Genomic DNA, 70886 nt, shown 5'->3' with positions numbered 1-70886 from the left:
GATCAGGAGGAAAGGGTAACTTGAAAAGGAGCTTTCAAGTTTTAACAAGTTACTGAGACTCCTGAACTGCCACTCTGTGTGATCGGTCGGTCTGCCAGGAGCCTGGTAAAATGCCTTCAGCAAATCCTCTCCCTATGGGCAGTGCCAGCATCACCTCTGCTGGACCCATCAGGGTTCTTCTGCCCTTTTTCCACCCGCAAACAGGAAGATGCTCATGAAAACAGCCGTGTTTCTGTAGGGGAATGGTAACTGCACAGAGATTGGGTTGGAGTCTGTGAGTGCTGACAGGGAAAAGGCCTGGCACAGGGAGACAACTCCCAGAAGAAAAATCTCCAGGCAGCAGGGATGTTATCAGGAATGGGAGGAAATTGAAGCCAGAAACACTGTGGGAGGGAGAATTCAGAAAGCTCCATGTGGTCCCCTCCAATGCAGAGCCCTTTCACTGAGGAAGGCCTCTTGTCTCCTCTGCACTCAGCAAAGCCTCTGTCATCAGGGCTCTGGGGTCCAAGGCAGGAACCTCTGTGAAGCCACAGCTCCAGAACAGCCACGGTACATCTCTCTAACTGTGTGCCCCTTTCCCCCTGCAGAGCACAGGGGCTGAGGGCGACTGCCCGGCAATGCTGGTGTCTGGGCGGTGGCGTGCCCGGCTGGGTGAGGGTGAGCTGTCCTGAGCGCCCGGCTGCCTCTCCCCGGCCTCCTGCAGCCAGACCCTCACTGCATTTCTCCTGGTTCCTCCACTTGTCTGTTATTGCTATTGTTACCTTGTTCTGGCTGCCAGGCTCTCTGGGGAGGTGCAGTTTTAGCCACAGAGTTACACAGTAATCTTGTGGGTCCTCTCATGCAGGTGTGTCTGTGGGAAGAAGTGTCCCAGCTTTCCTCGCGCCTTTGGAGCACTGGTCAATGCAGTCTGTGGGGCTGGGATATGAGCTGACGCTTACCGAGAAACCATCATTAGGACACTTGGCTTTGTACTCGAAGTGTCCTTCCAGGTTGTCCTTCCATAGCAGCTTTCTTTTATGTTAATACCCCATGGCAGAGGAAAAGCCTCTATGACAGAGGAGATGATGTTGGCTGGGTGAAATAAGGCATGAGTGTCCTGGGCTAGAAGTGGGGTGCTGAGACCTTGAGACGAGACATTCAGCTGTCTGCTCTGGATCCTTTTGCCCTCAGCAAAGTCTGGTGGTTTTTCAAGGGAACGTGGGAGTGTGGTCACCCTCCATCTCAGAAAGGTGCAAGCACGGAAAAACCAGCAACAAGATGGAGGGACAGACCAGCCCTCCTCACTCTGCACAAAGCCACCGGCAATTCTCTTGCCTCGCTGGACTCGCTCTGTTCTTCTGGAGTGCAGCAGAAACTATGATGATTTCTGCCATCCAAGAATACTCTCCATGGGAGATGGGGGGGTGGGGAACTTAAAAAAAAAAAAAAGTAGAACTCTTAAATTACCTATACCGTTCCCGTTCCTCACCAGGGCTGTTCCCTGCCCCTACCACCTTCTGCAGAGCGGGGTAAACTTATCAGGAGCCCATGGGCAGATGCCCTAGTCTTCATCTCCCACTGGGCCAACACCAAAAAGGGCTCCAGCAGCAGAGCTGAAGGAAGGTCTCCTCGTAAAAGAAAAGGGTGTCTGTGTGTGACAGGGGGAGGGTCTGTGGGAAATGGCTTTGATTTTGCTCAGAGAAGTCTCCCCTGACTTGTCGCTGTTATTTCCTCCTTGGAATGTCCCCCATGTCCAGAGGCAGCAAATGTCCAGCAGCAGCTCCATCACCCACTTCCTCCTCCTGGCATTCGCAGACACACGGGAGCTGCAGCTCTTGACCTTCTGGCTCTTCCTGGGCATCTACCTGGCTGCCCTCCTGGGAAACGGCCTCATCATCACCGCCATCACCTGCGACCACCGCCTCCACACCCCCATGTACTTCTTCCTCCTCAACCTCTCTGTTTTTGACCTGGGCTCCATCTCCACCACTCTCACCAAAGCCATGGCCAATTGTCAGCGGGACACTCGGACAATCTCATTCTCAGGATGTGCTGCACAGGTGTTTTTTTTCTCTTTTTCTGTGCTACAGCAGAGTTTTCCCTTCTCACTGTCACGTCCTACGACCGCTACGTTGCCATCTGCCACCCCCTGCACTACGGGACCCTCCTGGGCAGCAGAGCGTGTGTCCGCATGGCAGCAGCTGTCTGGGGCAGTGGGTTTCTCAATGCTGTGCTGCACACGGCCAATACATTTTCACTGCCCCTCTGCCAGGGCAATGCCCTGGACCAGTTCTTCTGTGAAATCCCCCACATCCTCAAGCTCTCCTGCTCAGATGCCCACCTCACAGAAGCTGACCTTCTAGTGGTTACTGCCTTTTTAGCGTTTGTTTGCTTTGTTTTCATTGTGCTGTCCTATGTGCAGATCTTCAGGGCGGTGCTGAGGATCCCCTCGGAGCAGGGGCGGCACAAAGCCTTTTCCACGTGCCTCGCTCACCTGGCCGTGGTCTCCCTCTTTCTCAGCACTGGCATATTTGCCTGCCTAAAGCCCCCTTCTGTGTCCTCCCCAGTTCTAGATCTGGTGGTGGCAGTGCTGTACTCAATCGTTCCTCCAGCAGTGAACCCCCTCATCTACAGCATGAGGAACCAGGACATCATGGATGCCCTGAAGAAACTGATTCTAGCAGTATACTTCAGCAGCAATGAGTTGCCCACCTCTCTTCACCAGTGACTTTATATGTATCTCAGGCATTTTTTTCTTGTGGTCATTGTATCAGTTATAAACCTGTCTGTACACAAATAGTTGCTTTTGTCCCACTTCTTCAGAGGATGAACCCAGCCTGTCTTACCCAGAGACCTGTAATTGAGTCTATCACCACAGTGATAGTGGCTTCCTTTGTGGCATCTCTGCAATAAAAGGGGATTTCACCAGTACCGTGTGTGAAGCTTTGGCTTTTTTTCCCGAAAGTGGAGTGCAGAATACACTCAGGGAGCTGCAGGCTAAAAGGCCTTGGTGATGTGCTTGGGTGCTGAATGGCCTTGCGGGATGAGAGCATGGGGTGTCGTATATGGGAATGAGGACAGGACTGAGCCTTGACCTGTGAGTTCCCAGTGCCACCGGAGATCCTGAACGGTCAAGAGGCACCTGCTTGGGACTGTCTCACATGTGGAAGGGCTACTAACAGACTCCTGTCCTTCAGGGAAGTATCAGGAGCCACCAGGAGAGCACAAGAAGTCTCCAGAGACACCATGTGCCTTCTGTTGGGTGCACAGTGGATGGAGTTTCACAATAAGGTAAAAGCAAAGGAAGGACAGACCAGTAAGGTCTAATGAGGGCTCTGCAATGTCAGGATAAGCAGCGGGGACACAGCAGGCATGAGGGAGACTGGGGAGTGATTCACCGCCTGCTGGCCCTCCTGTCACCCCCCGGGCTGTCACCCCCGCTCTCCCCTCCTCTCCACAGCCAGCCAAGGCCACACAGCCTGGGGCAGATGCAGCGGGCTTTGCCCTGGGGCGCCCGGCTGCCCACAACGCGGGGCCAGCCAAGGCAGGGGACATCTTGGGGACGCTGAGCGGACCTTGGGGCAGGGACAGAGAGTTCAGCCAAAGAGACCAACGGCCAACTATGGTTATTGCCATAGACCAATGCACTTCCCAACGGTGGCACACCCACAGTCGCTTGAACTCTGCAGAGGAGGACGAAGGAAGCAGGAATGAACCGTTAGCGTGAGGAGGTTCCCCAGGACCGCATTTCTTGCTCTCTCAATCACCACAGCTGCTGCTGCAACAGCCCTAGCGCATGAAATCCTGCCTTGAATGACGAGGTCTGGCTCTGCTGACTAATATGCTACAGCTTGCAGACGCTTCTGGGCACACTACTGATCTCTCAGCCTTCCTTCCTAGGAAAGATGCTGCAGCCCCTTAAATCAGCTTTGGGGCCCTTTGCTGGAATTCCTTTAGGAGGTCAAGAGCTTCCTCGCCCTGGGGAGCCCAGCACTGGACACAGCACTGCAGATGTGGCCTCACCAGTGCTGAGGAGAAGAGAAGGATCACCTCCCTCCAGCTGGAGACAACGCTTTTCCTAATGCAGCCCCGGAAGCTGTCGGCCTTTGCCGCAGCGGTGCATTGATTTTGGATGCTTGTGCAATGCCTCACACAACTGTGGCCTGGGCACTCACAGGAAATAGATACCTGATCATTTCCTTATAGTCAGTGTCAGTGTGTGTGCCTTCGGAAACCATGCAAGTGCCGACAAGCAGTCGGATTTGGGTGAGTTACGTGTACGTACAGTGAATATGAACTACAAATTCACACCCGTGCGAAGGCAGGATTTCAAAAGTTTCAGGCAAAGTCTTAACTGTCACCAATGCTGAGTTTATTTTTTTTAAACTAAGAATAACCTAGAGCTTCATTTCTAGTTGTAGTTTTCCTTAAAACCCATAAATCTCTCCTTCCTTTTCTCTCTTACTTATCTTCTGGGAAGAGAGTGGTGATAAAATTGGGGTGGGATGCAGTTACAGGGACACGGACAGTGGTGCCACTGTAGGTGCCTGGGACCCTCTGCCCAGGCTCCAGCTGCAGCTTCCCAGGGGCTCTGGTCTCCAGCAGCTCCTCGGGGACAGCGGCCAGGCCCAGGCACGTGCTTCAGAGACACGGGGTCCTCTGGAGGTACCACTGGGTACTGATGGTCAGACAGCGGAGCGCTGCCTGGAAGCCTGAGACATTTTGACACGTGTATGAGCACGAGCTCATCAGCTGAAACAAGTGAAGACTTCTAATGACAAGTCAGTGTTCTCCCGTAAGATCCATATGAAGAGTTTTCAAGATGTGCAAGAGGAGAGCTGTGGACCTTCCCCTCTCTTTGCATTGTCAGGACTCTCTCTCTCAGGCTCTGCATTTAATCTCCCTCACCTTTCACGCATTTCCACCTCTCCGAACTAAACTGACCATGTCTGAAGGCACCTTTCCAGCAGCGCATCTGCACAGAAGCACTTGCGATTGCTCCCTAGGTTTCCCTTCCCTTTCCTCTTACACCACTCAGACACCTCTCCACAATCCCGGTGCTGCTTTGACCTTCAGGCAGTTAAAAGCTCGCCAATCTTTCAGTAGTCTCTTGAATTCTCTGTTTAGAAAACTCTTTAGTTGTGCGTATCTTTCCATTTGTTTTCTGGCAAAAACATTTCTTCCACGGTTATGCCTTGTGGGAGTTAAAGCTCATTGGTGGCAGCTTGTCCGTGGCATACAGTTGAGGAGCGTGTTTTGGTTTAAGGGTAAATCTTATCAGTTTCATTCTGTTCGTTCAGAACTCGGAAGAATCCCTCTTTGCCTTTGTGCCGCCCGGTCTCTAAGGAAAGCAGTGGGCGCTGGTGCAAAGGAGCTGTGACCTCCAGCTGCAGAGTGCGGTGGAGAAGGGTGATGGGAGGCAGAGGGAGGCGAGTCCCAGGTGGCTGAGGAGAGACATGGTGGGGTTGGGGAGGTGTGGAGCCAGGGTGTCCCTGCTGTGTCAGACCTCCGGGGACAGCTTCTCTGACCAGTCCCACCTCGGGGGGGCGGAGCCTCGTAAGCACAGACCCCGCCCCCTCTGCCCTTCCCCCCCAATCATGGTACTTCCACTGGGGGAGGGACCAAGCGTGGCCCCGCCCCCTTCTCCTCCTGCCCCCCTCCCCCATTCGGGTGGGGGTCATGGGGTGGGGTATGGGATTGGGGGGGTGGGGGGTAATTTTTGGAGGTGTATTTGGGTGGGGGATGGGTTTGGGGGGTGGGGGATGTACTTGCGGGGGGGTCACGGGTTTCCCTCCACGGGATTTTTTTTGCCCTGTTCCAAGACCCCTCCCCCTGCGCCCATCCTGGGCAGTCTGGAACGGCCAAATCCGTGTCCCGGGGGAGGAGAGGGGAGAGGGGGGGAAGGGCGGGGAGGGGGGAATGTGGGGCTGCTGAGGGGACGGGGGGAGGAAATAGTAAAATAAAGTAAAATAAATAGAATAGGATAGAATAAAATGAAGTATAATAGAAAAAAGTTAAAGTAAAATAAAGAATAAAATAACGTAAAATAAAATAACAAAGAAAAATAAAATACCATAAAATACGGTAAAAAAAATACAATAAAGAAAATAAAATAAAGAACAATAATGAATATAATAAAATAAAATAAAATAAAGAAAAACAATTAATATAATAAAGAAAAAGAAAAAAATAAGTAAAATAAAGTAAAATAAAGTAATGTAAAATAAAATTATACAAGAAAATAAGGTAAAAGAAAATAAAGTACAAGAAAATAAAGGAGAATAAAGTAAAATAATATAAAGTAAAAGAAAATAAAGTCAAATGTAAAATCAAATATAAAGTAAAATAAAGTGATAAAATAAAATAAAATAAAGAAAAATAAAATGAATAGAGCAAAATAAAATAACATAAAATAAAATACCATAAAGGAAAAAACAAAATAAACGAAAGAGATAAAATAATACAATAGGATGAGATACAATAACGCAGGAGCACCCGCCCCACTCGTGGCACTACTTTTATTCTCGGCCACTGCAGTGATTGGGGGGTTTGACAGGATGGACCTTCCAAGGTCCCCTCCCACCCAAACCAGTCTTTGGGTCCATGACTGGAAGTGTCTGAGGTCAGGTTGGATGGGGCTGCAACCAACCCCATCTACTGGATCCCAAACCACCCAGAAATCCAATCCAAACTGTTCTTTGGGTCCAGTTGGAGGTGTTCAAGGTCAGGTTGGATGGGGCTGGGACCAACCTGGTCTACTGGAAGGTGTCCCAGCCGATGATGGGGAGGTTGGACTGGATGGACCTTCAAAGGTCCCCTTCAACACAAACCGTTCTGTGGGTCTATGACTGGAAGTGTCCAACGTAAGGCTGGATGAGACTGGGACCAACCTTCTCTACTGGTTCCCAAACCTTCCAGCCCAAAAATCCAACTCAACCAACCCAAACCTTCTATGAGTCTGATTGGAGGGGTTCAAGGTCAGATTGGATAGGGCTAGGACCAACCTGGTCTGTTGGAACCCAAACCACCCAAAAATCCAACTCAACCAATGCAAACCATTCTGTGGGTCTGAGTGGATGTATCCAAGGTCCGGTTGGATGGGGCGTTGAGTAACCTGCTCTACTGGAATATGCCCCTGCCGAAGACAGGGGAGGTTGGACGAGATGGACCTTCAAATGTCTCCTCCAAGCCAAACCAATCTGTGTGTCCATGACTGGAAGGTCCGAGGTCAGGTTGGACGGGGCTTGGAGCATCCTGAGCTGCTTGAAGCTCTCCCTGCTAATGGCCACCCCACCAGAGGTTGGCGGTTGCCGTGTCACCACGGTCAGTCAATCAGCGATGAACATGTCACCCTGATGTCACAAGAGGTGCGTGGCACACCCACTCAGGGGGTATAAAAGGGCCCACCGGGTGGTGGGTCCCACACTTTGGAGGAACGTCCATAAGATGACCTCCAACATGGCTGTCGCCACCAAGAACCGACCTGCCAGCGTGAGGCGGACCAAGATGGACTTCTGGGATGGGATGGAGCACACCTTCGCTATGTCCAGCGTCACCGCTGAAGGTACGGCCAACCGCAGCCACCTCTCCGGCAGCCAAGACTCAAGGGCTTGTCACCATTTCGGAGCCAGCCATGACACTTGGCGTCTGCCACCGCGTCGCGGCTCAAGGGGGAGATGTTTGGGGTGGACCTGAGAGCTGGTGGAGATGGGGCCTGACCTGGTTCTTCTTTGTTTTTTCAGAGCGAACGGCCGTCTGGGATGCAGTGGCTGGCTACATTCAAGACCAACTCCTGCTCCACAAGGTGGTGCAACACCCGCGTCCTCCTCATGCACCATGAGGGGTGGTGGGATCCCCCTGGGGCGTGGCCTGCTCTCACCCTTCAACTCCTCAGAAAACAGGAATCTCACCCCAAAAGTCCCCACTGATGGCCAAACGGGGCCTGTGCAATGTTGGTGTCACTTCTGGTAGGGCTGATCCAGGTCGCTGGAGACCTCCCCGGGATGGCCTCGTCCTGGTTCTGCCCAAACTCCAGTGCTGGTTTTTTCTCCTGAGGAGGGGAAGGACTCAACATCTCCTCCCCAAAGTTCTCCCCACCGCCCAGCTCGTGCCTCCAAACGGTGGGAGAGGGCAGGATCCAGCCTCAAGCACCATCCCTGGATGGGGGAGGTCACCTCCAGATCTTCCCTCTAGCCAGTCCTCACCCTCCCACCCTTCTCGTCCACTTGCAGGGCGTCCGAATTCCCACCCTTGGCTCCTTCGGTACTGTCCTCGAACGCGTCCAGGTCGGAGATGAAACCGTGACTATCCAGAAGCCGGTGTTCCACCTGGCCAGGAACCTTGCTGTTGTCCACAACCTGATGGACAACAAGGACTACCTGCCCGGTAAGATGGCTGACTGCACGGTCATCTTCTCTGAAGCAACTCCAAAGTCCAATAATTGAGTGGTTTTGAGTTTTTTTGGGGCAATGCAATGATTGTGACACACAAGCTGTAGGACACAGGCCACCGGGTGAGCGTCTCCATCCTTCTCCTGTGGTTCTTCCAGGCAACAAGGAGCTGGAGCCCCTCAAGTACTCCAAGGTGGCCGTGTCAGCCGCCGTGTCCCGGCAGAAAGTGGTGGACTGCATCCAAGGCACCACGACCCTCCTCTCGCACTGCCTGGGGAAGGGGGAGAATGTGGCCCTCATCCTGAGGGAGGTGGGGGTGCTCCTCATCGAAGGCACGAAAGTGCACGTGAAATTCTACCGCAGCTTCCTGGAGAGGCTGTCTGGGAAGGAGAACTTGGAGAAGGTTGTCTTCAAGGTAAGCATTTTGGTTTCTCTGTGGTGCGTGCGGTCCCACGGCAGTGTTCTGGCACTGCTTGTGTGGGGTCCCTCAGGACACGTTCAGCCACTCGGTCCAGGTGAGAGTTACGGTCCTGCCAACACTTGCTGCCTCAAGCTCCTCCGACACTTGAGTGCCTCAGCCATGTGGGGGATGTCCCACCGTTTTTGGCCTCTTCCAATGTGGGGTGCTTTAACCACGTGGAGGGATGTCCTGCCATCTTTGGCCTCCTCCAACACTGAGACCCTCAACCACATTGAGGATGTCCTGCTGTCTTTGGCATCCTCCAGTGTGCAGTGCTTCAACCACGTTGAGGATGTCCTGAATCTTTGTGTTCCTCCATTGCAGGTCCCCCATCTGCTGGACATGATTGTGTCCCCAGTGGTACCCGTGGCCTCACTGAGCTTCTCCGGCCGTGTCATCCTCTTTCCCAAGTGAGTACGTTGGCGGCTGTAGCCGCTCTTTGATGCCAACGCCCAAGGTAGCATCTCTTCCTTGTGCTGCTGCGGGTGTCCTGGGGACACCAGGCGGCGACTCTTGATGATGTCCCCAGGCCGCAGTCACTCCCATAAGGCAGCTCTGAGGGGAAAGACAGAGGAATTTGGATGACATTTCTTCCCGTGGTGGCCTGGACTTCTTCGCTGGGCGACTCCATTTCCCAGGCCCGTCCTTGGGGATGGGATGTGGTAGACTTGGGAAGTCAATGGCCTTCATGGCAATGCCAAACTCTGCCTGCGGGCAAGTGGCCGCAGGAAGTGGCAAGTGCTGGTGGTGCCATGGGTCATATGGGTGTCTTCTCCTTCTTTCCAGGTTTGTGATGGAGTGTGTGCCCAAACACCCACCCAGGGCTCTCCTCAAGACCTCGAGACAAGTCCCTGGTGAGGATGTGCAGATGAGAAAAGACAGTTTGCCAGCTCTCCAGCAAGGTGGGAAAGGTAAAGCAGCTCCCAGCTCTTCTCCATGGGACGGGTAACCAACTTCTGCCATGTTGTGGGGAAATGGCCGACGCTGAGCGCCAAAAGTCTCCGACTTGTCCTAAAGCTTCAGGCCAACTCCTGAGGGCCTTTTGTCCTAACGATTTGTTGGTGTCACCAAAAGAGAGCCCCGGGGTGGGATGTGCCCAAGGGTACAGTGGGAGGATGGTGGGCCAAGGCCTTCTCCTCCCCCTCTTCCCCTCAGAAATGACACCTGTCCCCTCCCCGGCACCACCCGGCTCCTCCTTCCTGACCATCATGATGATGATGAAGTCGGAAAACCACATTGGAAATGGTGCTGGTGTTGGGGAGGACACGATGGGGCTGCTAGAGGAGCAGAATGTCCAACCCTCAGACATTTTGGGAAGAGGCCTGAGCACTCCCTGCGTGTCCCTGGGTGGTCTGGCAGCGTCACAGCGACGCTCTTCTGAGGAGGTGTCTTCTTTCTGGTTCCAGTGGGGTTTCCCGGTTTTCCCTTTCCTGCTGCTCCGAGCCCGACTCAAAGCAAAACACCGCAGTTTGGGGAAATCTTGGAGCTGCAGAAGAAGAGGACAAGGTCTCTGGCCAGGTGAGGCTGAAGGCTCAGGGTGGGCGGCCACACGGGGCCATTTTACCCGGAGAGGTGGGAGACGCTCCATCCCTGGAGACATTCCAGGCCAGGTTGGATGGGGCTTTGAGCAACCTGATCTGGTTGAAGACCTCCCTGCTCATGGCAGGGGTGTTGGACTAGATGGACCTTCAAAGGTCCCTTCCCACCCAAACCATTCCATCAGCCTGACTGGAGGTGTTCAAGGTCAGGTTGGATGGGGCTGGAACCAACCTGGTCTACTGGAAGGTGGCCCTGCCGATGACAGCGGGGGGCGTTGGACTAGATGAACCTCTAAATGTCCCTTCCAACCCAAACCATTCCATGATTTTCTGACCCAGCAAGAGCCCGTTCCCCAGCCCTGAACGCTCCTTGGTCATCACCACCCAAGAGTGGTGAAGGCAGCACCTGGAGGGGTGGGATGTGGCTGCTGGGAACACCCCCATTTCACAGGGCTGGATCTTCTCCAGCTCTTCAGGAGAGCCCCAGCGTGGTCTAGGGACAATGGGACAGCTGTGTGTCAGATGAGGGTCCCGGCACAGGGGGTTTCCTCAGCCAACCTGCTGCTGGCTACATGAGGAGGCACGTGGCTCATGGGGAGGGGCAGAAAGCAGCCCCAAACCCATTGTGTCCTCAGGTAGACCTCTCCCTTTGTGTCCTTCCAGGCGGCGGTTGGTGGTCCCAAGGGTCTCCTCCGACACAAACCAACCCATGACCAGCCAACCCAAGGGCAAAGCAATGCCCAAAAGAAAACATAGACGCAGAGCCAAGAGATGGCAGCCAACCCTCAGTCCTATAGAGGAGGAAGAGGAGGAGAAGGAGGAAGAGAAGGAGGAAGAGAAGGAGGAGAAAGAGGAAGAGAAGAAGAACGAGGAGGAGAAGGAGGAGAAAGAGGAAGAGAAGGAGGAAGAGAAGGAGAAGGAGGAAGAGAAGGAGTAGTGGAGAAAATCCTCACCGAACGCACAGTGCTGAAGGCGGTGAAGGCCGAGTCCTCCCATCCTCACGAAGCCTCGGCCTTCATAACGTCTGTAATAGCCGTATTATCGGCAACGAGTTCTGAGGTCAGCCTGCTCAAGGAGCCTGCCTATGGGGCCCTCCAACGGCCACCACCGAGCCGAGGCAGCAAAACCAGCAAAGCTGTCCCTCCATGGAGAGTTGAGAGAAGACTTTAAAGGACAGTCCTGTGAAGAGTCCCTGGAAGGATCCCCTGAAGAGTCCTCCAGAGAGTTCCCTGCTGAGAACCCTCTGTCACCCGCTGCCAAGAACCCTGGCCAGACCCCCGGCTGTCCCCCAGCATCGGCCACCCCGCATGGCCCAACTGTTGGAGGAGCTGCTGAGGAGGCAGTCCCAGGAGGTTTTGACCCGCTCGCTGCTGCCACCAGCCGTTGTCTCCTGCCAGGCTGTGCCTAGATCGGGAGAGGCGGGTGGCAAGCAGGCCAAGCGCCCCGCGCCACACGGCACCCCCAGGACGCAAGAGACCTCCCCGTGGGACAACATCCCACCCAAGAAGAGGAAGATGGTGGTGTGCTAGGTGGAAAAACACTCCAAACCCCTGTGGGAGGGAACGCCGGAGCGGGACGGTGCCGCAGTGGGCAGCAGCAGGCAGCACATGGGCAGCAACAAGCGGAGGGCATCTGATGGCAACACTATGGCCACCAAGCGACGCAGAAACCTGGTGGATGCTGGGGGGCAAAGTGCCCCACGCTCGCCCAGCCTCTCTTCATGGGCTGATAGAGAAGGCGTGGAGCACGCATCCCCACCGCATGCGACCCGCACCCACCCACTCCAGCCCCAGCCCCACTCTCCCACATCTCTCTCTCTTTCTTAATTCATTAAAGGTTTGATGTTTGGTTCACAGTGCGTCTGCCTGCGGTCATTCCTGCAGTGGGAGGCGCGGGGGTTAACGCAGCCTGTGCCGCATGTGTACATCTGACCCTCCACCTCTTCACCCCTGTATATGAGGAATCCCCCAAGGTTGTGGATGGAGACTGTCCTGGTTTGAGATAAAACAGAACCAATTTCGTTCAGTAACTTCGCTTCTTAGCGGGGCCTCTTCTAACTACTAAAATAACTGCATATTGTGCAGACAGTGTTCACTCTCTCAGAGAGATCAGACCAATGTTTACAGCTGATGCCCAGGCGTGGGATGCAGAGAGGCTCCTGCTTATACTTATTGCTATAGCCCCCAAGGCCAACCAACTTTGTTATTTGCCCCGTCGGAGGGTCGGAAGCGGAAAAGCATAGTGGGGTCCCACCTGGAGGGAGGAGCGGACAGGACAGGTGACCCAAAACTGACCAATAGGGTATTCCATCCCATCTGCCTCATGCTCAGTAGAAAAGCTGAGGGATCAAAGGGTCACGGGCTCTTCCTTCAATGGCCGATGTCTGAGGAGGACTCTGTTTGTCTGCCTGTGATCCCAATCCTGACTCTGGATCCGGAATCCAGTTCCCGTCCGTCACTGAGTCCAGCCTGGGACTGCCCCAGTGCCAGCCGGTGACGTGATTGTCATCTCGGGAGCTTGATACGGTTTTGTATATATTTTTCATTATTTCTTTTTATTTTATTATTAATATTTCATTAAAGTAGTTTAGTTTCTTCTAAACTCGTAAGTCTCTTTTTCCTCCTCTGCCTCTCTCTTTGTAGAGGGGTAGAGGGGAGCATCTGTCGGTCCCGTCTGGGGTCCCTCGGGTCCCCAGTGGTGGATTTGGCCTAAACCACGACATACCCAAAGAACACACAAGTTAAAAACCGCACATGAGGATAACTCATCACTTTCTTATTGAACCAACATTATATTGATTCTGAATAAATAGTCCATGTTTGTAATTTCTGCTTATAGCAACTACCTGAATTTCTGCAAAATCCGTTATTTAACACAAAGTCCTTCAAAACAGGTTTGTTCTTCAAAGAAACATTTATATTGCACCTGGTGAAAATCCGGGGGTGGGTGTAGGGCTCTCTGTCATTGCATCCATTTCAGCACTGGGGATTTAGGTGTTAATACCTGGGTGATGGCCTTTGGCTCCAGACCCCATCATGTCTCAGGGGATGGCCCAGTCGTACTGACTAGAGACCAAAAGCGGCGTGGTTTTGAGATGCTGCTCCTAGAGCCAGCTGTTAATGTCTGGAACTGGGTGAAACTGACCTTCAAATATTCAAATATTTTCAAATGTGACTTTGTTTTCCTCTAAAAAATTACGCAGAAACCCGTTAAGAAATAACCGGCAACTTGGCACTTACAGATGTCAGCTGGGATGTTGTTCATACCCAGGATACAAACCCAAGTGTCTATTTGTCACCATAATACTGTTATACCTGGACTACTGAATCACCTCCCCCGTTAATTAAAACCAAGAATTTTTAATCTGCTATCCCAGCAAGTTGAAGGCAAAGAAAGGAATTGTATTGGCATTTGAATAGGGTTGCGTATGATTTTTTTTAGCTGTCATTTTAGGGATCTTCCTAAGTGTCAGTGACATGAAAGATGAACTCGCAAACAGCAATTTAGGTTGCCAAGGTCCACAGAGTAAAAGTGTTGCTTTACTTGGGTATTTGCTAGATCAAATCCTTCTAGTAGTAAAAGTGGTGAGTAGGCAGGTGATGATGTAAGAGAAATGAAAAGTAGTGTGTGTGGTGGTGGGAGGCGGTTGGTAGGGCCACGAGTAGCAATATCTGTTGACAGAGCACAACATGTGAGATGGATGAGACCCCTCTCAGACAGATAACATCAGATTACAATGCTGTGTGTGCAGGTGTATTTCCAGTTCATCGTTTCGAATAAATTTTTCAGGCTTGAACACTGGATGCAGGCTATTGAAGTACAGTACTAGTGTACAAGGCAGCATAATATCTGAAAATCAGAGTATTTATGGAAAAAAAAAATTATAAGTTGGGATTTTTCCCTCAGTCCATTCTAAGAAGAGCTCTTGTCTACCAGGAGTCCTAGTAGACAGCCGGAACCTGGAACGGGGTAAGACTCCAGGGCAGGGAACCAAGACAGATGTCAGAAATCGGGGGAAGCCAAAGTGAGAGCAAGTCATCGAACCATAGAATAATATAATAGTTTAGGTTGGAAAGGACCTTAAAGATAATCCTGTTCCAAGTCCCCTGCCATGGGCAGGGACACCTCCCACTAGACCAGGTTGCTCAAAGCTCCATGCACCCTGGCCTTGAACACCTCCAGGGATGAGGCATCCACAACTTCTCTGGGCAACCTGGGCCAGTGCTCAGCAACCTCAGAGTGACAAATTTCTTCCTCATGTCTAATCTAAATCTCCCCTCTTCCAGTTTGAAGCCATTACCCCTCATCCTATCACTACATGCCCTTGTAAAAAGTCCCTCTCCAGCCTTCTTGTAGGCCCCCTTCAGATGCTGGAAAGCTGCTATAAGGTCTCCCCCGAGCCTTCTCTTCTCCAGGCTGAACACCCCCAACTCTCTCAGCCTGTCTTCCCAGCAGAGGTGCTCTGATCATCTTCGTGGCCCTCCTCTGGACCCGCTCCAACAGGTCCATGTCCTTCTTATGTGGAGGCATCCAGAGCTGGACACAATAGTCCAGGTGGGGTCTCAGAAGAATGGAGTAGAGGGGCAGAATCCCCTCCCTCGCCCTGCTGGCCACGCTTCTTTTGATGCAGCCCAGGATATGGTTGGCCTTCTGGGCTGTGAGCACACGTTGCCGGCTCATGTTGAGCTTCTCGTCAGTCACTCCAGTCATAGGAGCCATCCCACCACGTCTCTGTGATGCCAATGAGATCATAGACCTGGAGGTGTGCACACGTCTCTAACTCCTCTTGTTTACTCCCCACGCCATGTGCGTTTGCATAGAGGCACTTAAGCTGGGTCCCCGTTGAAGGTGACTTAGTGGCTGGAGTGGCTGCAGTTCCTTTGTGCTGTTCTCCAGGTGGCCTTCCTTTGAGGTGTTTACCTGTGTTTCCCCATTGGCTCCTCTTGCCTCAGGAGCCCCTGGCTCCTCTTCATAAGACTACGAGTGTGCTGCAGTATACCCAGCACATCTTGGAGCAAGAGGCTGAGGGCCCTCGCTCGCGCCCCATCCCTCATACCTTGGAGTGTCGTCCCTTGGCTTGTCACAGCCATCCTGATAACACCCTGCGAGTGTCCCTGCACTGGCCCAGCCTTTCCTGCCCCAGAAAAGCTCCAGAAAGGCCCAGTTTGCTGCCAAAAAGGGGTTCCGCTGCGGCCCTGCCTGTACCAGCACTGCTCATTTCAGCGAGTCGGCATGGCGTGTCATAGATGGATGAAGAAGTGGACTAAACCAGAGTTGTTCCTGGGCCTTATCTCCAGAGCTGTGGACAGGTGTCACCAGAGAACTCCAGAGAGACCTCTAGTCAGAAGCAAACACCTTGAGTTCCTGAAATTCCCCCAGGAAAGGGTAGCCTGTCATATCTGGGCATGTTGAGCCTAACTAACCCCATGGCAAGGGGTTGTGTGCTCTTTCTGTGAGTGCCCATACTGCTTCCAGTGCAGTTTCCACTTCCCCCGTGTTGGCGCCAGGCAGCTGGTGCTGCCGTGCCCACCACATAGGCATGACATTGGGTCTGGTGTGAGTCAGAGACTGTGCCTAAGAGGCACTGCGGACAAGGGCATCCTGTAGAAGAGCAACGTCCAACAATCAGAAAGAGAAAATGGACGCAGGCCTTTTCCTTTTTACTGCAATATGGATGAATTCAAAGTTCGTGTGCTGCACAATAACATTGCAAATACGAAAAGTGCATTGATTTGTTTTAATACTTAGAAATCTTGTCAAACGAATTCAAGTTTGATTTGGCTTACACTACCCAGGGCTAATAATATCCTATTCTGGACACTGACAAAGGCTCTATCAAGGTAAAGTGTTGTATCTTACATTCTCTGGCATGAAATACAACAAATCTGATCTGCAGGAGTGTTATTGAAATGGGTTTGCGAGGATACACATGCTGCTCCTAGGCAAGCAAGAGATGCGGAAGAATAACAGCAAGTGGAATAACAGAAAATGCCCACGCTTCATCTTATTTCTTTGATATTTTTAATATAATGCACAGAATCCTGATTGTATATAGAGCTGAAAATTGGTCAGCTTGAACAACACAAATAGACTTACCATTTTTCATCATTTTTATTTTCAGTCCGTTGCATTTCCTGGCTCTCAGAAAATGCTATCCCTGTACTGGAATGGTTTTGCTGCAAATATTACGGGTAGATATAAATTCCTAAGGAAAAGAATATCTTTTCTGATTTTCTTCTAATTAAGTGCAAATTATTTTTGTGAACTTGATATTCTTTCTCAAAATCTACATTTTGTACTTAGTAAAGAGAATTCTGATTCAGAAAATTGATAGCAAAAGAACGTCTACAAGCCAAAAATTGCTAAATCCTCCAAAACTGATGCCATGAGGAGCGATACAGGCCTGCCTATTATTCAGCATGTTTAACGAGTTTCACAGGTGGGGTCCTGAACTCACTCACTTCAGCCCAGGTATTACTGATTGTGTGTTTCCCTCAGCTGTAAATATCTTAAAAGGTATTGGAAGAAAGAAGGTTTCTGCCTCAAATTAATCTATCCACCAGCTGGAAGAGACAGCCAGCCTTTTTAAAATAGCGTAGAATGGTCAAAGTGTTCCTCTTTTCAAAAGGCCTTATTCAGCACTGCCTCATCTGTCCAGTCAGAGGAGTGAGTGCCTGTGATTCTTCCTACTCTCTGTAGTTGGAAGATGCTCTCGGAAGAGAGCGTCTTTCCTACTTTCTTGTAGTTGGAAGACGTCAACCTCCGCAGAAGATTTTTCCTAAAAGGCACAATCTGTCTATTTAATGATTCCTTCAATATAATGATTTAAAAACTGTACCTGCTGGTCTGAACCTGGACTTGATATTCTAGTTCCCTCCTAATAAAATAATGTTCTTGTCTGCAGATGCCCCATTGCCACAGGGTGTACAAGAAGGGATTCTGCCTCCGGCCCATCATCAAGAATCACTCAGAAATCAAAAGAATATTTTACTACCCGTTCACCCTCCACTGATTATAATCCTCAATGACGAGGAGGATGAAGAGGATGACGAAGAGGAAGAGAACTGTAAAGAGTTTTTTTCTCTCTTTTACAAGGAAGCAGAATGGGTTTTTTGGACTCTTGCAGTGTATACATCGCAACTGATGTATTATAATAACAATTACATTGTTAGAAAAGAGTTGTTGACAAGTTTTGGAAATAGCTTCCAGCTAATCCTCAAAATATCGGAACTGGTAGTCCCCAGATGTGAGTGAGGCAATGTTTTCTAACCCCTGTGAAATGCCTAGCTATATATTTCAATGGTGGTACAATTCACTTCTTTTTCATTCAATGAAGTTTAAAATGTGATCCACTATTCAGATGATGTGATCCACCATTCAAAAATTCTCAAAATTTGGGGATGAAATCACAAATTCAGGAGGTACTTCTTTCCCGGGAAACAAACTTTGGAAGAGGGGGTGTAGACACTCATCACTGAAGGTGAAGTCACAGGTTTGTTTAAAAAAGATAGCCGAGTGACCTCAACTTAAATAATTTGTTTGACTGATTTCCTAAACTCTGAAGGCAGTCTCATTTTATTGCAGAAAGTTACTCTTGAGTCTAGCGAAGAGAAACCAGACAAAACTCTTCACTAGATTAACTGCAGTGTCTATATGTATATATTTACATTATTATTTATTCCCTTTTTGTGAACTGTAGTTAAACCGTTGACTGTATCTCACTCAGAGATGAGAGATTCAGAGTGATGGAATGAATTGCACATTCCCAGAGTGTGAGAGAACAACCTACTCTCCTGCGTGCACCCTGCAAATGACGGTGCATTTTTTTTCCCTCTTGGGATATATTTAGCTGAGTATTACAAGATTCCGTACCGTCTCGAACACCAATCAACAAAAACTGTGTCTTCACCTCAGCAAAATGAGCTATTACCCTTGGAAGCGACCGGGCGAGACTTGCAGAAAGGCAAGTACTTTCCATCTTCTCAGACAATGTTTACCAGTTTTTAAATTACTGTTAGAGGAAGAAACTATGACATCATTTGCCCATCCTCCCTGCTTTTTGAACTTAGTGATGATGAAAGATAGCATATTACAAAGAGGATAGAAACACTTTTAATTTTCCCCCATATATATAGGGGATCAGGCCTAGTACCAGGGGATCAGGCCTAGTTACCAGGGGGTGAGGCCTAGTCAGCATGGGTTTATGGAAGGCAGGTCCTGCCAAACGAACCTCATCTCCTTCTATGACAAGATAACCAGAATCTTGGACGAGGGAAAGGCTGTTGGTATTGTATACCTGGACTTTCGAAAAGCATTCGATACTGTCCCCCATACAATTCTCGTGGAAAAACTGGCTTCGCAGGGCCTGGATGAGCATACGATCCGCTGGATCAAGCACTGGCTGACTGGAAGGTCCCAAAGAGTGGTGCTCAAAGGATTTAAATCCAGCTGGCGGCCGGTCACAAGTGGTGTGCCTCAGGGCTCAGTGTTGGGACCATTTCTGTTTAACGTCTTTATTGATGATCTCGATAAGGACATAGGGTGTATCATCAGCAAGTTTGCAGATGACACCACGTTAAGCAGGAGTGTTGATTCCCAGGAGGATAGGGAAGCTCTACAGAGAGACTTAGATTGGATCATTAGGCCAACATCAATGGTATGAGTTTCAACAAGGGCAAGTGCCAGGTCCTGCACTTGGGCCACAATAACCCCATGCAGCGCTACAGGCTTGGGGAGGTGTGGCTGGAAAGCTGCCGGGCAGAAAGAGACCTGGGGGTTCTAATTGACAAGGGGCTGAATATGAGCCGGCAGTGTGCCCAGGTGGCCAAGAAAGCCACCGGCATCCTGGCTGGTCTTAGAAATAGCGTGGCCAGCAGAAGTAGGGAGGTGATTGTGCCCCTGTACTCAGCACTGGTGAGGCCACACCTCGAGTATTGTGTCCAGTTTTGGGCACCTCAATACAAGAGAGATATCGAGGTGCTGGAGGGAGTGCAGAGGAGGGCAACGAAGCTGGTGAAGGGCCTAGCAAACAAATCATACGAAGAGCGGTTGAAGAAGCTGGGACTGTTTAGTTGGAGGAGGAGGAGGCTGAGGGGAGACCTCATCACTCTCTACAACTATTTGAAAGGGCACTGTAGAGAGGTTGGTGCTGGTCTCTTCTCACAGGTAATTAATGACAGAACAAGAGGGAATGGCTTCAAGCTCCAACAGGGTAGAGTTAGACTGAACATTAGGAAAGAATTTTTCACAGAGAGAGTGGTCGGGCATTGGAATAGACTGCCCAGGGAGGCAGTTGAGTCACTATCCCTGGATGTGTTTAAGAGATGTTTAGATGTGGTGTTGGGGGATATGGTGTAGGGGAGAACTTTGTAGAGTAGGGTAGATGGTTGGACTCGATGATCCCAAGGGTTTCTTCCAACCTAGACAATTCTATGATTCTATGATTCAATGATTCTACATATATTGTCACACACGTGGTGACTCCCTGTAACAACTGAGTGTAGATAGAAAAGGTGGAAATGGGCTGTTAACCCTTCGTGTACTTTCCTGAGATATACAACATACGTCTTTCATAGAGTTTTTCTTCGTGATCAAGATTTGTGTGGTCTAAGTTTAGCCACCCTAAGGTTAGGAATGTAGTTTAAATTTCTCATGTAGGCTCTCTGTTGGAAATGGAGAGATATAGGCACTCTTTTGGGGCTATTTATTGAATCATAAGACAGTGCCAAAGACAGGTGAGAGGACTCACTTTCCCAGAGGTGCTCCGTGCTCTCTGCTGGCTGTCTTGAGTGTCTACAGGATTAGATGCAGTGATACACCAAACTTTTATATTACTAAATGTAGATTAAATAAATACCCCCTTGAAGTGTCTTGTAAAAGGTAGTAACAAGAGAGTTCCGTTTTGTTTTGAATGTTGGGCTTTATCCAACATAATTAAGGTCAGAGGAAGACAAGCTAATAAATATTTACCTCCCTTAATATGTTTCTCCTTATTCTTGGCCAAGTGGCATGACTGAAGAAAATATAATTAGTTTATTCAATGAATCAGTAACAATATAATTCCACTATAGGAGGGAGAGTTATGTTCTTAACATGACAAGACACCAGAGTAATCAGTAGATTAGGCATGAAGAATTGCCACTGACCTGCCACGTGTAATAAAAAAGATTATTATTGTTTGTTTTGTGTAAATGTGCAGGATAAAATCTTGATAATACTGTGTCGTTGTTGGGACGGACACGACACTGGACATCAAGTTGCAGCAATCCAATTTCTTTACTTAACAAGCAGTGCTTTTTTATAGTCTTTTACCCAGGTGCTTATCTATGCATATATTCAGCATTCTACTTTTGCCCGATACGCTCTCACATCACACACTGTTCATGCTCTGGTCAAAGCCAGGATGTTTGCCAACCTTTATCTTTTTACTTAGCTCTTCTCAGGACTCCCCAGTCTCTTCAAGGGTACACGGATATCTGCTCAAGGTCAACGTTAAACTCGCATTCTGATCCCTCGGACCAGCCAAGGTTTCCCACAGGATGGAATACCCTGTTGGTCAGTTTTGGGTCACCTGTCCTGTCTGCTCCTCCCTCCAGGTGGGACCCCACTATGCTTTTCCGCTTCCGACCCTCCGACGGGGCAAATAACAAAGTTGGTTGGCCTTGTCTGTTATGGCAATAAGTATAAGCAGGAGCCTCTCTGCATCCCATGCCTGGGCATCAGCTATAAACAATTGGTCTGATCTCTCTGAGAGAGTGAACACTGTCTGCACAATATGCAGTTATTTTAGTAGTTAGAAGAGGCCCCGCTAAGAAGCGAAGTTACTGAACGAAATTGGTTCTGTTTTATCTCAAACCAGGACAGTCTCCATCCACAACCTTGGGGGATTCCTCATATACAGGGGTGAAGAGGTGGAGGGTCAGATGTACACATGCGGCACGGGCTGCGTTAACCCCCGCGCCTCCCACTGCAGGAATGACCGCAGGCAGACGCACTGTGAACCAAACATCAAACCTTTAATGAATTAAGAAAGAGAGAGAGATGTGGGAGAGTGGGGCTGGGGCTGGAGTGGGTGGGTGCGGGTCGCATGCGGTGGGGATGCGTGCTCCACGCCTTCTCTATCAGCCCATGAAGAGAGGCTGGGCGAGCGTGGGGCACTTTGCCCCCCAGCATCCACCAGGTTTCTGCGTCGCTTGGTGGCCATAGTGTTGCCATCAGATGCCCTCCGCTTGTTGCTGCCCATGTGCTGCCTGCTGCTGCCCACTGTGGCACCGTCCCGCTCCGGCGTTCCCTCCCACAGGGGTTTGGAGTGTTTTTCCACCTGGCACACCACCATCTTCCTCTTCTTGGGTGGGATGTTGTCCCACGGGGAGGTCTCTTGCGTCCTGGGGGTGCCGTGTGGCGCGGGGCGCTTGGCCTGCTTGCCACCCGCCTCTCCCGATCTAGGCACAGCCTGGCAGGAGACAACGGCTGGTGGCAGCAGCGAGCGGGTCAAAACCTCCTGGGACTGCCTCCTCAGCAGCTCCTCCAACAGTTGGGCCATGCGGGGTGGCCGATGCTGGGGGACAGCCGGGGGTCTGGCCAGGGTTCTTGGCAGCGGGTGACAGAGGGTTCTCAGCAGGGAACTCTCTGGAGGACTCTTCAGGGGATCCTTCCAGGGACTCTTCACAGGACTGTCCTTTAAAGTCTTCTCTCAACTCTCCATGGAGGGACAGCTTTGCTGGTTTTGCTGCCTCGGCTCGGTGGTGGCCGTTGGAGGGCCCCGTAGGCAGGCTCCTTGAGCAGGCTGACCTCAGAACTCGTTGCCGATAATACGGCTATTACAGACGTTATGAAGGCCGAGGCTTCGTGAGGATGGGAGGACTCGGCCTTCACCGCCTTCAGCACTGTGCGTTCGGTGAGGATTTTCTCCACTACTCCTTCTCTTCCTCCTTCTCCTTCTCTTCCTCCTTCTCTTCCTCTTTCTCCTCCTTCTCCTACTCGTTCTTCTTCTCTTCCTCTTTCTCCTCCTTCTCTTCCTCCTTCTCCTCCTCTTCCTCCTCTATAGGACTGAGGGTTGGCTGCCATCTCTTGGCTCTGCGTCTATGTTTTCTTTTGGGCATTGCTTTGCCCTTGGGTTGGCTGGTCATGGGTTGGTTTGTGTCGGAGGAGACCCTTGGGACCACCAACCGCCGCCTGGAAGGACACAAAGGGAGAGGTCTACCTGAGGACACAATGGGTTTGGGGCTGCTTTCTGCCCCTCCCCATGAGCCACGTGCCTCCTCATGTAGCCAGCAGCAGGTTGGCTGAGGAAACCCCCTGTGCCGGGACCCTCATCTGACACACAGCTGTCCCATTGTCCCTAGACCACGCTGGGGCTCTCCTGAAGAGCTGGAGAAGATCCAGCCCTGTGAAATGGGGGTGTTCCCAGCAGCCACATCCCACCCCTCCAGGTGCTGCCTTCACCACTCTTGGGTGGTGATGACCAAGGAGCGTTCAGGGCTGGGGAACGGGCTCTTGCTGGGTCAGAAAATCATGGAATGGTTTGGGTTGGAAGGGACATTTAGAGGTTCATCTAGTCCAACGCCCCCCGCTGTCATCGGCAGGGCCACCTTCCAGTAGACCAGGTTGGTTCCAGCCCCATCCAACCTGACCTTGAACACCTCCAGTCAGGCTGATGGAATGGTTTGGGTGGGAAGGGACCTTTGAAGGTCCATCTAGTCCAACACCCCTGCCATGAGCAGGGAGGTCTTCAACCAGATCAGGTTGCTCAAAGCCCCATCCAACCTGGCCTGGAATGTCTCCAGGGATGGAGCGTCTCCCACCTCTCCGGGTAAAATGGCCCCGTGTGGCCGCCCACCCTGAGCCTTCAGCCTCACCTGGCCAGAGACCTTGTCCTCTTCTTCTGCAGCTCCAAGATTTCCCCAAACTGCGGTGTTTTGCTTTGAGTCGGGCTCGGAGCAGCAGGAAAGGGAAAACCGGGAAACCCCACTGGAACCAGAAAGAAGACACCTCCTCAGAAGAGCGTCGCTGTGACGCTGCCAGACCACCCAGGGACACGCAGGGAGTGCTCAGGCCTCTTCCCAAAATGTCTGAGGGTTGGACATTCTGCTCCTCTAGCAGCCCCATCGTGTCCTCCCCAACACCAGCACCATTTCCAATGTGGTTTTCCGACTTCATCATCATCATGATGGTCAGGAAGGAGGAGCCGGGTGGTGCCGGGGAGGGGACAGGTGTCATTTCTGAGGGGAAGAGGGGGAGGAGAAGGCCTTGGCCCACCATCCTCCCACTGTACCCTTGGGCACATCCCACCCCGGGGCTCTCTTTTGGTGACACCAACAAATCGTTAGGACAAAAGGCCCTCAGGAGTTGGCCTGAAGCTTTAGGACAAGTCGGAGCCTTTTGGCGCTCAGCGTCGGCCATTTCCCCACAAGATGGCAGAAGTTGGTTACCCGTCCCATGGAGAAGAGCTGGGAGCTGCTTTACCTTTCCCACCTTGCTGGAGAGCTGGCAAACTGTCTTTTCTCATCTGCACATCCTCACCAGGGACTTGTCTCGAGGTCTTGAGGAGAGCCCTGGGTGGGTGTTTGGGCACACACTCCATCACAAACCTGGAAAGAAGGAGAAGACACCCATATGACCCATGGCACCACCAGCACTTGCCACTTCCTGCGGCCACTTGCCCGCAGGCAGAGTTTGGCATTGCCATGAAGGCCATTGACTTCCCAAGTCTACCACATCCCATCCCCAAGGACGGGCCTGGGAAATGGAGTCGCCCAGCGAAGAAGTCCAGGCCACCACGGGAAGAAATGTCATCCAAATTCCTCTGTCTTTCCCCTCAGAGCTGCCTTATGGGAGTGACTGCGGCCTGGGGACATCATCAAGAGTCGCCGCCTGGTGTCCCCAGGACACCCGCAGCGGCACAAGGAAGAGATGCTACCTTGGGCGTTGGCATCAAAGAGCGGCTACAGCCGCCAACGTACTCACTTGGGAAAGAGGATGACACGGCCGGAGAAGCTCAGTGAGGCCACGGGTACCACTGGGGACACAATCATGTCCAGCAGATGGGGGACCTGCAATGGAGGAACACAAAGATTCAGGACATCCTCAACGTGGTTGAAGCACTGCACACTGGAGGATGCCAAAGACAGCAGGACATCCTCAATGTGGTTGAGGGTCTCAGTGTTGGAGGAGGCCAAAGATGGCAGGACATCCCTCCACGTGGTTAAAGCACCCCACATTGGAAGAGGCCAAAAACGGTGGGACATCCCCCACATGGCTGAGGCACTCAAGTGTCGGAGGAGCTTGAGGCAGCAAGTGTTGGCAGGACCGTAACTCTCACCTGGACCGAGTGGCTGAACGTGTCCTGAGGGACCCCACACAAGCAGTGCCAGAACACTGCCGTGGGACCGCACGCACCACAGAGAAACCAAAATGCTTACCTTGAAGACAACCTTCTCCAAGTTCTCCTTCCCAGACAGCCTCTCCAGGAAGCTGCGGTAGAATTTCACGTGCACTTTCGTGCCTTCGATGAGGAGCACCCCCACCTCCCTCAGGATGAGGGCCACATTCTCCCCCTTCCCCAGGCAGTGCGAGAGGAGGGTCGTGGTGCCTTGGATGCAGTCCACCACTTTCTGCCGGGACACGGCGGCTGACACGGCCACCTTGGAGTACTTGAGGGGCTCCAGCTCCTTGTTGCCTGGAAGAACCACAGGAGAAGGATGGAGACGCTCACCCGGTGGCCCGTGTCCTACAGCTTGTGTGTCACAATCATTGCATTGCCCCAAAAAAACTCAAAACCACTCAATTATTGGACTTTGGAGTTGCTTCAGAGAAGATGACCGTGCAGTCAGCCATCTTACCGGGCAGGTAGTCCTTGTTGTCCATCAGGTTGTGGACAACAGCAAGGTTCCTGGCCAGGTGGAACACCGGCTTCTGGATAGTCACGGTTTCATCTCCGACCTGGACGCGTTCGAGGACAGTACCGAAGGAGCCAAGGGTGGGAATTCGGACGCCCTGCAAGTGGACGAGAAGGGTGGGAGGGTGAGGACTGGCTAGAGGGAAGATCTGGAGGTGACCTCCCCCATCCAGGGATGGTGCTTGAGGCTGGATCCTGCCCTCTCCCACCGTTTGGAGGCACGAGCTGGGCGGTGGGGAGAACTTTGGGGAGGAGATGTTGAGTCCTTCCCCTCCTCAGGAGAAAAAACCAGCACTGGAGTTTGGGCAGAACCAGGACGAGGCCATCCCGGGGGGGTCTCCAGCGACCTGGATCAGCCCTACCAGAAGTGACACCAACATTGCACAGGCCCCGTTTGGCCGTCAGTGGGGACTTTTGGGGTGAGATTCCTGTTTTCTGAGGAGTTGAAGGGTGAGAGCAGGCCACGCCCCAGGGGGATCCCACCACCCCTCATGGTGCATGAGGAGGACGCGGGTGTTGCACCACCTTGTGGAGCAGGAGTTGGTCTTGAATGTAGCCAGCCACTGCATCCCAGACGGCCGTTCGCTCTGAAAAAACAAAGAAGAACCAGGTCAGGCCCCATCTCCACCAGCTCTCAGGTCCACCCCAAACATCTCCCCCTTGAGCCGCGACGCGGTGGCAGACGCCAAGTGTCATGGCTGGCTCCGAAATGGTGACAAGCCCTTGAGTCTTGGCTGCCGGAGAGGTGGCTGCGGTTGGCCGTACCTTCAGCGGTGACGCTGGACATAGCGAAGGTGTGCTCCATCCCATCCCAGAAGTCCATCTTGGTCCGCCTCACGCTGGCAGGTCGGTTCTTGGTGGCGACAGCCATGTTGGAGGTCATCTTATGGACGTTCCTCCAAAGTGTGGGACCCACCACCCGGTGGGCCCTTTTATACCCCCTGAGTGGGTGTGCCACGCACCTCTTGTGACATCAGGGTGACATGTTCATCGCTGATTGACTGACCGTGGTGACACGGCAACCGCCAACCTCTGGTGGGGTGGCCATTAGCAGGGAGAGCTTCAAGCAGCTCAGGATGCTCCAAGCCCCGTCCAACCTGACCTCGGACCTTCCAGTCATGGACACACAGATTGGTTTGGCTTGGAGGAGACATTTGAAGGTCCATCTCGTCCAACCTCCCCTGTCTTCGGCAGGGGCATATTCCAGTAGAGCAGGTTACTCAACGCCCCATCCAACCGGACCTTGGATACATCCACTCAGACCCACAGAATGGTTTGCATTGGTTGAGTTGGATTTTTGGGTGGTTTGGGTTCCAACAGACCAGGTTGGTCCCAGCCATGTCCAATATGACCTTGAACCCCTCCAATCAGACTCATAGAAGGTTTGGGTTGGTTGAGTTGGATTTTTGGGCTGGAAGGTTTGGGAACCAGTAGAGAAGGTTGGTCCCAGTCTCATCCAGCCTTACGTTGGACACTTCCAGTCATAGACCCACAGAACGGTTTGTGTTGAAGGGGACCTTTGAAGGTCCATCCAGTCCAACCTCCCCATCATCGGCTGGGACACCTTCCAGTAGACCAGGTTGGTCCCAGCCCCATCCAACCTGACCTTGAACACCTCCAACCGGACCCAAAGAACAGTTTGGATTGGATTTCTGGGTGGTTTGGGATCCAGTAGACGGGGTTGGTTGCAGCCCCATCCAACCTGACCTCAGACACTTCCAGTCATGGACCCAAAGACTGGTTTGGGTGGGAGGGGACCTTGGAAGGTCCATCCTGTCAAACCCCCCAATCACTGCAGTGGCCGAGAATAAAAGTAGTGCCACGAGTGGGGCGGGTGCTCCTGCGTTATTGTATCTCATCCTATTGTATTATTTTATCTCTTTCGTTTATTTTGTTTTTTCCTCTTGAGCTGTTGAGCAGAGATGGTTCTCGTGCTCTCTTCCCATCTCGGGGGGGTCGTTGGGCTGCGGCGTGGGGCTGCAGAGCCCGGGAGGAGAGGACAACCCCGAAGAAAAGGTCCCCTTGCCGCCCTCCACCAGCAGCGGTGGGATGGGTGCAGGGACCCTCCTGCCATTGGCTTATCCCGTCCCCTGCGGGAGCCTTTTTCTGCAGCAAACCGACCCAAAACGACAACGGCACGTTGGTGCTTCTTGCTAAATGGGGAGGGGGGAGAAAAACAAATCTATCAGTTTGCTCTGTAAGGATGGAAGCAGCGCATCCCCAAACAGGGCCAAAATCAGGCAGCTTTTACAGGATGGGGTTTTGCAAAGCTGCTGGTGCCAGTGCCCCATGGTGACGGTCAGAGGGGGAAGAAACTGGTTGAGCCCTTAAAAAGAGGAAAAGAAAAAGGCTCAGAGGAAGGGAAAGGTGCAGTGCCGGGGTTTCCTTGCTGCTGTTCCTCCGGGATGCCCGTGCGCATCCCCTCCACGCTGCCCTCCGGGCAGGACCGTGCTCGCTGCTCCGGCTCTGCCTCCCTGGAGGGGAAAGGTCCCGGCGCAGGAGAGTCCCCATCTCTCCCCCCTTCCCAAAAGAAACTTTAATTACCGGAGAGGTACATTATTACGCCGGTGACCCACAGTGGCTGTGGGGCTGGGGGGCTGTGGTACCAGCCCTATTGCTGCCCTACCCTTAAAATGGAATTATACACTTCTAATATAGGACAATTTGGTTTTCTCTTTTCCATTTTGTTTTCCTCCCTGTAAAAGGAGGGAGCGGGGCTGAGCTTCACTCCCTCCTGGCAGGGACCGGGAGAAATGAGAAAATCAGGATCTAATTTCTCATTTTTCAAAAAGTCTCCATCTGACTTTCAGAAGCTTGAGACACTGGTGTTTTTATAATTTCAGTATGTTATACAGCAGAAGGCCAACACTTTTGTTAGATTCATGAAAAAGTTAAGAGCCCCTGGGAGATAGCCTCCCAGCCTGCAGTTCCTAGACACATCCAGGCTTACTACAACTGTAATTGAGAGCTGGAAATCTTTTTGCTGGTTTATCCACTGCACTTTGGCTTGTGCTCAGTAGCACTCCAGTGTCACATGCAAATCTATAGCCTGGGATGAGCCAGTGACTTGGAATCCACCATGACGCAAGCTACAGCAAAGACACACAGATATGCACAGTGAACATTGTACCTCTGAGTGGCTGCCAAACCTAGTATGCTAAGGGAATTAAGGCAGAATCTTACTATTGACAACTAAGCATTGCTTCAATCTTGCAAATGATGCTTTTTTTTCTCTTTTTTAACCTTCTTGCTTTAACTGACATATCTTGATATCTGTAGAAACCCGATTTCTTTCCCAGAAAGAAAGAAAATAGGACTCTGGACAATTAGAACATCTTCCTACTAATAGTAGAGGATGAACAGGACAACCTGCTTACACTATATCCTTCAAGCCACTTCCCACTGCTTAGGTTCATCTTGTATACTAATTGAGACCAGGCTCGCTCTTAATTTATTTTTTAAAAAGCCATCTCCTTATACAAAACATGTATTAAGCAAGAGTCTGCAATTTACCTTGGGCTGGTCACATCATGGGTATTATGGAACAACTTCTGTATCTTGTTGCTAGAAACAACTCCCACTTTCACCAGGTAGGAATAGGCTTCCACGTGAAAAGCCCAGAAGTGCTTCCCTTTGGCAATCCCAGTGTCGCCAATGATGTAATCCAGGGTTGTGTAGCATCCGGCCTGCATGCGCTCAGACCCCAGCAGTAGAGGAAATCCAGCCCTACTTTCCACAGAGGTTCTTCCTGGGTTCAGCAGGAGATGTTCACTGTTGTACCCGCATTTGTCATCAAAAAGAAAACTGAGAACTGAAAAACAGCATCCCAAAAAATTTTCTCTTAGTTAAGTATTTCTGTGCTTATAAACTATATTTTAAGTCATGCTGGCACTAGAATTCCTCGCTTTTAAAGGCTACCAGGAACATTACGCAAGCTAACACAGTCTCAGTATGCTACCTACTTAACCTGTTTGTTAACAGTGCTTTTAAACATTTATACAACCGGTAACAGTGTAGTAGAAGTCTGGGAGCTACTGGAAACCACCTACAGCTCTTAACACCACCAGCAGCTCGTGGACATAAGAAAACCCAATACCTGGGGCTGGAGGCGTACGCAAGATAACTTCTCGGCTCCAAGGGCTAGAGATGGATCCTTTATATCCTCGAACTCTGAAGGCATAGCTGCTGTCGTCATCGAGATCAGATATTACTTTGCTCTTGCTGCAAACTTCGATCTCCTGCCACGTTGTACTCTCCTCTTCTCTATTAAGCTTATGATACTCAAGAACATAGACATCAGCTGAGTCTGTCTTCCCAGGGCATTCCCAACTGATCAGAGCTTTGTTGTACATTTTGCTCTGCTCTTCATTGATTTCTGGTATTTCTAGACCTGGAATGACAGAGATTCAGGAGAAAAAAACCTCAAATGTAGATACATGTTGTTTTAGAATTAAACACAGAAGCCCTTTGTTGAGTGGCTACAGCACTGGGGGGACAGTGGGGGGGGGGAATCTGACTCAGTCAAAGAGTGCAGATGAGGACGGGTCTGTTCATGCACTTAAATCCTTTCTGGTTTTACTTTGAAAGTTGTATTATTTATTTTTGCTGGCAACTAAAAAACCATATAAAAACCTATTCTTTTCTGTCATGCAATCACGACAAAAAGCTGCTAGGAAGACCTAGTATTACTTAACTACAATATTTTGGAAGCCAATGTAAACTGGTTCTGAATGCCATGGCATCTTAGCTTCTTTATCAAAGCTGAAGCTAGCATTGCTGCCAGGTAATGCCTTGAGAATCACAGAGGCAGAAGGGACAATGCAAGTCACAAGATTGAGTTCTGCAACTGCAGCCCTGCACAAGTTTTGCCTCTTTCCAGAGAAGCCCTTAAAGCTATAACTCAAGAAAGACATGATGCTCTCATAATTTACCATTGGAATGGAAGGACAAGTCACCAAGGATCTCTTCTTGCTTGGCTATGTCCATCACAAAGTCCTCGAAAGTAGTTTCAGCTGCTGGCTTGAAGCTCTTCAGAGATTCAGTAGCTTTTTGGATTCTGAAAGCACAGAAGCAGAGGGATGGCAGAAGAGGGAAAAAGGAATTCACATGGGTGTATTCCTTAAAGCAAAACCGCTAGGTTTTGCTTTAAAAAAAGTTCTCTTTTCAGGTACTTACTCACGTGTCCCAGAAACTTGTCTCTCTAGACAGAATTAAAATGCAAAATTTAAAGGCCTTTTGTACATCAGTGTAAAGATAACTAACAGGGAATCTTTTGGTTGGCAGAGCATTTTAACAATTTGGGGCATTACATTCAAAGAACAAAATAGGTGTGAAGCGCTAATGGAGCACAACTATTCAGATCAAAGAGTTTAAAGCCAGAAGAGACCTGTTAGATTAACTTGCAAATACCCGATGCAATCTCTGAGCAAAGGACTGTATCAGTGAGCTGAATGGGTTACCCTTCCACTGCAGTCCTACTGAAGAAGGCTAGGCGTTGGCGCAGGACAGAGCCCCTCCTCTGGGCTGTTTTTTAACGCACACTGTAATATAGGAATTTCTACTGAATGGTACCGGGACCACCTCTGAGGCTCTGCAACACAAAGTACTTGCATTCAGTACTTTCCTAGCAGGTGTCCAAAGAATATGACTGACCAGACATCCCTGGAACAGTACCTGTACCTCAAACGGAAGATAATTAATAAGATACCTGACGTGAAGTTGTTTTGCTGTTTGAACAAAACAAGATGGATCGGTTTCTTTAAGCAGTTCTTGAGCAAGTCCTACAAGGCCATTATTTTCCAGGAGCCCTTGAGATTCTTCTGCTTGTGTTTGCAATTTTTCCAGCCTTAAATTCTTAGAAGCTTCAATTGCCCTAAGAGCTGCGGATTTCTTCTCTTCCAGGACATGAGATAATTTCTCAAAACTCTGAGATGCTTCTTCTTTAGCTCTTTCACTGTTGCACTAGGAGGGAACAAAAGACATTTTAGACGGATCCCACAGCACTGTGGCTGTGTACAGAAATGTACTTAGGGTTGTTCAAGAGATCAGAGCAAACTAGTCATCTGTTTGACTGCCAAGACTAACGAGCTTTGTTATGCTCTTCAACACTGAAAATGCAATCAGCACTGCACCCAAGCTAGTAAGCGTCTCCTACGTTAACACAGAGAGGAAAGAGCAGGAAATTATTCCTCCGATTATGTATTGAGTTACGCACAGCGTTTGTCTAAATAGTTCATGGAAAAGCACTGTAAAAGCAAGTCAGCGTCTGAAGTCTTCATGCCCAAGACCTAGGTGCTCTTCCACCTTCCCCAGTCACCCTGAACTGGGAGTCCAGCCCAGTTTCTCCCCTATGCCCTGTAGTGCCACCTCTGATGAGTGCCCTGGATAAAAGGAACTATGAAGCACAAAGGCCATCTGCAGCAAGATACAGGCAGGGCCAGGAGCTCCTGCCAATTTTTGCCATTGCGTTTTTCAGCTCGTATGTGAGCTCCCAGCTCTGACTCTTCTGCAGGGAGATTTTGCCCTTAATTCTGACTTCACTGCAACATCCTCAAGGTAAACAGACAGCATAAATTGTGCAGCACCACTCATATGCAAGAGCTGTAAGTCTAACCCACCTCTCTTTGGGTAAGGTATCAAATAAGCTTTATGTCAATTAAATTCACAGCAGCACCCAAAACTTAACTTCCCTCTGTAGGTTGCCCAAATTTCCCACACTGTCAGGATTAGGTCTTACCGTCTGTGACTCAGAACCAACACAAACTGTTCAGAAATGGTTTTGCTGGCTAACAAAAAAAAACCCCAAAGGATCTGGAACACTTCACTGTTCTATTTGGAGTCCCTGCTGTGTCCTTGCAAGGTCCATCCCCAGACAACCCACAAGCCACTCTCACCTCTGTTTCTTTCAGCAGCAGATCCAGCTGCGTGATGCGAGCTTTCACCTGGCTCTCCTTACTGATGAGGTACTCGATATCTTTTGAAAGCTTCTCCTGTTAAAATAAAACAGCAAACTGGCAGGCAGAACAAGGGCATCCCACCCAAACTGACAACAAGCACAGGTGGGCCACCCAGCCAGCACTCAGTTTCTGTAGTTACGAGGACAAGAGCCTGCCATCAGTTATGAGCAGCAACCCTGCGGAGAACTGCTCAGTGACCCGCCATGACTGGCCCGGGACATCAGGCCACTGCCATGTGCAGGACTGGTGGCACAGCCTCTGAGGAGAAGAGGTGACAGCCTCAGCTGGCTCATCCTTCCCCAGCCACAGCAGTCACATTCTCTCTTAGGCTAGGAACACGAGTCTTCAAGACATTACCAGAACTAATAGAAAAGCCTCATAGGTTATTAACTCATCTGTAGTAAGGTTTGCTAGAAAAATGAGTGGTTGGAAACTTGAACTTAGGAGTGTCTCTGCACTTCCTTAGTTGCAAGAGTTAACAGCTGTACAGGAAAAGCCTTGCAAACAGGCGAGGAGGCCAAAGAGCAGAAGGCAGGCTGGGATGGGCTTTTTTTTTTTTTTTCCTCTCCTGTGAGCAAGAGAGGAAGCAAAGGAAGAAGAGGAGGCAGCAGCAATCATTCTTTAATAACAAAGCAGTGTTTGCAAGTCTGCCCTGTTGTATGGTGCTTAGGGAATCAACAGCTCTGCAACTTCAAAAACATACAGCGTCCCAGCAGATAACTGCCGATGCAGATTCTTCAGGAGTGCTTCTGAAGTATAAGCTAACCCAAGCCACAAGGACACTTGCCTTAAAAAAGCCAGATTGTAAACCATTAACTTCTTAAACCTTCTGCATTGGTCAGTACTGATGCACAGTTGGCTAACATAAGGTGGAAGCGCTTTTAAGGGGTTCTGTTTGAAGCCTCATAGAAAATATAGTTTAGTTTCTTAGCCGCACACTATGTCACACTAATATATACATTAACAGATGTTGCACAGCAGCATGCCTCATGACTCGTTCAGTGTCCTCCAAACACACGTCCTGGCATCCTGCCAGGGGAAGTTTGCCCTTAAACCCGAGGCTCAGTGCTCTTCCCCCTTCTTAAGGCCAGGTCCAACAATATTTACTTTTACCTTAAAGGTTTTGTAGGCAGTGCTTATGGTTGTTACTCTGTGGTTTGCATGACATCCACCCGGTTTACATAGACGACAAACAGGCCTTCTGCAGGTTTCACAGTACATGTTTACCCTCTCCATTTCATGTTCTGGACACATCAAAATCTGGAAGAAAAAAAAAGAGAGCAGAGAGAATGCAGGTGTCCTTCCAAAAACTGAGGTGCTCAACAAACCACCAAAACACTCAATTATCCCACAGCAGCGTCTGACTTATCAGTGGGTATTTTTTATATTCTGTTTATCTTCCACCTTTTACATTTGTCCATGCCAGTGAAAGCCAGCAGATGAAAACAAACAGTTTCACCAGGTTTACAGTGAGTGAACCTGTAGCAATGTCTGTGTACACATCACATAGCCTCCATACTGCAATCAACCATTTTGCTAATCCCTGAAGCTGTCTGCACACCTCAAGCTCCCCGCACTCCAGTTCGGAGATGTAAATGCAATACAGAACATGTCCACCCTGTCAAATTCAACCCTGTTCACACCGGCATCTCTTGAAACAGCTATGAACTGTTTCTTAAAGCAAGAGTTGACATAATACTGTAATGACTGAGGTCTAAGCTAGACTCTGACCAGCCACATAGCCATTGCTCTTGGAGCAACAAATGAAACGCAGCCACCACCACCAGTCACAGCCATCTTAAAGACAAAAGGCCCCAGTGTTTCAATTTTTCTGTCTGACTCCAATTACAAGTTGCTCATGCTGAGCGCTAATTCCAGCAACAGCTTAAACAGCACTGTAAAAAACCTGGTGTTCACTAAAACTCATCTTTCAAAAACTGAGCGTGTTGAAATAACTGCTCAAAGAGGGAAAAAGTGCCGCTCAACTCCAAGATCATGCAACAGCTAAAGCCATCTAAAAGGCACATAAAGTAGCATAAACACGGACACTCAAAGCTAAGGTTGCAGACCATCTCCAAAACCAACTCTCAAGCTCCAAATGTTATCTTAGGCTATGGTGAAAAGCCCAAAGACAAAGGAAATGTTCAGGAAAATTAGCTGTGCAGGCAGACATCTCCAAAAACTGCAGTCATGCTGTTAGTCTGTGGAAGCAGTTTTTCCACAGCAGTGCACAGTCACACCTAACGGAAACTGCACACTTTTATTCATCTCCTCGTGTAAGTAAGAATTACAGCCTGCAAGCTAGAGACCGAAGAGGTCAGCAGATTACCTCGTCTAGTTCTCTCAGAATTCAAGAACAATCAGCCCAGTATCTGCTTCTCCCATCCCCACCACACACGTTACAAAGTGCTCTCCAGTCTGGTTGTGAATGAAAGCGGGTTTATGAAAGGTGGGTTAACCTTGACCAGCAGCCAGACAACAACCAAGCTGCTCACTCGCTCCCCGTCCTCAAGATGATACGAGGGGAAAGATGATCATGGGTCAAAACAAAGACAGGGAAATCACTTACAAATTATCAGTTCATTGCCAAGTCAAGTAGACTTGGATAGTCAGAAACTATGACTAAATATTTTAGACCATTCCCCCACCCCACTTTTTTTTTTTTTTTCCCTAGGCTCAAATTACTCCTTCATTTGCATTTGCATTTCTTCTTCTCACTCCCGCCTGGAGAGGCACACGAGGGATGGGAAATGGAGGATTACAGTCAGTGCATAACACTCCATCTCTGCTACTCCTTCCTCATTATAAGTTTCCTCTCTTCATCACAGGTCCTCTCCACAGGAGACCAAGGTGTTTGTGGCCAAGGGGATCTGTTCTCATTTCTTTCTGTCTTACTTTTGTCCTCTACACTCACAGAATGGGTGAGGTTGGAAGGCACCTCTGGAGACCGTGTAGTCCAAGCCCCAGCTGAGGCAGGGTCAGCTACAGCAGGTTGCTCAGGACCTTCTCTCGGTGGGTTTTGAATAACTCCGTTATTAGAGACTCCACCACCTCTCTGAGACACCTGTTCCAGTGTTTGTTCACCCTCAAAATTCAAAGCTCACTGGGAACTCCTGAGGCTTTGGAAGATCTCCATTGGTGGAGAGTTAACAACCTCTTTGGGCGGTTGCAGTGTTCCAGTGGTTCCAGAGTTTGACAACCTTCCGAGTCTACTCACTGGGAACTCCTGAGGTACAGTTGGCTCCCTTGCCTTCATTCCCTCCCATCAGGCATTGAGACACCTTAATAAGGTCTCCCTGAGCCATTTTTTCTCCAGACTGAACAGCCCCAGATCTCTCAGCCTGAAGAGGACTTCAGGTGTGTAGGGGCCATCGTGTCTACAGGCAGGTCCATGAAACTCTCCACGACAGCGGAGACAGGAGATGTGATGGGACACCGTACCACAGACCTATGGCACATCCTCCGCTTGAACGGCAGGTAACCGTGGCTGAAGAAGACACCAGAGGGGAAGGAAACACTGGAAACTCTTGGGGAGAGTGAAAGAGGGAACGGGGAAGGAGGGCTAAGACAACAGTGACAGGAAAGGAGAAGAGACAAATTGTCCCTTCCCAGGGGCGGGCTCACAGGGGGCGGGCTCACAGGACACAGCCAAGGGGGGTGAAGATGTCCATAAGAGCGTCCCACCCTGTGCCTGAGCTCTGCTTCCAGCAACAATGGCCCAAGGAGCTGCTCAGACATGCAAGTTTATGCACCTACCTTCAGACAGCGCTGAGTAAGAAAGCAAGGCCTGGAGTTACTAGGAACCAATTAAGGAAGCTAATTATGGCCTTCAAGCATGAACTGAAGTCCTCCAACTTCTCCAATAACCAAAGCACCCACTGAACCTTGCTCCCAGACAGAACCGCTGTCCTGAGGATAACAGTTATTGCCCACCATGTCAGGGATGAGGTGGACTCTCCTTCCCAGGCCCAAGGGGGTTAAACCCACACCTTAGACTGAAATAACGACTTTTCAGAGCAGCACTGGCACAGTTGGAAGCCCATCATCACCTGAAGGGCTCTGAGCTTTGCACCAGGCCAGTGCCCCTGGACGCCACGGCCGCGGCACGAGGAAGCAGTGACTCGGGGCACTTACAGTCACCGTGAGGTTCTCCCAGGTGATGCCAGACACATTGATCTTGTTGCTCTCCCAGAACTGCAGGGTTTCGTTGCTGGGATGGGTCGGTGCCTCACACTTACAGCTGGGAGGAGAGGAGCCAAGACAGAGGTGAGGGGAAGGCGATGGAGGTGCAGCCCTGAGCTCCTGCCAAGGGGCAGCGGCACTTTAGGAGGAAGAAACCCACTAGGAGATGGTGAGGAAGTCCAGCTTGCTGTGCGTGTGCACAGGGTAGGCCTCTCGCAGGTGACTCAGCTTCTCCAGAGCCTCATAGATGAAGATGATGCAGATGAGGGGGGCGAAGGCTTCTTCGGTGAAGCGGGTGATGTAGCACACCAAAGAGCTAGCGTCAGTGGCCACCAGCACCATGCAGAAGAAGGCGGTCCACAGCCCAATGCACGCCATAGAGAGAGGTAGAAGAGCGCGTAGTCCCTGGGAAAGCAAAAGAAAACGCAGGGTGGAAAGGGCAGCAAGAGGCTCCGAGCCGTGCCTTCCTTTGGGGAAAGTCGGCAGCAATTCAGGAGCGTGTCAAGGCTGCGGATGGTAAATGCAGTTTCCACGTCCTACGACAGACAGCCTCGGGGCTGCGGCGCAGGGTGTGGGCCCGCAGGAGGAGAGGCCAATTATTTAATTATCATTCTTTAACAATTACCTTGTGTTAATGCCTCGGAGGCTAATTGAGGTCAGGTCCCTGTTGTGGAAGGTGGTGTTCTCCCACATCACCCCGATGCCCTAACAGCGAAAGCGGCTGGGTTTGCACCCAGTTACCTGCTGCCAGCAAGTTGGGGCTTCATAATAAATTTAATTGCAATAAGAGAGGTTAATCTCCCATCACAGTTGCCACAACAAAAAGACTGTCATGGAAAATATCCATTTTGCCTGAAAAGCTCCTGCTTTTTCAAAAATCATCAAAACATTTGACCAGAGAACTGTTTGGATATGTGGGTAAAATATATTTCCACTTCCAGCAAAAAACATGCAAAAAAGTGCCCGAGTTTGTACTGAGAGGAAAGCAAATCTTCCCTCATTCCCAAACCAGAGTCATTTGTCTCATCTTCCCTGTGCAGCCCATCTCGGGCATCCATATCCTTGTGGTTTCTCCTCCTCCTGCTCTTTCACTTTAACTCTAAAAACCCTGAACCACCCATCCATCCTTCAGAGACCGAGGGCTCCTGCACCGTCACATACTAAAGCAGCAGCGCGTGATGTCTGTGACACAGAAGACAACTTAAATCTACCAACTACCACTAAGAAAAACATCTTTTCTCCATCCCTGCCTTCTTCTGAAGGCGCTCGCAGCACCTGGCCGCAGCAGCCAGCCTTACTTGCAGAATTTGTAGAGGATCTTCTCGAACACGAGGACGGGGCCGGTGCTGCCGAGGATGGCGAGAGGTTGCCCAGCAAAGAGGAAATACACCACGCCGGTCACGGATGCGCCCAGCAGCGACTCCATGGCACTCTGTCCAGGGAAGAGAGGCAGCAGCGAGTAATTAAATCATTAGAGGGAAAACCACAAGTGCAAATTCACTGCAGCAAGGACTTTTGCATGAGTGTTGTCCTCCCTCGTGCCACCCAACAGAGAGAGGTGCTCACTATGTGGCTGTTGGTCGCCTCCCCCAGCAGTCCCCCAAAGGTGATTGATGACGGGGGACATGTAGGCACAGTAGAGGAAGAGGAAGGACGCCAGACACTGCAGGCTCAGACCATCCCGAAAGTAACTCCAGAACCAGGGGGCTTTTCGCTTCACATCCCGGATCAAACCTCCAAAGAGCCTGGAGGAAGGAAAAAAAATTAAACCATTTTCGTGGAAGACCACGTTAAGTTTTCTTGGCTGAGGAAGGACAATCGCAAGCACAGAGTAACTTCCATTGCTAAAAAGAAGTCTCCTTCTCCCATTTTAGCCCCAGGAGAAACTGAGGCATACAAAAAAAACACAGAATCACAGAATAGTCAGGGTTGGAAGGGACCTCTGGAGATCATCTAGTCCAACCCCCTGCCAGAGCAGGGTCACCTACAACAGGTTGCACAGGACAGCGTCCAGGCGGGTTTTGAACATCTCCAGAGTGGGAGACTCCACAACCTCTCTGGGCAGCCTGTTCCAGTGCTCCACTACCCTCAAAGTGAAGAAGTTCCTCCTCATGTTAAGATAGAACTTCCTATGTTCAAGCTTGTGCCCATTACCCCTCGTCCTATCAATGAGCACCACTGAAAAAAGACTCCTCCCATCCCTCTGGCATCCTCCCTTTAAGTATTTGAAAGCATTAATAAGATTCCCCCTCATTCTTCTTTTCTCTACACTAAAGAGACCCAAGTTCCTCAGCCTTTCCTCATATGAAAGATGTTCTAATCCCCTAATCATCTTCGTAGCCCTTTGCTGGACCCTCTCCAGCAGATCCCTGTCTTTCTTGAACTGGGGAGCCCAGAACTGGACGCAGTACTCCAGATGCGGCCTCACCAGGGCAGAGTAGAGGGGGAGGATGACCTCCCTCCACCTGCTGGCCACACTCTTTTTGATGCACCCCAGGATGCCATTGGCCCTCTTGGCCACCAGGGCACATTGCTGGCTCATGGTCATCCTGTTGTCCACCAGGACTCCCAGGTCCCTTTCCACAGAGCTGCTGTTTTCTTGCAATGGGGCTGATCGTGCCCGATGTCCGCAGGTGGCTGAAGTTTGAGGAGGACGTGGAAGACGGCAGCGAACGCTGGAGCAAGCCCTACGTGGCCATCGATTGGCAACAGTTCAGCCCTAAATATTGGGCTGGCCCCTCTCCCCCGGGTCTGGCCAGGCTTGCACAGAGCCATGGAGAAGGAGAACCATCTGTTCCACCTCTGCATAAGGATGGGCCACTTTCCTTCCCCACGTTTCCATTTTTAAAGGCAGGATCCCTCTAAGGAAGACCAGCCTCAATCCATTATGCCTTCAACTGCCTCCCAAATAATGCCACTTTCCCTCAGAAGAACAGCAAACCACACCAATCAGCCACACGGACCTGCTTGCAGAGGACCCCGGCACCCACGCAGCCCCGAGGAGGCTCATGAATGCTGCGGCGGGACTTACAGTGGTAGCCCTGCTCCATCGGGGCACAGTCCTCCCGTTCCTTCTTCCGATGCTTCTGGCGGTGGGGTCGGTGGTGCCGGTGGCTTTGCCTCACCAGCGGCATCCGCATGCCCACAGACAGGGTGTGGTGGCCTGCAAAAAAAGCAGCGTTCTCATCACTCTCGATATTGCGGAGACGGTTGACGCCGCTGCCATGATTAAACCAGCACAGCCATCCCAGGAGGAAACACCAACTTCTCTTCATTTTAGTTTCACTGCATTCCTGAATGTCAGAGACCCGTCCCTTTTTCCAAGCCTGTTTTACTCTAACTTTGCAACAACAGAGCAACAACAAGCGATGGCTCCGGGTCACCTAAAAGTGCCCTGAAAGTATCAACCCTCGTCTCAAATTCCAGCTTCGGCTGGACAACACTCAGACCTGCTCATTAAGCAGCCACAGAAGGTAATTATTTTTAAAATCTTTGTCGGCACAAGGCGACAAGAGGAGATCCAATTAGTCCCGTGATAATGAAGTCTGGAACAAAAAAAAAGAAAATCACAGCCCTGTGTCTGCAGCCATCAAATTATTCTCCTGACCTCTCCAAGCCAAGAGCAGCCTCTGAGAAAACAAGCTGGGAACTGCCCAGCTCCGTGGCCAACACTCACACCACAGATGCCGCGGGGGCTTTTTCCCCTCTGTCTAAAAGCCACAACATTAAAAAAAATGTGAAAATAACTGTGCTTGTTTATTTAGAAGCACGCCACGTTTCGCTGCAGGTGATGCGTACACTGAGCACAGGACGCGGCAGGGACTTTGCGCAACGGGAAAACGCGTGGGGCTGGTGCCACCTCTCCCGACTCACCTTCCAGCTCCTCCTTCTCATAGTGAATATTGGCAACGGTGCTCGTTCTTCCCTGGTCCATCACCGCCTCCTCGTCGTGTCTCTGTTTAGCGAGAAGAACAAGGTACAAGTTGGGGCCAGGTGAGGAGAGCTCCCTTACGTCCTCCCAGTCATCACCCATCCCCGCGGCCACGCGAGCCAACGAGCATCACACCTCTGCACGTCTCCTCCTTCAGGCACAGCCCTAAAAACACGGACTTGGAGGAGGTTTTTTTTCCCCTACCCAAATAAAACCACCTGTAATGTCACCTGTATTGTATACACCGTGAGTCTGGAAGGATTTACTAAAAGGGGAGACAGTTGAGTGTTTCAAACCAAAACCAAGCCTCCTGCTTCATTCTTGTGGTTCCTTTCGAAAAATTAAAATAGGGATTTCCAAACTGGGGGTGGGGTGGGGAGACCCAACCCCACACTTTTGAGCACAGCCAGTTTCATTCTCCAAACGTGATACCTGCAGGACTCACTAGATGGCACTTGGCCACAGGACATGGCCACCACCAACCTCCAAAGGCCCTCAGAACCTACAAGGGTGAAGCTTCGTCTTCAGCCCAACCAGGCTCAGGCTTCTCTTGCTGCAAGCCCGCTTTCCACACAAAACTGCATTTTTCTCCTCAAAAAAAAAAAGCCAAGGGCTGACAGCTAATGCCCTCCTTGGCTGAAATACCACTGCCAGCGCTGCACAAAGAGCATCTGTGCCTTAAAAGCTGAAGGAGAACTACAGGAGTTCTCTTCTCCCCTTGCCCACGGGGCTGGGGAAGCATCACTGGGATCACCGCGCTCAAAGAAATAAAAAACCAACCACGTCTCACACTCGAGTCGCAACTGCAGCTTTCAAAGGGCCTCCAGGAAACCCTTCTCTTTAGAGAAGAGCAAAATACCGGAAATCTGCTTTTTATCCCCCAAATTCCTGCTTCGACCGAATGGCATCACCTGCCGCCGCGCAGCAGCGACGCTCGGGGAAGCTCACACCTCCCACTCGCCAGCCAATTTAACGAGCAAAAGGAACAAACGTTCCCATCTGGGAATGAGCTTTTTCTGGCCCCCAAGTACTTTGTCCTTCGCCGCCGCTGCCAGGTGCCTGGAAAACATCAAAGCATCGAAACTGGGCTGGGAAAGGGGATGGCGAGCTCACTTTTGAGTTTCGGAGCAGAGAGTGTTGTTCCATCTCAAGAAAACTTCTCCAAATTATTATTTTGCTGCAGCGTTTTTTTTGTCCCAGCAGGAGAGAGAGGGATTTTTGACTGTCCTGCCTCAGTTTACCTGTCTCAGTGCAACTCCTCCAGTTAGAAAGAAAAATCTTTCCCTGGGGAAGCATTGGTGTAATTGAGGATGAGGAAAAGTACAAAGCAGAGGTTCACGTCTGGCTTTGAGTCCTCCCGGTGCCGGGGGAGGCCAAAAGCATCGCACGAGCACGCAAACTTCCCACCTCGGCCCCCTCGTCCCGTCACACGCAAGCTGGACTGGCCACCAGCAGCAGGAGGGAGGATTAATGTAATTAATCTCGCGCAAAGTGTAATTAATAACACTGATCCCAGTGTTATAAGGGGACGAGGGGCCAAACTGGGGGAGCTGCTCTGGTGGCGGAGCAGGAGACCCCCCTCCTTGCCCCTCTCCATCTCCATCCTACCCAGACGAAGCCACCGGTCCTGTGGCTCCCTCCTTTGCTATCGTGGGGGTCAGCACCGTCCCCTGCGGGGACCCCTCTGGCTCCTGAGCCAGGATTTGGGCTGTGATGGGGACTGGACCCGGGAGAGGACACATCTCCAGAGCCCCAAAGTGGGGCTGTGAGGGGGGGGGACACACGCAGGTCACAGCTGAGCATCACCAGGACGTGACCGTCATCCCTTGCTGGCGGAGACGCAAATTCCTCTCAGTCTTTGCCGTGAGCTGTAATTTCAGGGCAGATTAATTAATTCCCCACCTCTCGTTTGCCCCCGAGAGCAGCTCCTGCAGCCGGGTCCCATGGGTGCAGCGGGGGGGCGGACAGGCCCTCCCCCAGGCTAAGGAAATGCAGAAAGATGGGGGGACCACCCATCCACCTCCTGCCTGCACCCCAACACCAGGCGCATCCGCACAAGCGCCCGGTGGGACAATAGCTGAGGTGACCGGGTGGCATGGGGCTCTGTGGGGACAGTGGCCTTTGTCCCCCTGCTCTGAAGGGCCACAGCATCACCAGGGGGTCACATCGAGATGCGGAGGAGGGGGGGTCTGGTGGGGAGACCTCCAACAGGCATCACCCAGGTGCCTCCCTCCCACACCCAACTTGGGTACCCCTCACCTCCCCCTTTGAGCCCCCACCCCTCCGCCTTGCAGATGCCTTACACCCCCCTTCAGCAGCCTGCTGCCCCCCCTCCTTGCACACCCCCAGCACCCCATTTTAGACACCTACCACCCTCCTTACCCCCTCCAACCTTGCAGATGCCCTTCACTCCCCTTTCCATGGCCCTCACAGCGCCCCCCCTCCCCCCCCCGTGCAGATGCTTAGCCTCCCCCATTTGCCCCCACCCCCTGCTCCCCCTGTGTTTCCTCCCTGCCATGGGAAATGCCGCAGTGAGCAGCCATGGAGCATCCTCCAGCCACACCGGCGGCACGGCACGGCCCGCCCGGGGGTACCGGGCATCCCCCTCCCTGCCCCGGTGCCGCTGCCTCCCACCTGACAGCTGAGGACCCCATCGGCCCATTGCTGCGGGCGGGCATGGCGGGGCTGGGGGGAGATAATTGCTTGATAACGATACTCTTAAGACATCCAAACAAAACACCAACAAAAATCACTACGATCACAAAAATGAATAGGTTTCGCAATAGGCTTTGCAGCCGTCAGCTCAGGGCAAACTCAAAGCCATGCAAGATTTTGTTCAACCATCCGACTTCTATTGCCTCTCGTAGATTTCTGCCATCCAAGTAGAAGGCAAATTAATTTTTCTTATTTTCTCTTTTGACTGATTCCCTGTCCAATCAACACACCAAGGAGTAGATCGCATGTAATGCCATTCTCCGTGTTCTGCCATCTTCCAAACTGAAGGGAACTGCATTCGAGAAAGTGCTCGAAAGCCCAGCAGTTATCACCTCTGTTTTGGACCCGCGCTTCAAGGAGATGCAGTTTCTCAGCCCCAGCCTGAGAAGCGAGCTGCACCAGCCAGTGAGAAACACGCTGTTGTGGGTTTGCAACCACCAGTCCCCATCTGCCACCCAGTCTGGGGTGCCAAACTCGGATTCCAAAGCCACAGGCGCAGATGCCGGCAGCCAGCTGCCTGCTCACAAGGACCCATGCACCAGCGCCCCATCTCAGAGCACCTATGACATCCTTTTGGGGTAGGACCCGAGGAGAGCATACCCGAGATCCACCAGCAACTGGAAAACTACATCCTGGAGCCCCTCTGCAAGCGCAGCACCAGCCGCTGCACTGGTGGCAGAACAATGAGCATCGCTTCCCGGCCATGGGGCGGCTGAGCCGGCAGTACCGCGCCATCCCCACCACCGCCTTCCTGCCAGACCAGGCCTTCGCTGCCAGGGAAAGCACCCTGGAGCATCGGTGCACTGTCCTGGCGCCGGAGAATCTGGTCCAAATTCTCTTCTTGCATCCGCATTCTGATTTTTTAGAATGCACAATTTTTGGGATGGCGACTGAGAAATTAGGTCTTGTGGTTCCCATTGAAACACCCATTAATTCATACAACCAAAACCCAGCCAAATGAAAAGGCGATGTTAAACCTCAGCCCCGAGGGAAAAGAAATGTGCCCGACCAGGTGCTAAAAGGCGCTCTGGCAAACCACCCCCCTCTCCAAACTGCAGTTTGCTCTAGGAAACTGACAAGTTTTCTTCCTCTGCAGCCTTAGCGAGGCTGTAGATTTTTCCACCCTGCAGGAGGCTGTAGGGCAACGACAGAGATGGATTTGGGGCCTCTCCCTGAGGGAAACCCCATTCCCAGCCACACAGGAGGCTGTGGGGACACCCCGGGAACGGATTTGGAGACTCTCCCCGAGGGAACCGCTGCTTCCAGCCTCACAGGAGGCTGTGGGGCCGCCCGGGGGACAGATTTGGGGGCTCTCCCTGAGGAGAGCCTGTGGGGAGGAGGGAGGCGGGGGCCGCCCCAGGGCCGGGGCCACTCCTGGAAGGGGAGGGGGGGATCTCCAGCCGCCCACGCGGGGCTGCCCGAAGCCTGAGGAGATGAAAAGAAGAGGAGAAAAGCCAAGAGTTCCCTCACCGCCATCGCCTCTCACAGCCCCGGCCCTCCCCGCCGCGCCTCATGGCGGCTGTGTGCGGTGTCACCTGAGCGGGGGGCGGCGGCTGTGGCAGGAAAAGGCGGGAGGGGAAGGGAAGGGAAGGGCGGCGCCATTTTGAATGGGAGGAGAGGGGAAAGGGGGGGGCGAGAGATGGGGGGGGGGGAGATGGGAGCGAGGGTGTGAGGGGAGTAGGTGTTGTGTGAGGGGGGAGTGAGGGGGGAATGGGTTTTCGGGAGAGGGCCTCTTGTCCTTTTGTGGGCTGGTTTTGTCTAAGTTATTCATGCGAGTATATTTTTGCCACACGGGATGGGAACTTTCGCTTCCCGGGATAGCTGATGCCCCTGGATAACCACTGCCCGCGAAGCACTGCGAAACCCCGTGTTCAAAAATGAGAATAAAGGCCGGGTTTTGCCTCTCAGAAGGATCTGAGAGCCCCATCTCCAAGCTATTTTCAGTACCTTTCCGGTTGTTTTCTTCCCCCTCCATCCCCGTGATGTCCGTCGGAGGGGCTGGCGAAGCTCTGCAGGCGGATGTCCGGCTCGTTTTGGGGAGGGCTGGGATGGTTTCGGCCTCGCATTGCCCGACGCGGAGAGAAGCTGTTGTGCGGGGCTCGTTGTCCTCGGCGCAGCCCCGCCCCCTCGCTCGCGTTTGCCGCGGCGACGCAGGGGGGCGTGGCCCGGGTTTTCGCCTCGGCACATGCGCGGGTGGGCGGACGTGAGGGGGAGCACTTCCGGTGTACGGCGTCGGGCGGGAGCTGCGATGGTCGGTACCGGGGGAGACGGGGGTCCGGAGCCGAGGAGGGCGGGAGCGGGCGGGCGGGGCCGGGTGGCGGCGGCAGCGGCAGCGGCAGCGGCAGGAGCGGTGGCGCGGAGGTGTGCAGGGCCAATTCGGGGGGTTTGTGGGGTGGCGGGACCGGGCTGGGGGGCTCGGGGGGCGGTCTGGGCCTGTTTGGGGGGGGGCAGAGCCGAGTGGGGGGTCCCCGGGGGAAACAGGGCCGATTCAGCACCCCCCCCCCCCGTCCCCCGCTGCCGCCCCCTCACCCCCCGCTCGCTCCCCGCAGGTGGCGGCAGCCCCGGCCGCAGCGCAGGGTGCCCGGGGCCGGCCTGGCCGGGCGCTTGGCTCCGCTCTGGGCTCCGCTCTCAGCCCCCCCCCGCCCCCGGCAGGTCAGCCCGGCCGTGCCCCCTTCGCCCGCCTCCAGCCCACTGCCGAGCCCCCCCAGGTACCCCCGAGATGGGTCGGGTGGTGGGCACGGGCATTGCTGGGAGCCCGTGGGCAGCCCTGGGACCCCCTTAAAGCCCACGGAGACCCCCGGGGCCCCCTTGTCTCCCCCGGAGCCGACGGGGAGCCGTAGCTGTGGAGTCAGCTTAAGGAGTCTGCCCTAAGGACTGCTGCTTTTTGGAGCGTTGGGGGAGGGGGAGGGTTGTCGGTGTGGGGAGTGGAGGTGTGTGGGCGGAGTCCCGTGTCGTGAGGGAGGTTTGGGGGTGTTGAGCAGCTTTGGGGGAGTGGGGGAGGGGTCTCCTCCTTTGGAGCTCCCTGGTTGGATTCTTCTCAACTGTGGGAGGCAGCGGGAAGGGAAGGCAATAGAGTGAGTTGCTGTATATTAGTCCTTGGTTGATAGTCAGCGACTCTGCTCCCTTGCTGCTCAGCAGACTATTAGCTCCGTGGGGCTGTTTCTCCAGGCAGGCTACGACTACAGAAACGGACCGACTTCCTCAGAAGAGTTGTTAGCGGTGACGTCTCCTGTGAACGTACTGCCTGACGTTGGATAGACCTGGCACCACGCAGCAGCTCAGAGCCCCACAGCGTATGCTGCCATGCTCAGTTGGCTCCATCAAATCCTCCGACCTGAGAATGCCAAAGGTACGGAGTTGAAACGGGCCCTTCCTCACCCGCTGAGTCAGATGAACCTTTTTGCGCCCAAGTTGGCTGGGGACTGCTCCTGCCTCGCCGCCTTCAGGCGGAGCATGGCTGTGAGCAGGGGAGCTCAACACACAGTGCTTGCTGATTGCACCTGCTCCCTCGGGGGAGCACCTGCAGCGGTGGGATGGGAGGAGGGAGGACAGCACGAGGGCTAGAGACAAACATTTTATTTCTTTAACATTTCACATACGGGGTACCCCAGAGGGGTTCCCGGCCCCACACCCCACAGCCGCTCAGTATTCGGGGCACTGTTGGTCTTCTGGGCCTGGCGCTGTCACCACTTGCAGGGCTGGCAGAAGCAGACACGGCTAGTGGCATCTCCACCAGCCCTTCAGGTAGCCCCACAGCCAGGCGCAGCCCTGCCGTGGGCATCTTCCTGCCCTGCACAGCCCTGGGTCTGCCTGGCCACACTCCCTGCCCATGGTCTTACAGGACTCCTCCCTCTTTGCCTTCAAGGCCTGGAAAGCGCAGGTGATCTCCCGCACCACCTTGTCCATGTCCATGGCTGGGGGCCTTCCGGGGGACAGGTGCTCGTCCGTGGGCCTCTGTGTCCTGTCCATCCCCTGCTGGGGAACCCACTCTTTCTCGGTCCCTGCTGGCAGCTCCTGTGGAGGCTCCTGGCTGAGGACCAGCCCCGGTTTCCCCACTGCCCCACCAGCAGCCATGGGAGAGCGGGGTTGTCCTGAGTGTGTGAGCACCACTGGCTCTGTTGCTGCACTGGGCCAGGGCTCCAGGAAGTGGTAGAGGGAGCTCTGGGAAGAGGAGCTGCTCCTCAACAGGCTGCTGCAGTCCTCTGAGTTGGCCAGCGAGCACAGGCTGCAGGGGCTCTTGCGGTGGCCCTCAGGGGGCCCAGGAGCCCGGGGGGTGCCTGGACCAGAAGGAGCTGTCCCCAGTGATAGGACCTATAGGCGGCAGAGGAGGGCAGGGGGACCTGGGGGCTTTGGGGGGACAGGGGGTAGAGAGAGGCATCACTGCTCAGATGGTATATGGTTGGCAGGGAGCCCAGTGGGTCCTGTGGGGCCCGGTGCTGCCTCCTCGCTGCCTCCTCGGTTGCCCTGCAGAGGAGGGGAGAGAAGAGACCCGCTGCACCCCGTCTCCTCCGCTGGAGCCTGTGGGCAGCACCCCCTCCTCAGCAGGCGGGCAGAGCTGCCCAGCGCAGGCAGGGCAGGGCACGGGCTGAGGGTCTGGGGCAGGATCTGGGGGTCTCCCCCACACTCCCTGCTTCTCCTGCGTCGACTTGAGCTCCTATCCTTCATCTGCTAGTCAAGAAGCTGCTGAGGGAGGGGACGGAGTGAGCGGCCGGCAGCCCCCGGCACAGCCCCGGCTCAGGGCTGCCGTGGGGTGTGGGCTGTTTGCATGGTGCGCGGTGCCAGGGCCACTCACCGCTCTGCTCCTCTGGGCGGGCTCTCGTGTCTGTCGCCTCTTGCTTTGGCTTCTTCCAGTCCCTCTGCAGGACCCCGGGAGCTGGGTGAGACGGGAGCAGCTCCCAGCTCTGCGCCGCAGCCCCCCACACCACCCCACGCTGTGGCACAGTGCGGTGCAGCAGTCGCCTACCTGGAGCCGCTTGGTCCGTAGCACAGAAGAGACCGCGCTGAGCCCCATCAAAAGCATCACGAGCGGAGCCAGGTGAGCTGTGGGGGGGACATTGGAGTCCCTCCTGGCACCAGCTGCGGTGCAGCCGCGCAACCCTGGGGTGCCCCCCATGGGAAATGTTAAAGAAATAAAATGTTGGTCTCTATCCCTGGTGCTGTGGTTCCTCCTCCCATCCCGCGGCTGGGGCTGTGCCCCCCTCAGTGCCCGACCCAGTGGGACAGGCTGGCACTGCTGGCACCCACCAACCTGGGGGGGTGGTGGTGTCGGGGGAGCTGGGTGGGCTGGAGAAAGGGAGGAAGCACCTCTTGAAACCATCTCCGCCCTCCCCAGCCACAAAACCCTCCCCAGAGGCACCAGAGGGGACCCCCAGATCCTTGAAGGGCCCCCCCAGACTCCCTCTGGCCTGCAAGATTCCCCCCCCAGGACCCCATAAGGGCCGCCCAGGACCCCTAACGGACACCCTAGTGGCGTCCCAAATCTGGGTTCTTTACCTGCTGGGCAAGCCAGTAACACACTGTGTGGGAGCAGCCAGCCGAGCCGGTTTCAGAGCACAAGAGGTGAGAGGCAGGGAGCTGCCATCCCACTCAGCTCCATCTCCGCCGTGCCTTGGCTGTGCAGAGAGAACTTGGGGGCAGCTGCAAAACAGCTCAGCCCGGGCTTATCTCAAGATGGCACAGAACAACCAAAACCAAATGGCCCTTAACAAACAAAATGCCCCGAGTCCCATCCCACCACTCTTCCCGTGACTTTGAGCGCCGGACATGACAAATTGGCAACAGAGACTTCGCTATGGCACCACCAGAGGGAAATATCCCAGACAGTGTAATCCACTCCGGCATAATCCTGCACCCTCACCGAGTCAGGAAATATAAACCGCAGGGTCTGGGGAGACAAATGGGGAATCCTCCAAGGATACAGCTGGCCCCTAGGAGATCCGCCCCCCCCCCATCCAGGACGCTCTACAGGGTAACTTCCCCGGGATGGAGCGACCTCACCTGAGAGAGAGAGGGTAAGTGACTAAGAAACATCCGTACGGTATAGGGCATGCGATTGAGTTTGTGACTGGTGCACTCTTTTAAGGTATTAATATCTAGCGCCCTTGTGGTTTGTGTTGCTATTTTTCAGGGGCATTTGTAGCTCGCAATAGTGGATCCTGCTAATTTCTTTTAAATTGCAATGGTGTAATCGCCATCGCACACACAGAACTTGCAATAGTGACGTATTGGACCCGTGAGCGAAGTCCAAAGAAATTGTTAATTTGAACCTCTCAGTGAAGCCCTTTTTCCCGTTTCGTCACACTCCCCGAGCCACTGGGTAAAGCGACACCTGGCAAAAAAACCACCACCACCCCAAAAAAAACCCCACACCACATCCCCCACTCCCCACCCACCCCTTCTCCCCCCATCACAGCCATGGGGCAAACTCCCACCACGACCCCCCAATCTCAGCTCGGCCGTGACCCCCCCGAGACACTGGAACGAAAGCAGCGGAGAGCGAGCTCAGGCTCTTGTGAGCTGGAGAGATTTCTCTTTGTTTTTTGATGTTGTCATTGGGTGGGTTTTGGTTGGTTTTTTTCACAGAACACTTTGCAGTGTGGTGTCACAGTTTCCGGGGCCGGCACTGGCACCGCCACCTCACCCCCGGCTCTCGTCCCTTCTCTTGCCCGATAGCTTTCACCACTTTCCTTGCTTGGTTTGGTTGTTTTTTTTTTTTCCTTTTAACCTTTCTTTTTTTATATTTGGGGTTTTTGTTTCCTTTTCCTTTTTTTTCTCTTCCCTCCCCTTTTTTCATTTTCCCTTTTTTTCTTTTTCCCCCTTTTTTCTTCCCCCCCTTTTATCTCCTTTTTCTCTTTGTTCTTCTTTCCCCTCTTTTTTTTTCTCCCCCCATTTTTTTCTTTTGGTTTTTTTCTTTTTCTCTTTTCAAACATCTCTCAAGCTTTCTCCGAAGGAACAGCCCCTGGCTCTCAGCCAGCGGAAGGAGACTATGGCAGAGCTGTGGCACCCGTGGGATTGCTTTCCTTCTCCCGCTTCGCACTCAGTAAGAGTGTGTTTTCCAACTTGTTGTTTTTTTTTTATTAAGAAAATAAACAAAAATAATGCTCCAGCTATCAGTTTTACAAGGCATAGAAAATCTCTAAAAGGGAAACAGAAGCGCAATGTGCTGAGGTATGAAAACCTGAGGTAGTTTTTGTGTGTGGATGTGTGTGTGTCATTTGGGGTTGGGGGTTGTGTGTGTTTTATTTTTGAAATTAAAAAAAAATAATAATTTTGCTAGTGTTTTGTTTTTTTTTTTTCTCCCAGCCCTGGGCTGACAACCTCTTGGAAATCTGTTTTCCCCCCCTGCCCCTCTTTTCCCACCTTCTCTCCTTGCAACCGGGATCTTTCCCCAAAGCGTTTACGGCCGAGCACGGCCTTTCTTTAACCTCTAGAAAAGCCGGCTTGTGCTAAAAAACAAACATCCCCCTCCCGCCCCCACCCCCTCTGAAATGAAATAAATAAATAAATAAATAAAATCCTTACAAAACTTAAAAATCGCCGTTAGTTTTGTTATCGTTACATTAATTCTAAAAACCGATGAGCCGCTGCGCTGTGTGCCGCAGCCCAACCTCCCCCCCTCAACGCTGGGCGAGCTCCTCTGGCCATGCCTGGGATGAAAAACCGGTGGCTTTTAGGAAATAAAAAATAAAAAATTAAAAAAAAAAAAAGAATAATAAAACCTCTCTTTCTCTCTGCCTCTGTTAGTCCATCTAAAGGGAGAGCGTCGGGAGGCGAGGGAGGAGGAAGGGGGAGGCTGTGGGATGGAGAGAGCCCTCCCCGTTCCCCTCGGCTGTGCATCCTCGCAGCGCTGCGGGGAATGGGGGGGGGGGGGGTGTTTGGGGGGGTCTTTGGTTTGCACAGGGTGGCCGTGGTGGGGGCTCAGCCCCATCCTTACAGTGCTGGGGAGCACGGGGCTACCAGGCGCAGAGAGTCCCTCCCCCAGTGAGGTGCTTTGGTGTGCTGAGGTGTTAGATGGGGTGGCACAGCCCCTGCCCGCCCCGGGAGGGGGGACACCACCTCTCCGGTGGCACTGGATGGGTGGGAGGGAGGGAGGGAGCAGAGCTCTGGGAGCCATGGAGAAAGGTGTGGGGGTGTCCCTCATCGTGGCAGCCCCCAGCAGCCCTACCCCGCCACCCGGCCACCCCAAGGGACACCCAAGCCCCATCTTGGTCCTCTCCCCGTTGGGTGATGCCCTTCCACCCACCCCAGAGGTGCTCTCCTCTCCTGCGGGGGGGATGCCCAGCGCTCGCCTGGCTAGAGAAGCACCGCGGGGGTGCTTAGGGGGCATCTGAGCTTCCCAGTTACAAGGGCGTAATTAGTGCACCATTAATAACCATTAATAACGACTTTGGCTTTGCTAACCAACTGCGGCGAGGCCCCCACCCCGCTTTAGCACAGGCTTCCTGATGCCAACGCCTCCCCGAGCCACTGGGTAAAGCGACACCTGGCAAAAAAACACCACCACCCCAAAAAAACCCCCACACCACATCCTCCACTCCTCACCCACCCCTTCTCCCCCCATCACAGCCATGGAGCAAACTCCCACCACCACCACCCCCAATCTCAGCTCGGCCGTGACCCCCCCGAGACACTGGAAAGAGAGCAGCGGAGAGCGAGCTCAGGCTCGTGTGAGCTGGAGAGATTTCTCTTTGGGTTTTGATGTTGCCGTTGGGTGGGATTTGGTTGGTTGTTTTTCACAGAACACTTTGCAGTAGAGGACAAAAACGTGGTGTCGCAGCCCCCGGGGCCGGCGCTGGCACCGCCACCTCCCCCCACCTCCCCCCACCTCCCCCCTCCCCCGGCTCCTGTCCCTCCTCCTGCCCGGGGGATGTTCCCACTTTCCTTCCTTGGTTTGTTTGTTTGTTTTTTTCCTTTCTACCTTTCTTTTTTAATATGTGGGGTTTTTTTTTTCTTTTGCCCTTTTTCTTCTTTCTCCCTTTTGTTTTTCGCTTCCCCCTCATTTTTTCTTTTTCCCCTTTTTTTTCCGATTTTTTTTTGCCTTTCCCCCCATTTTTCTGTTTCCCCTTTCCCCCCCATTTTTATTTTTCTCTTTTTTCACTTCTTCCCCCTTTTTTCTCTTTTTCCCCTTTGTTCTTTTTCCCTTTTTTTTCTTTTCCCCCCTTTTTTCTCTGTTTCTCCCTTTCCCCCCGTTTTAATTTTTCTCTTTTTTTACTTTTTCCCCCTTTTTTTATCTTTTTCCTCTTTTTTCTTTTCCCACTTCCCCTCCCCCCTCCCCCCCCCCCCCCCCTTTTTTTTTTTTCCTCTTTTTAAACAAGCTCTCTCCCGAAGGAGCGGCCCCTGGCTCTCCGCTGGCAGAAGGAGCCTACGGAAGAGCTCTGGCACTGACACGGGCGGGAACACCCACTCACACATCGCAGCACAGCAGTTAGTTTGGCAACACCCCCACCCCCTGTCACAAGTGAGACCCGCACAGACAAAAGGCTCCTGAGTGAGGGCACTGGGGCAGCCCCACCTTAGAAGCAGCAGAGGAGCAGAGCCCTCCGGAGCCATCAAGAGCACAGGAAGGGCTATTCAGGGCCTCATTGTCTGCGCCGAGTGACCGTCTGCTGAGAACCGCTCTGGCGGCTCAGAGCTCAGCCCCAGCAGCAGTCTGGAGCCAACGGGGAAAAGTACACCGGGAGGAAGACTGGCAGCCTTCCTCCACAACGCCCCGGAGAGAATGACCAGAGTGCTGCCTATCCCCATCGCTTTTCCAACTCGGTTCTTTTTTTATTAGAAAATTAATTAAAAAAAGATCTCCAACTCTCAGGTTTCCAAGGCACACAGAATCTCTAAAAGGGAGACACAAGCGTGAGGTGCTGAGGTACCCAAACCTGCCCACGTTAGTCCAACTAAAGGGAGAGCGTCGGGAGGCGAGGGAGGAGGAAGGGGGAGGCTGTGGGATGGAGAGAGCGCTCCCCGTACCCCTCGGCTGTGCATCCTCGCAGCGCCGTGGGGAATGGGGGGCTGTGTGTTTGGGGGGGTCTTTGGTTTGCTCCCCTGACCTGCTGGGGGTGGGGGAGGAGGATTTGGGAGGGGGGGATGTCCGGCGGCGGGGTTACATTCATCGGGCGGTGCTGGGCGGCACGGCGGGAGCCTCCCTTGCTGTGCTGCGGGGCCGGGGCTCCCGGAGCGTGTTTCTGCTCCTGCTGCTTCACCTGCTGGAGCATTTCCCTCATCTTGCGCTGTGCAGTCTTGGGGAGGAGAAGGGAAAAGCAAGAGGTGGGGGTCAGGGCACCGCTTCTCCCCCCACCACCCACCCCCGAGCCCCCACCGAGCATCTCGACACTCCCAACAAGCTGTAATTAATTTCAGGTTTGTTATGGGTTAGTCCCACAAATTGATGCAAGGAGACGGAGCCAATTAAGACTGAAGTATTTATTAGCAAGTGGCAGCAAGCAAAACAGCGCTGGGCGGCCCGGGAGTCTCACTCCGCCGACGGCTCGCACCCGTTTCCCGAAAGTCCCTGGTTTTATACTCTTCTTTTTCCGGTAGAGGGGTACTCTGTGCTGTGGGATCCGTCTAAAATGTCTTTTGTTCCCTCCTAGTGCAACAGTGAAAGAGCTAAAGAAGAAGCATCTCAGAGTTTTGAGAAATTATCTCATGTCCTGGAAGAGAAGAAATCCGCAGCTCTTAGGGCAATTGAAGCTTCTAAGAATTTAAGGCTGGAAAAATTGCAAACACAAGCAGAAGAATCTCAAGGGCTCCTGGGAAATAATGGCCTTGTAGGACTTGCTCAAGAACTGCTTAAAGAAACCGATCCATCTTGTTTTGTTCAAACAGCAAAACAACTTCACGTCAGGTATCTTATTAATTATCTTCCGTTCGAGGTACAGGTACAGTTCCAGGGATGTCTGGTCAGTCATATTCTTTGGACACCTGCTAGGAAAGTACTGAATGCAAGTACTTTGTGTTGCAGAGCCTCAGAGGCGGTCCCGGTACCATTCAGTAGAAATTCCTATATTACAGTGTGCGTTAAAAAACAGCCCAGAGGAGGGGCTCTGTCCTGCGCCAACGCCTAGCCTTCTTCAGTAGGACTGCAGTGGAAGGGTAACCCATTCAGCTCACTGATACAGTCCTTTGCTCAGAGATTGCATCGGGTATTTGCAAGTTAATCTAACAGGTCTCTTCTGGCTTTAAACTCTTTGATCTGAATAGTTGTGCTCCATTAGCGCTTCACACCTATTTTGTTCTTTGAATGTAATGCCCCAAATTGTTAAAATGCTCTGCCAACCAAAAGATTCCCTGTTAGTTATCTTTACACTGATGTACAAAAGGCCTTTAAATTTTGCATTTTAATTCTGTCTAGAGAGACAAGTTTCTGGGACACATGAGTAAGTACCTGAAAAGAGAACTTTTTTTAAAGGAAAACCTAGCGGTTTTGCTTTAAGGAATGCACCCATGTGAATTCCTTTTCCCCTCTTCTGCCATCCCTCTGCTTCTGTGCTTTCAGAATCCAAAAAGCTACTGAATCTCTCAAGAGCTTCAAGCCAGCAGCTGAAACTACTTTCGAGGACTTTGTGATGGACATAGCCAAGCAAGAAGAGATCCTTGGTGACTTGTCCTTCCATTCCAATGGTAAATTATGAGAGCATCACGTCTTTCTTGAGTTACAGCTTTAAGGGCTTCTCTGGAAAGAGGCAAAACTTGTGCAGGGCTGCAGTTGCAGAACTCAATCTTGTGACTTGCATTGTCCCTTCTGCCTCTGTGATTCACAAGGCATTACCTGGCAGCAATGCTAGCTTCAGCTTTGATAAAGAAGCTAAGATGCCATGGCATTCAGAACCAGTTTACATTGGCTTCCAAAATATTGTAGTTAAGTAATACTAGGTCTTCCTAGCAGCTTTTTGTCGTGATTGCATGACAGAAAAGAATAGGTTTTTATATGGTTTTTTAGTTGCCAGCAAAAATAAATACAACTTTCAAAGTAAAACCAGAAAGGATTTAAGTGCATGAACAGACCCATCCTCATCTGCACTCTTTGACTGAGTCAGATTTCCCCCCCCCCACTGTCCCCCCAGTGCTGTAGCCACTCAACAAAGGGCTTCTGTGTTTAATTCTAAAACAACATGTATCTACCATTGAGGTGTTTTTCTCCTGAATCTCTGTCATTCCAGGTCTAGAAATACCAGAAATCAATGAAGAGCAGAGCAAAATGTACAACAAAGCTCTGATCAGTTGGGAATGCCCTGGGAAGACAGACTCAGCTGATATCTATGTTCTTGAGTATCATAAGCTTAATAGAGAAGAGGAGAGTACAACGTGGCAGGAGATCGAAGTTTGCAGCAAGAGCAAAGTAATATCTGATCTCGATGACGACAGCAGCTATGCCTTCAGAGTTCGAGGATATAAAGGATCCATCTCTAGCCCTTGGAGCCGAGAAGTTATCTTGCGTACGCCTCCAGCCCCAGGTATTGGGTTTTCTTATGTCCACGAGCTGCTGGTGGTGTTAAGAGCTGTAGGTGGTTTCCAGTAGCTCCCAGACTTCTACTACACTGTTACCGGTTGTATACATGTTTAAAAGCACTGTTAACAAACAGGTTAAGTAGGTAGCATACTGAGACTGTGTTAGCTTGCGTAATGTTCCCGGTAGCCTTTAAAAGCGAGGAATTCTAGTGCCAGCATGACTTAAAATATAGTTTATAAGCACAGAAATACTTAACTAAGAGAAAATTTTTTGGGATGCTGTTTTTCAGTTCTCAGTTTTCTTTTTGATGACAAATGCGGGTACAACAGTGAACATCTCCTGCTGAACCCAGGAAGAACCTCTGTGGAAAGTAGGGCTGGATTTCCTCTACTGCTGGGGTCTGAGCGCATGCAGGCCGGATGCTACGCAACCCTGGATTACATCATTGGCGACACTGGGATTGCCAAAGGGAAGCACTTCTGGGCTTTTCACGTGGAAGCCTATTCCTACCTGGTGAAAGTGGGAGTTGTTTCTAGCAACAAGATACAGAAGTTGTTCCATAATACCCACGATGTGACCAGCCCAAGGTAAATTGCAGACTCTTGCTTAATACATGTTTTGTATAAGGAGATGGCTTTTTAAAAAATAAATTAAGAGCGAGCCTGGTCTCAATTAGTATACAAGATGAACCTAAGCAGTGGGAAGTGGCTTGAAGGATATAGTGTAAGCAGGTTGTCCTGTTCATCCTCTACTATTAGTAGGAAGATGTTCTAATTGTCCAGAGTCCTATTTTCTTTCTTTCTGGGAAAGAAATCGGGTTTCTACAGATATCAAGATATGTCAGTTAAAGCAAGAAGGTTAAAAAAGAGAAAAAAAAGCATCATTTGCAAGATTGAAGCAATGCTTAGTTGTCAATAGTAAGATTCTGCCTTAATTCCCTTAGCATACTAGGTTTGGCAGCCACTCAGAGGTACAATGTTCACTGTGCATATCTGTGTGTCTTTGCTGTAGCTTGCGTCATGGTGGATTCCAAGTCACTGGCTCATCCCAGGCTATAGATTTGCATATGACACTGGAGTGCTACTGAGCACAAGCCAAAGTGCAGTGGACAAACCAGCAAAAAGATTTCCAGCTCTCAATTACAGTTGTAGTAAGCCTGGATGTGTCTAGGAACTGCAGGCTGGGAGGCTATCTCCCAGGGGCTCTTAACTTTTTCATGAATCTAACAAAAGTGTTGGCCTTCTGCTGTATAACATACTGAAATTATAAAAACGCCAGTGTCTCAAGCTTCTGAAAGTCAGATGGAGACTTTTTGAAAAATGAGAAATTAGATCCTGATTTTCTCATTTCTCCCGGTCCCTGCCAGGAGGGAGTGAAGCTCAGCCCTGCTCCCTCCTTTTACAGGGAGGAAAACAAAATGGAAAAAAGAAAACCAAATTGTCCTATATTAGAAGTGTATAATTCCATTTTAAGGGTAGGGCAGCAATAGGGCTGGTACCACAGCCCCCCAGCCCCACAGCCACTGTGGGTCACCGGTGTAATAATGTACCTCTCTGGTAATTAAAGTTTCTTTTGGGAAGGGGAGAGAGATGGGGACTCTCCTGCGCCGGGACCTTTCCCCTCCAGGGAGGCAGAGCCGGAGCAGCGAGCACGGTCCTGCCCGGAGGGCAGCGTGGAGGGGACGCGCACGGGCATCCCGGAGGAACAGCAGCAAGGAAACCCCGGCACTGCACCTTTCCCTTCCTCCGAGCCTTTTTCTTTTCCTCTTTTTAAGGGCTCAACCAGTTTCTTCCCCCTCTGACCGTCACCATGGGGCACTGGCACCAGCAGCTTTGCAAAACCCCATCCTGTAAAAGCCGCCTGATTTTGGCCCTGTTTGGGGATACGCTGCTTCCATCCTTACAGAGCAAACTGATAGATTTGTTTTTCTCCCCCCTCCCCATTTAGCAAGAAGCACCAACGTGCCGTTGTCGTTTTGGGTCGGTTTGCTGCAGAAAAAGGCTCCCGCAGGGGACGGGATAAGCCGATGGCAGGAGGGTCCCTGCACCCATCCCACCGCTGCTGGTGGAGGGCGGCAAGGGGACCTTTTCTTCGGGGTTGTCCTCTCCTCCCGGGCTCTGCAGCCCCACGCCGCAGCCCAACGACCCCCCCGAGATGGGAAGAGAGCACGAGAACCATCTCTGCTCAACAGCTCAAGAGGAAAAAACAAAATAAACGAAAGAGATAAAATAATACAATAGGATGAGATAAAATAACGCAGGAGCACCCGCCCCACTCGTGGCACTACTTTTATTCTCGGCCACTGCAGTGATTGGGGGGTTTGACAGGATGGACCTTCCAAGGTCCCCTCCCACCCAAACCAGTCTTTGGGTCCATGACTGGAAGTGTCTGAGGTCAGGTTGGATGGGGCTGCAACCAACCCCGTCTACTGGATCCCAAACCACCCAGAAATCCAATCCAAACTGTTCTTTGGGTCCGGTTGGAGGTGTTCAAGGTCAGGTTGGATGGGGCTGGGACCAACCTGGTCTACTGGAAGGTGTCCCAGCCGATGATGGGGAGGTTGGACTGGATGGACCTTCAAAGGTCCCCTTCAACACAAACCGTTCTGTGGGTCTATGACTGGAAGTGTCCAACGTAAGGCTGGATGAGACTGGGACCAACCTTCTCTACTGGTTCCCAAACCTTCCAGCCCAAAAATCCAACTCAACCAACCCAAACCTTCTATGAGTCTGATTGGAGGGGTTCAAGGTCAGATTGGACAGGGCTGGGACCAACCTGGTCTGTTGGAACCCAAACCACCCAAAAATCCAACTCAACCAATGCAAACCATTCTGTGGGTCTGAGTGGATGTATCCAAGGTCCGGTTGGATGGGGTGTTGAGTAACCTGCTCTACTGGAATATGCCCCTGCCGAAGACAGGGGAGGTTGGACGAGATGGACCTTCAAATGTCTCCTCCAAGCCAAACCAATCTGTGTGTCCATGACTGGAAGGTCCGAGGTCAGGTTGGACGGGGCTTGGAGCATCCTGAGCTGCTTGAAGCTCTCCCTGCTAATGGCCACCCCACCAGAGGTTGGCGGTTGCCGTGTCACCACGGTCAGTCAATCAGCGATGAACATGTCACCCTGATGTCACAAGAGGTGCGTGGCACACCCACTCAGGGGGTATAAAAGGGCCCACCGGGTGGTGGGTCCCACACTTTGGAGGAACGTCCATAAGATGACCTCTAACATGGCTGTCGCCACCAAGAACCGACCTGCCAGCGTGAGGCGGACCAAGATGGACTTCTGGGATGGGATGGAGCACACCTTCGCTATGTCCAGCGTCACCGCTGAAGGTACGGCCAACCGCAGCCACCTCTCCGGCAGCCAAGACTCAAGGGCTTGTCACCATTTCGGAGCCAGCCATGACACTTGGCGTCTGCCACCGCGTCGCGGCTCAAGGGGGAGATGTTTGGGGTGGACCTGAGAGCTGGTGGAGATGGGGCCTGACCTGGTTCTTCTTTGTTTTTTCAGAGCGAACGGCCGTCTGGGATGCAGTGGCTGGCTACATTCAAGACCAACTCCTGCTCCACAAGGTGGTGCAACACCCGCGTCCTCCTCATGCACCATGAGGGGTGGTGGGATCCCCCTGGGGCGTGGCCTGCTCTCACCCTTCAACTCCTCAGAAAACAGGAATCTCACCCCAAAAGTCCCCACTGACGGCCAAACGGGGCCTGTGCAATGTTGGTGTCACTTCTGGTAGGGCTGATCCAGGTCGCTGGAGACCCCCCCGGGATGGCCTCATCCTGGTTCTGCCCAAACTCCAGTGCTGTTTTTTTCTCCTGAGGAGGGGAAGGACTCAACATCTCCTCCCCAAAGTTCTCCCCACCGCCCAGCTCGTGCCTCCAAACGGTGGGAGAGGGCAGGATCCAGCCTGAAGCACCATCCCTGGATGGGGGAGGTCACCTCCAGATCTTCCCTCTGGCCAGTCCTTACCCTCCCACCCTTCTCGTCCACTTGCAGGGCATCCGAATTCCCACCCTTGGCTCCTTCGGTACTGTCCTCGACCGCGTCCAGGTCGGAGATGAAACCGTGACTATCCAGAAGCCGGTGTTCCACCTGGCCAGGAACCTTGCTGTTGTCCACAACCTGATGGACAACAAGGACTACCTGCCTGGTAAGATGGCTGACTGCATGGTCATCTTCTCTGAAGCAACTCCAAAGTCCAATAATTGAGTGGGTTTGAGTTTTTTTGGGGCAATGCAATGATTGTGACACACAAGCTGTAGGACACGGGCCACCGGGTGAGCGTCTCCATCCTTCTCCTGTGGTTCTTCCAGGCAACAAGGAGCTGGAGCCCCTCAAGTACTCCAAGGTGGCCGTGGCAGCCGCCGTGTCCCGGCAGAAAGTGGTGGACTGCATCCAAGGCACCACGACCCTCCTCTCGCACTGCCTGGGGAAGGGGGAGAATGTGGCCCTCATCCTGAGGGAGGTGGGGGTGCTCCTCATCGAAGGCACGAAAGTGCGCGTGAAATTCTACCGCAGCTTCCTGGAGAGGCTGTCTGGGAAGGAGAACTTGGAGAAGGTTGTCTTCAAGGTAAGCATTTTGGTTTCTCTGTGGTGCGTGCGGTCCCACGGCAGTGTTCTGGCACTGCTTGTGTGGGGTCCCTCAGGACACGTTCAGCCACTCGGTCCAGGTGAGAGTTACGGTCCTGCCAACACTTGCTGCCTCAAGCTCCTCCGACACTTGAGTGCCTCAGCCATGTGGGGGATGTCCCACCATTTTTGGCCTCTTCCAATGTAGGGTGCTTTAACCACGTTGAGGGATGTCCTGCCATCTTTGGCCTCCTCTAACACTGAGACCCTCAACCACATTGAGGATGTCCTGCTGTCTTTGGCATCCTCCAGTGTGCAGTGCTTCAACCACCTTGAGGATGTCCTGAATCTTTGTGTTCCTCCATTGCAGGTCCCCCATCTGCTGGACATGATTGTGTCCCCAGTGGTACCCGTGGCCTCACTGAGCTTCTCCGGCCGTGTCATCCTCTTTCCCAAGTGAGTACGTTGGCGGCTGTAGCCGCTCTTTGATGCCAATGCCCAAGGTAGCATCTCTTCCTTGTGCCGCTGCGGGTGTCCTGGGGACACCAGGCGGCGACTCTTGATGATGTCCCCAGGCCGCAGTCACTCCCATAAGGCAGCTCTGAGGGGAAAGACAGAGGAATTTGGGTGACATTTCTTCCCGTGGTGGCCTGGACTTCTTTGCTGGGCGACTCCATTTCCCAGGCCCGTCCTTGGGGATGGGATGTGGTAGACTTGGGAAGTCAATGGCCTTCATGGCAATGCCAAACTCTGCCTGCGGGCAAGTGGCTGCAGCAAGTGGCAAGTGCTGGTGGTGCCATGGGTCATATGGGTGTCTTCTCCTTCTTTCCAGGTTTGTGATGGAGTGTGTGCCCAAACACCCACCCAGGGCTCTCCTCAAGACCTCGAGACAAGTCCCTGGTGAGGATGTGCAGACGAGAAAAGACAGTTTGCCACCTCTCCAGCAAGGTGGGAAAGGTAAAGCAGCTCCCAGCTCTTCTCCATGGGACGGGCAGCCAACTTCTGCCATGTTGTGGGGAAATGGCCGACGCTGAGCGCCAAAAGGCTCCGACTTGTCCCAAAGCTTCAGGCCAACTCCTGAGGGCCTTTTGTCCTAACGATTTGTTGGTGTCACCAAAAGAGAGCCCCGGGGTGGGATGTGCCCAAGGGTACAGTGGGAGGATGGTGGGCCAAGGCCTTCTCCTCCCCCTCTTCCCCTCAGAAATGACACCTGTCCCCTCCCCGGCACCACCCGGCTCCTCCTTCCTGACCATCATGATGATGATGAAGTCGGAAAACCACATTGGAAATGGTGCTGGTGTTGGGGAGGACACGATGGGGCTGCTAGAGGAGCAGAATGTCCAACCCTCAGACATTTTGGGAAGGGGCCTGAGCACCCCCTGCGTGTCCCTGGGTGGTCTGGCAGCGTCACAGCGACGCTCTTCTGAGGAGGTGTCTTCTTTCTGGTTCCAGTGGGGTTTCCCGGTTTTCCCTTTCCTGCTGCTCCGAGCCCGACTCAAAGCAAAACACCACAGTTCGGGGAAATCTTGGAGCTGCAGAAGAAGAAGAGGACAAGGTCTCTGGCCAGGTGAGGCTGAAGGCTCAGGGTGGGCGGCCGCACGGGGCCATTTTACCCGGAGAGGTGGGAGACGCTCCATCCCTGGAGACATTCCAGGCCAGGTTGGATGGGGCTTTGAGCAACCTGATCTGGTTGAAGACCTCCCTGCTCATGGCAGGGGTGTTGGACTAGATGGACCTTCAAAGGTCCCTTCCCACCCAAACCATTCCATCAGCCTGACTGGAGGTGTTCAAGGTCAGGTTGGATGGGGCTGGAACCAACCTGGTCTACTGGAAGGTGGCCCTGCCGATGACAGCGGGGGGCGTTGGACTAGATGAACCTCTAAATGTCCCTTCCAACCCAAACCATTCCATGATTTTCTGACCCAGCAAGAGCCCGTTCCCCAGCCCTGAACGCTCCTTGGTCATCACCACCCAAGCGTGGTGAAGGCAGCACCTGGAGGGGTGGGATGTGGCTGCCGGGAACACCCCCATTTCACAGGGCTGGATCTTCTCCAGCTCTTCAGGAGAGCCCCAGCGTGGTCTAGGGACAATGGGACAGCTGTGTGTCAGATGAGGGTCCCGGCACAGGGGGTTTCCTCAGCCAACCTGCTGCTGGCTACATGAGGAGGCACGTGGCTCATGGGGAGGGGCAGAAAGCAGCCCCAAACCCATTGTGTCCTCAGGTAGACCTCTCCCTTTGTGTCCTTCCAGGCGGCGGTTGGTGGTCCCAAGGGTCTCCTCCGACACAAACCAACCATGACCAGCCAACCCAAGGGCAAAGCAATGCCCAAAAGACGACATGGACACAGAGCCAAGAGATGGCAGCCAACCCTCAGTCCGATAGAGGAAGAAGAGGAGGAGAAGGAGGAAGAGAGGGAGAAAAAGAAGGAGGAGAAAGAGGAAGAGAAGAAGAACGAGGAGGAGAAGGAGGAGAAAGAGGAAGAGAAGGAGGAAGAGAAGGAGGAGGAGGAAGAGAAGGAGAAGGAATAGTGGAGAAAATCCTCACCGAACGCACAGTGCTGAAGGCGGTGAAGGCCGAGTCCTCCCATCCTCGCGAAGCCTCGGCCTTCATAACGTCTGTAATAGCCGTATTATCGGCAACGAGTTCTGAGGTCAGCCTGCTCAAGGAGCCTGCCTACGGGGCCCTCCAACGGCCACCACCGAGCCGAGGCAGCAAAACCAGCAAAGCTGTCCCTCCATGGAGAGTTCAGAGAAGACTTTAAAGGACAGTCCTGTGAAGAGTCCCTGGAAGGATCCCCTGAAGAGTCCTCCAGAGAGTTCCCTGCTGAGAACCCTCTGTCACCCGCTGCCAAGAACCCTGGCCAGACCCCCGGCTGTCCCCCAGCATCGGCCACCCCGCATGGCCCAACTGTTGGAGGAGCTGCTGAGGAGGCAGTCCCAGGAGGTTTTGACCCGCTCGCTGCTGCCACCAGCCGTTGTCTCCTGCCAGGCTGTGCCTAGATCGGGAGAGGCGGGTGGCAAGCAGGCCAAGCGCCCCGCGCCACACGGCACCCCCAGGACACAAGAGACCTCCCCGTGGGACAACATCCCACCCAAGAAGAGGAAGATGGTGGTGTGCTAGGTGGAAAAACACTCCAAACCCCTGTGGGAGGGAACGCCGGAGCGGGACGGTGCCGCAGTGGGCAGCAGCAGGCAGCACATGGGCAGCAACAAGCGGAGGGCATCTGATGGCAACACCATGGCCACCAAGCGACGCAGAAACCTGGTGGATGCTGGGGGGCAAAGTGCCCCACGCTCCCCCAGCCTCTCTTCATGGGCTGATAGAGAAGGCGTGGAGCACGCATCCCCACCGCATGCGACCCGCACCCACCCACTCCAGCCCCAGCCCCACTCTCCCACATCTCTCTCTCTTTCTTAATTCATTAAAGGTTTGATGTTTGGTTCACAGTGCGTCTGCCTGCGGTCATTCCTGCAGTGGGAGGCGCGGGGGTTAACGCAGCCCGTGCCGCGTGTGTACATCTGACCCTCCACCTCTTCACCCCTGTATATGAGGAATCCCCCAAGGTTGTGGATGGAGACTGTCCTGGTTTGAGATAAAACAGAACCAATTTCGTTCAGTAACTTCACTTCTTAGCGGGGCCTCTTCTAACTACTAAAATAACTGCATATTGTGCAGACAGTGTTCACTCTCTCAGAGAGATCAGACCAATTGTTTATAGCTGATGCCCAGGCATGGGATGCAGAGAGGCTCCTGCTTACACTTATTGCCATAACAGACAAGGCCAACCAACTTTGTTATTTGCCCCGTCGGAGGGTCGGAAGCGGAAAAGCATAGTGGGGTCCCACCTGGAGGGAGGAGCAGACAGGACAGGTGACCCAAAACTGACCAACAGGGTATTCCATCCTGTGGGAAACCTTGGCTGGTCCGAGGGATCAGAATGCGAGTTTAACGTTGACCTTGAGCAGATATCCGTGTACCCTTGAAGAGACTGGGGAGTCCTGAGAAGAGCTAAGTAAAAAGATAAAGGTTGGCAAACATCCTGGCTTTGACCAGAGCATGAACAGTGTGTGATGTGAGAGCGTATCGGGCAAAAGTAGAATGCTGAATATATGCATAGATAAGCACCTGGGTAAGAGAATATAAAAAAGCACTGCTTGTTAAGTAAAGAAATTGGATTGCTGCAACTTGATGTCCAGTGTCGTGTCCGTCCCAACAACGACTCAGTATTATCAAGATTTTATCCCGCACATTTACACAAAACAAACAATAATAATCTTTTTTATTACACGTGGCAGGTCAGTGGCAATTCTTCATGCCTAATCTACTGATTACTCTGGTGTCTTGTCATGTTAAGAACATAACTCTCCCTCCTATAGTGGAATTATATTGTTACTGATTCATTGAATAAACTAATTATATTTTCTTCAGTCATGCCACTTGGCCAAGAATAAGGAGAAACATATTAAGGGAGGTAAATATTTATTAGCTTGTCTTCCTCTGACCTTAATTATGTTGGATAAAGCCCAACATTCAAAACAAAACGGAACTCTCTTGTTACTACCTTTTACAAGACACTTCAAGGGGGTATTTATTTAATCTACATTTAGTAATATAAAAGTTTGGTGTATCACTGCATCTAATCCTGTAGACACTCAAGACAGCCAGCAGAGAGCACGGAGCACCTCTGGGAAAGTGAGTCCTCTCACCTGTCTTTGGCACTGTCTTATGATTCAATAAATAGCCCCAAAAGAGTGCCTATATCTCTCCATTTCCAACAGAGAGCCTACACGAGAAATTTAAACTACATTCCTAACCTTAGGGTGGCTAAACTTAGACCACACAAATCTTGATCATGAAGAAAAGCTCTATGAAAGACGTATGTTGTATATCTCAGGAAAGTACACGAAGGGTTAACAGCCCATTTCCACCTTTTCTATCTACACTCAGTTGTTACAGGGAGTCACCACGTGTGTGACAATATATGTAGAATCATTGAATCATAGAATCATAGAATTGTCTAGGTTGGAAGAAACCCTTGGGATCATCGAGTCCAACCATCTACCCTACTCTACAAAGTTCTCCCCTACACCATATCCCCCAACACCACATCTAAACGTCTCTTAAACACATCCAGGGATAGTGACTCAACTGCCTCCCTGGGCAGTCTATTCCAATGCCCGACCACTCTCTCTGTGAAAAATTCTTTCCTAATGTTCAGTCTAACTCTACCCTGTTGGAGCTTGAAGCCATTCCCTCTTGTTCTGTCATTAATTACCTGTGAGAAGAGACCAGCACCAACCTCTCTACAGTGCCCTTTCAAATAGTTGTAGAGAGTGATGAGGTCTCCCCTCAGCCTCCTCCGCCTCAAACTAAACAGTCCCAGCTTCTTCAACCGCTCTTCATATGATTTGTTTGCTAGGCCCTTCACCAGCTTCGTTGCCCTCCTCTGCACTCCCTCCAGCACCTCGATATCTCTCTTGTATTGAGGTGCCCAAAACTGGACACAATACTCGAGGTGTGGCCTCACCAGTGCTGAGTACAGGGGCACAATCACCTCCCTACTTCTGCTGGCCACGCTATTTCTAAGACCAGCCAGGATGCCGGTGGCTTTCTTGGCCACCTGGGCACACTGCCGGCTCATATTCAGCCCCTTGTCAATTAGAACCCCCAGGTCTCTTTCTGCCCGGCAGCTTTCCAGCCACACCTCCCCAAGCCTGTAGCGCTGCACGGGGTTATTGTGGCCCAAGTGCAGGACCTGACACTTGCCCTTGTTGAAACTCATACCATTGATGTTGGCCCAATGATCCAATCTAAGTCTCTCTGTAGAGCTTCCCTATCCTCCTGGGAATCAACACTCCTGCTTAACGTGGTGTCATCTGCAAACTTGCTGATGATACACCCTATGTCCTTATCGAGTTCATCAATAAAGACGTTAAACAGAAATGGTCCCAACACTGAGCCCTGAGGCACACCACTTGTGACCAGCCGCCAGCTGGATTTAAATCCATTGAGCACCACTCTTTGGGACCTTCCAGTCAGCCAGTGCTTGATCCAGCGGATCGTATGCTCATCCAGGCCCTGCGAAGCCAGTTTTTCCACGAGAATTGTATGGGGGACAGTATCGAATGCTTTTCGAAAGTCCAGGTATACAATACCAACAGCCTTTCCCTCGTCCAAGATTCTGGTTATCTTGTCATAGAAGGAGATGAGGTTCGTTTGGCAGGACCTGCCTTCCATAAACCCATGCTGACTAGGCCTCACCCCCTGGTAACTAGGCCTGATCCCCTGGTACTAGGCCTGATCCCCTATATATATATGGGGGAAAATTAAAAGTGTTTCTATCCTCTTTGTAATATGCTATCTTTCATCATCACTAAGTTCAAAAAGCAGGGAGGATGGGCAAATGATGTCATAGTTTCTTCCTCTAACAGTAATTTAAAAACTGGTAAACATTGTCTGAGAAGATGGAAAGTACTTGCCTTTCTGCAAGTCTCGCCCGGTCGCTTCCAAGGGTAATAGCTCATTTTGCTGAGGTGAAGACACAGTTTTTGTTGATTGGTGTTCGAGACGGTACGGAATCTTGTAATACTCAGCTAAATATATCCCAAGAGGGAAAAAAAATGCACCGTCATTTGCAGGGTGCACGCAGGAGAGTAGGTTGTTCTCTCACACTCTGGGAATGTGCAATTCATTCCATCACTCTGAATCTCTCATCTCTGAGTGAGATACAGTCAACGGTTTAACTACAGTTCACAAAAAGGGAATAAATAATAATGTAAATATATACATATAGACACTGCAGTTAATCTAGTGAAGAGTTTTGTCTGGTTTCTCTTCACTAGACTCAAGAGTAACTTTCTGCAATAAAATGAGACTGCCTTCAGAGTTTAGGAAATCAGTCAAACAAATTATTTAAGTTGAGGTCACTCGGCTATCTTTTTTAAACAAACCTGTGACTTCACCTTCAGTGATGAGTGTCTACACCCCCTGTTCCAAAGTTTGTTTCCCGGGAAAGAAGTACCTCCTGAATTTGTGATTTCATCCCCAAATTTTGAGAATTTTTGAATGGTGGATCACATCATCTGAATAGTGGATCACATTTTAAACTTCATTGAATGAAAAAGAAGTGAATTGTACCACCATTGAAATATATAGCTAGGCATTTCACAGGGGTTAGAAAACATTGCCTCACTCACATCTGGGGACTACCAGTTCCAATATTTTGAGGATTAGCTGGAAGCTATTTCCAAAACTTGTCAACAACTCTTTTCTAACAATGTAATTGTTATTATAATACATCAGTTGTGATGTATACACTGCAAGAGTCCAAAAAACCCATTCTGCTTCCTTGTAAAAGAGAGAAAAAAACTCTTTACAGTTCTCTTCCTCTTCGTCATCCTCTTCATCCTCCTCGTCATTGAGGATTATAATCAGTGGAGGGTGAATGGGTAGTAAAATATTCTTTTGATTTCTGAGTGATTCTTGATGATGGGCCGGAGGCAGAATCCCTTCTTGTACACCCTGTGGCAATGGGGCATCTGCAGACAAGAACATTATTTTATTTGGAGGGAACTAGAATATCAAGTCCAGGTTCAGACCAGCAGGTACAGTTTTTAAATCATTATATTGAAGGAATCATTAAATAGACAGATTGTGCCTTTTAGGAAAAATCTTCTGCGGAGGTTGACGTCTTCCAACTACAAGAAAGTAGGAAAGACGCTCTCTTCCGAGAGCATCTTCCAACTACAGAGAGTAGGAAGAATCACGGGCACTCACTCCTCTGACTGGACAGATGAGGCAGTGCTGAATAAGGCCTTTTGAAAAGAGGAACATTTTGACCATTCTACGCTATTTTAAAAAGGCTAGCTGTCTCTTCCAGCTGGTGGATAGATTAATTTGAGGCAGAAACCTTCTTTCTTCCAATACCTTTTAAGATATTTACAGCTTAGGGAAACACACAATCAGTAATACCTGGGCTGAAGTGAGTGAGTTCAGGACCCCACCTGTGAAACTCGTTAAACATGCTGAATAATAGGCAGGCCTGTATCGCTCCTCATGGCATCAGTTTTGGAGGATTTAGCAATGTGTTCTGGTTTGAGGTAAAACAGAACCAATTTTGTTCAGTAACTTCGCTTCTTAGCTGGGCCTCTTCTAACTACTGAAATTAACTGCATATTGTGCAGACAATGTTCACTCTCTCTGAGTGATAAGACCAATTGTTTATAGCTGATGCCCAGGCATGGTATGCAGAGAGGCTCCTGCTTATACTTGTTGCTATAACCCCCAAGGCCAACCAACTTTGTCATTTGCCACGTTGGAGGGTCGGAAGCGGAAAAGCATAGTGGGGTCCCACCTGGAGGGAGGAGCGGACAGGACAGGTGACCCAAAACTGACCAACAGGGTATTCCATCCCATCTGCCTCATGCTCAGTAGAAAAGCTGAGGGATCAAAGGGTCACGGGTTCTTCCTTCAATGGCTGATGTCTGAGGAGGACTCTGTTCGTCTGCCTGTGATCCCGATCCGGAATCCACATCTGGAATCCAGTTCCCGTCCGTCACTGAGTCCAGCCTGGGACTGCCCCAGTGCCAGCCGGTGATGTGATTGTCATCTCGGGAGCTTGATACGGTTTTGTATATATTTTTCATTATTTCTTTTTATTTTATTATTAATATTTCATTAAAGTAGTTTAGTTTCTTCTAAACTCGTAAGTCTCTTTTTCCTCCTCTGCCTCTCTCTTTGTAGAGGGGTAGAGGGGAGCATCTGTCGGTCCCTTCTGGGGTCCCTCGGTCCCCAGTGGTGGATTTGGCCTAAACCACAACACAATGCTAAGATTACCTTTTTTTGGCTTGTAGACGTTCTTTTGCTATCAATTTTCTGAATCACAATTCTCTTTACTAAGTACAAAATGTAGATTTTGAGAAAGAATATCAAGTTCACAAAAATAATTTCCACTTAATTAGAAGAAAATCAGAAAAGATATTCTTTTCCTTAGGAATTTATATCTACCCATAATATTTGCAGCAAAACCATTCCAGTACAGGGATAGCATTTTCTGAGAGCCAGGAAATGCAACGGACTGAAAATAAAAATGATGAAAAATGGTAAGTCTATTTGTGTTGTTCAAGCTGACCAATTTGCAGCTCTATATACAATCAGGATTCTGTGCATTATATTAAAAATATCAAAGAAATAAGATGAAGCGTGGGCATTTTCTGTTATTCCACTTGCTGTTATTCTTCCGCATCTCTTGCTTGCCTAGGAGCAGCATGTGTATCCTAGCAAACCCATTTCAATAACACTCCTGCAGATCAGATTTGTTGTATTTCATGCCAGAGAATGTAAGATACAACACTTTACCTTGATAGAGCCTTTGTCAGTGTCCAGAATAGGATATTATTAGCCCTGGGTAGTGTAAGCCAAATCAAACTTGAATTCGTTTAACAAGATTTCTAAGTATTAAAACAAATCAATGCACTTTTCATATTTGCAATGTTATTGTGCAGCACACGAACTTTGAATTCATCCATATTGCAGTAAAAAGGAAAAGGCCTGCGTCCATTTTCTCTTTCTGAGTGTTGAACATTGCTCTTCTACAGGATGCCCTTGTCCGCAGTGCCTCTTAGGCACAGTCTCTGACTCACACCAGACCCAACGTCATGCCTATGTGGTGGGCACGGCAGCACCAGCTGCCTGGCGCCGACACGGGGGAAGTGGAAACTGCACTGGAAGCAGTATGGGCACTCACAGAAAGAGCACACACCCCCTTGCCATGGGGTTAGTTAGGCTCAACATGCCCAGATATGACAGGCTACCTTTCCTGGGGGAATTTCAGGAACTCAAGGTGTTTGCTTCTGACTAGAGGTCTCTCTGGAGTTCTCTGGTGACACCTGTCCACAGCTCTGGAGATAAGGCCCAGGAACAACTCTGGTTTAGTCCACTTCTTCATCCATCTATGACACGCCATGCCGACTCGCTGAAATGAGCAGTGCTGGTACAGGCAGGGCTGCAGCGGAACCCCTTTTTGGCCGCAAACCGGGCCTTTCTGGAGCTTTTCTGGGGCAGGAAAGGCTGGGCCAGTGCAGGGACACTCGCAGGGTGTTATCAGGATGGCTGTGACAAGCTAAGGGACGACACTCCAAGGTATGAGGGATGGGGCGCGAGCGAGGGCCCTCAGCCTCTTGCTCCAAGATGTGCTGGGTATACTGCAGCACACTCGTAGTCTTATGAAGAGGAGCCAGGGGCTCCTGAGGCAAGAGGAGCCAATGGGGAAACACAGGTAAACACCTCAAAGGAAGGCCACCTGGAGAACAGCACAAAGGAACTGCAGCCACTCCAGCCACTAAGTCACCTTCAACGGGGACCCAGCTTAAGTGCCTCTATGCAAACGCACATACCATGGGGAGTAAACAAGAGGAGTTAGAGACGTGTGCACACCTCCAGGTCCATGATCTCATTGGCATCACAGGGACGTGGTGGGATGGCGCCTATGACTGGAGTGTTGGAATAGAGGGATACGGGCCCTTTAGGAAGGACAGGCAGGAGAAACAAGCAGGGGGTGTTGCCCTCTATGTCCATGACCACCTGGAGTGAGTGCATGGAGCTCCACCTAGGGATAGATGAGGAGCCGACAGAGAATTTATGAGTCAGGATTAAAGGGAACCGATCTTTGTCGGTGACATGGATAGTGGCATTGAGTGCGCCTTCAGCAAGTTTCTCATTGACACCAAGCTGCCTGGAGTGGTTGACACGCTGGAAGGAAGGGATGCCATCCAGAGGGACCTGGACAGACTGGAGAGGTGGGCCCACGCCAACCTCATG

The 70886-nt window shown here is 51.7% G+C and overlaps 1 protein-coding gene and 1 pseudogene across 2 annotated transcripts; one reads left to right on the top strand and one right to left on the bottom strand.

Moving 5' to 3' along the window:
• Positions 1 to 1745: 1745 nt before the first annotated feature.
• On the top strand, positions 1746 to 6970 carry LOC309685249 (olfactory receptor 14A16-like; annotated as a pseudogene). Its single transcript has 2 exons — positions 1746 to 2675; positions 6957 to 6970. The product of its transcript is annotated as an olfactory receptor 14A16-like (transcript).
• Positions 6971 to 28772: 21802 nt separating this feature from the next.
• Positions 28773 to 55197, bottom strand: LOC309685248 (E3 ubiquitin-protein ligase TRIM36-like; the record flags this gene model as incomplete). Its single annotated transcript, XM_082501051.1, has 7 exons — positions 28773 to 29074; positions 29360 to 29653; positions 30195 to 30319; positions 30971 to 31224; positions 32157 to 32252; positions 33333 to 33479; positions 55165 to 55197. 7 exons carry the CDS (start codon positions 55195 to 55197, stop codon positions 28773 to 28775), a joined length of 1251 nt encoding a protein of 416 aa, XP_082357177.1.
• Between the last annotated feature and the right edge of the window lie 15689 nt (positions 55198 to 70886).

The sequence above is a fragment of the Vanellus vanellus genome (genome assembly GCF_965231255.1).
Source record: "Vanellus vanellus genome assembly, contig: HAP1_SCAFFOLD_36, whole genome shotgun sequence".
Classification (NCBI taxonomy): Eukaryota; Metazoa; Chordata; class Aves; order Charadriiformes; family Charadriidae; genus Vanellus; species Vanellus vanellus.
The sequence above is the reverse complement of the archived record's forward strand: the minus strand, read 5'-3'. Positions and strand labels throughout refer to the sequence as shown.